Source organism: Mytilus edulis, chromosome 5, assembly GCF_963676685.1.
Source record: "Mytilus edulis chromosome 5, xbMytEdul2.2, whole genome shotgun sequence".
In the NCBI taxonomy this organism is placed as follows: Eukaryota; Metazoa; Mollusca; class Bivalvia; order Mytilida; family Mytilidae; genus Mytilus; species Mytilus edulis.
Window position 1 is genome coordinate 28,670,909 of NC_092348.1, and position 56,810 is coordinate 28,727,718.

Here is a 56,810-nt window from a genome sequence, read left to right on the forward strand (position 1 = left end):
TATATGAACCCCCAAAAAAAGGAATTGTTAAAAAAAAAAGAGCTACAACAACCAATACAACAAAAATTAATAAAAAAAAAAATTTAAAAAACTCCTGGACTGTTGCGACTAAATGTAAATCATAGTGAAAGGGAGGCAAGATACTTAATTTGATTCAGATAATATTTGTTTGTGTAACAGATTTCTAAGTTGCAACAGTTTTAGGGCCAAAAAAATAGTAAAAGAAAAGAAAAAAAAGATATAAAAAATGTTGTAAGCCATGAAGCTTTGCGGAGAACCAAGCAGGTTGCTTCCAAAGTAAAATCTCGAATTTGCCAGTGAAAAGGATGACTCTTGAATTTATAAACTTATGAAGCAGAATGGCTTGCCTTTCTGCATTGTTATTTAAGTGGTATTGTAAAGCAGTTAGGAATCAGCTAATCAGGAATGAGGTAGAGAAAAGTATTGTTTTTAATCGCATGCCTTATTTGAACTTTACAAATAAAATATTTATGCCCTGTAGGTGTATTAATTACCCCAAAATAATGACTATTCTACAGGTCTTCTCATTTATATATGTAAGCCAATATACGATCCATTAACCAAGTTTTTATATTCTTTTTATCCATCAAAAGATGTGGCCGTGACTGTTAGAAGTTTATTGAATGGTCACACATTGGATATATTTTTAATGTTTATTGATTATGATATTATTTCCCTACATATTGATCAAAGGCAGCACCACATGGCTTTTAATTTCAGTTAATAAAGGTGTGGTATAAAAAAGGGGGGTTGAATTAGGCTATGGTGCATTATTTTTTAGAGAGATGTAATTTTAATGATTTTTATCTATTCCATGTTGCATCCAACTACATGTAGTAAAGACATATTAATATTCGATTTTTTTAACAAACAGAAATTGTTGATAGGGCTTTAAGTTACATAATGGCATGTTTCATAGCGAAAATTCAATTGTAATGTAGATTTCCACACAGTATTATGAACAGACCTTGTAAGGAATATGCTAGAACAGGCATATCAAAATTTCTTTCAAAGTTATATTGACTAAATAACTATATTTTGTTGAACCATGTGTTGGTTCTCTGATATTGATTTTAACGTTTGTTTGTACTGTATTTACTTGGGACAAATCTATTTAAATTTCCTCTCTAATTTCTATTGACATTTTTACTTCACTGAACAAGGTAAATGAGAAACCTATCTATTTGAGAAATACAAAAGTTGAAATTATTATAAGCAAAGTAACTTTAACACCTATATAATGACCTACAAATAAGGAATTCTTAGATGTTTTGTTATTTTTCTGTATGAACAATCCTTTGTGATAAATGAAATATTTTTTAATCCATTTTGATGTGCATTTTTAATGTGTTCATTGGGATATATATATATATATATAATATATAACTGAAATACTAATGAAGTTAACCCATGAATATGGAATCGTTTTAATACTTTTGAAACTTGCAAATCATTTCTTGAATGTTTTAACAGTCCTGATAATTGTTTTAAATTGAGGTTTTTAATTTAAATCCCTCAGGAAAAACTAGTGTGCCAAATTTAGCTAATTTGGAAGTTCAAATTACTGACCCAGGGGCCCAGAGGTTCAACTTTTATAATAAAATATTGTCTTAGTTGAACTGGCGTGTTCATTATAACAATTTACAGTCTTTCATATTGAGTCTTAATAGAACTGTATTCTGATCAAGCTTGTATTGTTAATTGTTACAATTTGTTGATTGTTTTGTTTCTGAAATCTTGTTATTGGTTATTGTAAAAATTATACTTATTATTAAACTTGGAAAAAACTGAATATTTGTGCTGTGTCATGTTTGCAGGGGAAATGTGATAAAAAAAATAATAAAAACTGCTCCCTTCATATGAAAATATAAATACGATCATACTCATTGAATCAGATTTTTTTCTTCAAAATTTGAAAATTAAAGCATGTTATCCACTAATATCAGCCACGGAAAGAAGTTATAATTTGTGGTTTAAAACTGATTTAAAAGTCACATTTTCCCCTGCAGATTTATTTAGTTTTTTCTATGACAATTTGCAGCTGAGTTTTATGTCAGAAATGTTATGAAATTAACATGAAAGTTCAAGAAACGTGCAGAAAAAAACTTTCATATTGGTAAAACAAGTATTACAAAATTATTATTTATGTAGCATTTGTGACTGATTAAACCTTTTTTTACGGTCGACTGAAAACATTTTATCAAGTACATCAGGTTTGTGTGGTTAGAACTCAGCTGCAGATTGCCTGTTAAGAATTGGCAATTGGCTGTAATGAGATTTGTATTGTATAATTAAAAACAGTTGACTTTAATGTGATAAGGAAAAGTGCTGGTTGTTTGTTACTATCTGCTTTACAAATACATGTAAAATGTATAAATTATGAAGCAAGATTAAAAAGCATGAAAAAAATTACTATAGTATTTTATTTATTGTCTATTATAGTCACTCAGTGTTGAGATATGGAAAACAGATGTAGTTTTTTACTAAAGAAAGTTCAACAATGTTAATGCATATGCCTGTTCCAATAGGTCATTGGACTAGATTATGCTTCTATAGGTTACTTAGACGTGTCAAGATATGCTTGATCGAATTTGTAAGGTCATTCTACTTATGAACAGATATGCTGTTAATGTTAATTGGACAGCAAGTTGACAGAAAAATTGTATCAAAATAGACCTATGATCATCAACAATGGACTAATGTCAGCATTACATGTATAATAATCATCCAAAAAAAAGAGAGACCATTTCAACAAAGGGGGACCATTGTTTGACTCCCACTTAATTTTTTTGAACTGGTGCATTGTGGGTAGCTTTTGCCTTTGTTTTATGCATTTAAATAGACCAATAGTTCTGTGTACTTGCAAGCCCAGGTCCCAGAAAGCATTTTAAATCATCATGAAACCAGAAAACTGGCACTACAGTCCTTCACTTAACACACACTATTTCTGTCATATTACATTACTTTTTACACATGGGAAAACATCTTTTGTTGTGTGACAATTCTGGAAATAGAAGTCGGTATATGTTGGTTTGAAGCATTGCATGTTAATTACCCCCTCCCACCTTAACAGTAAATTTGATCCTCTTTCAAAGGAAAATTTACATTTTCCTACAAGTTTTGTTGGAGTTATCTAAAGTATTACAAGTGGGGTCAAGGCTGATGCAGAGGTACGGGTAAAGGAGATACTTAAAATAAAATAAAAAACAGATCAAGAAAAATGTAAACAGCCTTGTGATAATGAGAATAAAGATACATAAAATGGAATACCAACTACATATATATGTGTTATGAAAGCAAGAGTTTACACATAATTTTATGTTTACGACTGGTGAGGTGTCAATTTAATGGAAGTTAGTTAATACACATGAAGGGAGTAGGCAAATTAGGTGTACAAATTTTCTGAAAAGGTTGCATCCATTTGTTTTTAAATACTTGCCACTGGACGTTGCACAATCAAAACATATGTTCGTATGCACTGCTATATACACCGCAAAGTAAATGTCCATTTTTGATCCCTCATCTTCATGCATAATTTATGCAAGATCATCTAATAAATGTGATAAAAAAAACTCTTGGTACTTTTGAAACAAGATGAAAATAGACCAAGTTGATACACCTTCTATTCTTCACAGGTGCCGACTCTAGAATTTTCATTAGTGTGCATAACATGTAATATGAATTGCAATTGAAAAAAATTGAGGTCCTCGCCTTTATGATAAATAATCATTGATATTCTCGGCTCCATAGGTTTTAAAATGAACCTAGACTTTGAACTTATTGAAAATTTGCAGGATTTAACCGGGAACAGTTCGACCAATATTAAAAAAAAAGAAGATATGATATGATTGCCATGCAATGTAACAACTCTTCACAAGAGACCAAATGACACAGAAATTGACATCTATAGGTCACCATATGGCCTGCAACAATGAGAAAAATTCATATCGCAGTGATAACTGTTATAAATATATAGCTTGATTTCCCGTCACAAGAAGGCTCAATTGCCTGACTTGAAAGCCTAAAAAAAGCAAGACATATTTAGGAGAAATTAGTTGCCTAAAAATCTGTTCTTGATATATTTATTTGATTGTATGTTAAAACTCATGCTCCGTTCCGTTACTGTACTCTAGCAGTGGCATTAAACGAAATACCATGGATAATCTGGTCCGAGACAGTCCTCTAGCAGTGCAAGGATTTGTGTAGTGAGAATCCTATACATAAAGAGCAGTGGAATAAAATGAAATTACAATTTGGTCCGTGACAGCTGAACATACTACAACATATCAGCCAACCTACTGCGCCTTTGTGATTTTTATCTCGACCGCAATGCATATCTCAAAAAGCAAGTTTTCATGATTAGATCAGTTTCTCAGTTATAATAAGTAATTTGTGTGAAGCTTTATATTTTAGAAGATATAAGCAACTTGATGTGATCTTCGTGAAGTTTGGTATATTTAGTATCATTTTCGAGGAAGCACGTTTTAGTAACTTTTAAGGTCACTCAGAATCATAAATACAGTATGCTATTAGGTGTTTATATGCTTGACCGTGCATGGTGTATTTCTAAATTAGTCCAGTAATCTCTAGGAGAAAGGCTTTCGGAACCAGGTTTGGACAATGATTGACTTAAGATTAATAGATGGTTACTAAGGGGATCTTCGGTTTGGTCGAAAAAGAAGTACACCAAATACCTGCCAAGTTATCTTACACATATCTGGGGTTGTCTAAATGTCTGTGTTGTTAATGTATTCTCGGTGAGTTTGTCGGGTACTAGTATATGCATTTGTTATATCCTTGTCAGACCGTTATTGTCTTACATTTGTTGATATTGGACATCTTCTGCACATGTGTTCTTCGATGAACATATCTATAGCGTTGTCAACATTTAGCAAACATTCTACTTGTGCAGCTATAGAGTGTCTTGAACTTGTATTGAGGTTCGGAATTTTTCTCCCGTTTGGGGATTTATTGTCGTGAATTCATACACAATTCAAGTTGATTATTTTAAAATCATTTCTCACTTGTCGAAATGATATTTGTCTATACTTTACTAATACAATTTGCACGTAATATATAAAACTGTCTCAACTTAAGACACACACTAAAACCAAATAGTTTTGAACATTAAACTACATACACAAATTGTCATATACGTACTATGGTCAATTATGAATTAAAAATCTTCGCGAAATTCAAAAGCAAATTATTATGTATAGAATAGAATGTCAAGTTTGAATATTATGAATGTACTAACGTATTCGAGGTCTACCTTTAATGTCCTTGGGTCATAGTATTTGTTGTATATCAGATTTAATATCCCTTGTTTACTCAGTACGCTTATTCAAAGTAAAAACATTTATATTTTGATCAACACATTAAATTAGCCGGTTTTAAACAAAATTCGTGGCTTTCAAGATGTTTATTCTGGAGTAAATCCATCAAAAAGTGTAGTAGTTGTTATATGAATATTATTCAAGACCGTAAGACAAATGGATTGATTGATTGTTGGTTGCTTAACATCCAGTGGCAAATATTTTTGTATTGCAACAGGCCACCTACGGACCCCACAAAGAGTTGTTGCAAGGGTTCTTTGCGTGCAAAGAGCGTGGCACTCTGTCTACACGAGGCATCGGTTTTAAATCCCCATTCTGACCGGACGTGGCTGCAAAGTTGATACATCCCGCACAGCCAAACGGACGCCCGACTTTGACAAGCGTTTTATTGCCGGTCGGAAGAATACCAAGTGACCATACTTCTATTTCCCAGTCACCTTTGGGTATAAGACAAATGAAAACTATACCAAAGGAGTGACTGAGGAATCATGAGAAATATGGTCAATTAGGTCTTCCGACAGGCAGTAAAACCCTTGCCAAAGTGGGGCTTCTGTTTTGCTGTGCGGGATGTGCATGTACGTAGCCCGTCAGAATGGTAACTTGAAATCCGATGCCTCGTGTAGAGAGAGGGTCATATTCTGCTCGTTAAGAACCCTTGCAACAAATCATTGAGGGGTCCGATAAGATGGCTTGCAAGGCAAAATTTCTGTCCTTATCTAATATACCCTTATTTCCGATGGCAGTCCAAATTTCCCCGACCCCATCCTGCACGACCTTAATTGCAACTATTTAACTTTTGTGTTTATTGTTACATGCATGTTATCTGTTCTCGTCTTGAACATTCACGAAACGTTGCCACTGGACGTTGAGCAACCATCATTCAAAGTAAAACAGCATACGTAGCGGTCGTACATACGGAATTTTTATTTTCAGCATTTTCATATCAGTCCTTATTCTAGGCAAATTAATTAAACAATAATAAACATAGAAGGAGAAACTGAGTGTCACTTTTCAATATTTTTATTTATACACTTTATTTTTTACTTCGAATTAATGTACACAATTCTCTCAGGAAAACCCATATTCTGACTATTTTATTTATTGTGACTGTTTAGTTAATAACGCATCAGTGTAAATATAACGGAATTTGATGAGACTGTCATCAAAGTGAGAGGATTAGCGCTATAAAACCAGGTTTAATCAACCATTTTCTACATTTGAAAATGCCTGTACCAAGTCAGGAATATGACAGTTCTTGTCCATTCGTTTTTGATGCGTTTTGTTATTTGATTTTGCCATGTGATTATGGACTTTCCGAATTGATTTTCCTCTAAGTTCAGTATTTTTGTGATTTTACTTTTTAGAAGTGTACAAATTGGGATCAACTGTCAAATTATCTAATTATAGGTAATATAAGTTTAAAAGTTACTCAATTTATGACTTAACCTCAAGGTGATTGGTGATAGTTATCATCTTTTTATTACCACAAATAATTGTAAGATACATATAGATAGCAAGATTTAGTTTCACTGACCTAAAATAGACTTAAATCGGGAGAGTGAGGGTTTGTTTCCAAACAAAAGCAGTATCCTGTGTCCCGTAAGAATGAGCTCAATAATTTTCAATCAATACGATTTTTAGCTGCAACTGGACGTATCAAAATCAAAAATAATATGCTGTAATTTGCATAAAAAATTACACCTTTTTATTTTGCGAGTCCGAATTTAAATAAGTCAGAAACGCTCAAACCAAAATGGAAAGCCCAAGGATGTACTTCTGTGTATGTTCACTTGTGTTAATATGTTGATGTTTTGTAGTCTTTTTATGTTGTTATGCCAGTTACACTATTGTTTCTATGTAAGAGTGAAGGTTGGTTCCTATATAAACGTTTAAACCGGTTGCATTTGTTTGCACCTTTCCTAAGCCAGGAACCTGATGGTCAGTGGTTGTCGTTTGCTTAATATGTGGTTCATAAGTGTTTATCGTTTCTCGTTTTTTTATTTAGTTTAGACAATTGGTTTTCCCGTTTGAATGGTTTTACACTAGTCAATTTTGGTACCCTTTATAGCTTGCTGTTCGTTGTGGTTCAAAGATCCATGTTGAAGCCAGTACTTTGACCTATAATTGTTTACTTTTAACTTGGAAGGAGAGTTGTATTATTGTCACTCATACCTCATCTGCTCATATTTAGTGAGTACACGAAAAAACTCAGTTACCAAAAGGATTTGAAAAGAATAGCCGAATCTAATAAGGACACAACTTAGTCTCAGTGAGGTGAAAAGTTTGTTTCTTGATAATTTCTAAATTTATCAATGGAGGTATATAGATATGTTGTAAATCATGCCAGAACCGTACACTATCAATGGGTAATCCTTTCAAATATTTCTTTCTTTTGTTTTGCTTCTAAGATTATCATCAGTTGTATTTCAACACATACACATACGTCATTTTATTAATACACTAAAATCCATAAATAGATTTAAATATTTTATAAAAATCATCGATTTTATGAATGAATACTGGTTATATATATTTTGTATGGAGGATATCTTTTCGATCAAAGCCTTGAAGTATTAAATATAAATGATTTATTAATTGAGAGCTGGTCAAGCGAAAAATTTCTACGTGTGGTCTAAACTATGATATATAGCCAAAAACTTAAATAATTGTTCTACAATGTAAATGTTTTGAAAATCGGTGAACAATAGATATCATTTGACACAACTCGAGATATATTTTTCTTCACAGATTTCTTATCTTTACAAAAAAAATGAATTAAACATGGCAACTTTTTTTATTTTCTTCCTCCATTAAGTTTAAGTTTTTATAAAGCACAAATGGACATACAGAAAATATCAGAATTTGTTTTATCTACATGTATATACAAAAGTATCTTTCTTTTTGTAGATACAGTCATTGCCTTAGATTTCTGTTTTTGTTCTTATTGGAAGTCTGGTATAGAAGCCGTATAGTTTCCATTCAGTGCTGTATCCTTACATTTGCATTTGATAATTGTGTGAATTATGGTTTAATTGGTGACATAGCAAAGATCTGTGTCTTGATGTATTGAGAGTCAATTTTGTGGTTTCAGTGATAAAAAGTCGTACTGGAAACTCAGTATTTTTTTTTATTCCCTCTTTTTGTTTTTTTGTTAATAACTTGATACTGAATTCGTCAAGTTATATCTGAGAGTTATATAGACTGACACTTGGCTAGTTATTAAAATGTTCGGACCGTGACGAAACTATAATGTTGCTATAAAAAGAAATAATGCAATTTCTGGAAAAACTGTAAATAAACAGTAATTTCAAAATAAAAAACAGTGGGTGTTTATTTTTACGATATATATCTGTCCCGTCTCAATTTCTCACAATCATAAAACATCGCAAAATGTTTGAATTTTTACAGGTCTTTAAAAGACACTAACGAGACTGTCAGGGGCGGATCCTGTGAATGGGTGGTTCTGAGAGTTGGAACTCCCCTTTTTATCTCACCTGTCCCGAAGGGACAAGTGAGCTTATGCCACCACTTGGCGTCCGTCGTCTGTCGTCGTAAACTATTTCAAGAATCTTCTCCTCTGAAACTACTGGGCCAAATACTTTCAAACTTTAACTGAATGTTCCTTAGGGTATCTTATTTATAAATTGTATCCGAAGTTTTGATCTATCAACAAACATGGTCGCCATTGCTAAAAATAGAACATAGGGGTCAAATGCAGTTTTTGGCTTATAACTCAAAAACCAAAGCATTTAGAGCAAATCTGACATCGGGTCACTTTGTTTATCAGGTCAAGATCTATCTGCCCTGAAATTTTCAGATGAATCAGACAACCCGTTGTTGGGTTGCTGCCCCTGAATTGGTAATTTTAAGGAAATTTTGCTGTTTTGGGTTATTATCTTGAATATTATTATAGATAGAGATAAACTGTAAACAGGAATAATGTTCAGCAAAGTAAGATTTACAAATAAGTCAACATGACGGAAATGGTCAGTTGACCCCTTTAGGAGTTATTGCCCTTTATAGTCAATTTTTAACCATTTTTCGTAAATCTTAGTAATCTTTTACAAAAATCTTCTCCTCTGAAACTACTGGGCCAAATACTTCCAAACTTTAACTGAATGTTCCTTAGGGTATCTAGTTTGTAAATTGTATCCGAAGTTGTGATCTATCAACAAACATGGTCGCCATTGCTAAAAATAGAACATAGGGGTCAAATGCAGTTTTTGGCTTATAACTCAAAAACCAAAGCATTTAGAGCAAATCTGACAGGGATAATATTGTTTATCAGGTCAAGATCTATCTGCCCTGAAATTTTCAGATCAATCAGACAAACTGTTGTTGGGTTACTGCCCCTGAATTGGTTATTTTAAAGAAATTTTGCTGTTTTTGGTTATTATCTTGAATATTATTATAGATAGAGATAAACTGTAAACAGCAATAATGTTCAGCAACATAAGATTTACAAATAAGTCAACATGACCGAAATGGTCAGTTGACCCCTTTAGGAGTTATTGCCCTTTATAGTCAATTTTTAACCATTTTTCGTAAATCTTAGTAATCTTTTACAAAAATCTTCTCCTCTGAAACTACTGGGCCAAATACTTCCAAACTTTAACTGAATGTTCCTTAGGGTATCTAGTTTGTAAATTGTATCCGAAGTTATGATCTATCAACAAACATGGTCGCCATTGCTAAAAATAGAACATAGGGGTCAAATGCAGTTTTTGGCTTATAACTCAAAAACCAAAGCATTTAGAGCAAATCTGACGTGGGTAATATTGTTTATCAGGTCAAGATCTATCTGCCCTGAAATTTTCAGATGAATCAGACAACCTGTTGTTGGGTTGCTGCCCCTGAATTGATAATTTTAAGGAAATTTTGCTTTTTTGTTTATTATCTTGAATATAATTATAGATAGAAATAAACTGTAAACAGCAATAATGTTCAGCAAAGTAAGATCTTCAATTAAGTCAATTTGACCAAAATTGTCAATTGACCCCTTAAGGAGTTATTGCCCTTTAAAGACTTTTTTCACAATTTGTTCATCATGTTGACTTACTTTAAAAAAATTTCTCCTTTGAAACTGCTGTATCAATTTCAGCCAAACTTAGGCTAAATGAGTTTCAGAGTATCTAGTATAAATTTTATATTTTATTTCCTTGTATGTCAAGAAACATAGCTCCTATGGCTAAAATAGAACATAGGAGAAAATGATTATTTTTTTTGGCTTTTGAAGAAAATAGGACGATCCAAAAAACATTTAAATAAATTGAAAAGCCAAAATAATCATTGATGAGAGATTTAACCAAAAGAATTAAGGTGAGCGATTCAGGCTCTTGAGAGCCTCTTGTTTTACTATCTATTCTTTGAATTTGGACATATGGTTGCCCCCTTAATTCTAGGTTTTCTCAGGGACTCCATCTTCCTACGCATATAAAAGCTGACCGCCATTAAATAACACAATATTAGTGTTGAAATAGGCGTTAAACACCAATCAAAAAATCAATATAAGAACAGAAAATAGCAAAAGGACGGTTAAAATCTGTTACCACACAATAAACTTAACATGGAGCAACATGAACACCCCCCCCCCCCCCCTAGAAACATGGTGTGGGGAGGAGCATTGCCCTCATGTACCGATACTTGAGAAGGTACTTCAACTACTAGTATACTGATCGGATGGATGAATTTTCGTTATCAGTAAACCCACACAAATACCTACATATTCACTGATTTTGGTATGTGTAAGTCGATATATTTTATACAATAACAACTTCAAATATTCGACACAACTTTTCGTGGAAATTGTAGACTAGCAGATTTATCCCGCTTTTATAATACAGCGGTCATGTAAGTCACCTTCATGACCTTGTGACTGATTTTTGTCTTCTTTTTTTTTATTAATAAATGGTAATATGCATTTGATCTGTACCAAGTGTACTAAAGGATATTCAATAATGATACAGCAACCGTATATATATGGTCTACAACTGTTCTGTAAATCCAGTGGCGCATCAAAAAATATTCATAATGCCTACTTACTGCATGCCTAAGAGGGAGTATGCTCCAGTCCTGCTTCAGTGGTTCCCTAAATAATCAACTTAATTTTTCCCACAAAAAGGGAACTCGCCCCCTATGCTACCCCTAAATCGGTTTCTGAAGTAAACTTGTCGACACATGTATACAAATGCCAATTGTCCTTGTTTCGTGCATGTGTTTTATGTGGCTTTAAATTGCTCCTATTAGTTAAGAAAGGTAAGCATTGCAAGAACTCCGACTCGTAGGTCTAATTTGAAATTGAAATTAAACACATACACCGCTGACTGAGTTCGGTCTGAACTATAATTCAAACTGGAATCGGTTCAGCAAAACATTAAAACTTACGCAAAGAGTCTTAAATGTCGCAAACCTCAAATGGTAGCCCTAAGCATATGCTTGTGTACATGCACGACTTTTGTGTCCATTCGATATCAGACAGTTATGAGTAACCGAGTACAACCCTTGCTGCCATCCCCCAAACTGGGGATCTATGAAATATCTGTTTAACTTGAACCTACTTTCCCATGATGTCATTTTTTTAGCATAGATGTTTGGTTTAATATATCTATGTTCTAAGTAACTGAACGTATATAAATTACCCGTTACTATTGGTTGCAAGTATTTCGTCAATGATGTTAACATGCTATTAATTTTCTTTGGAGCATACTGTTTCTTTGGAGCATAAATCCAAAGCACGTCAAAATTTTATTATTATCTATGCATCGATCTCTATTATTAAGACAAGACATTAATGTGTGTCCACGTCTTGATATGATAAATAATTGATACAAATTGTTATTTTTATTGAATACATTTTTAGTTTGAATAAAAAAGGAAATTTAATATAATTCAAAAGACACAACGATATTTTTTTTCACAATATCATTTTATGTTAGTGACAAAACAGAATAAAAAAGATGATTACTTCTTTCACAACTTAACTTTTTGGATGGAGAAGTTGTTTTTCGGGAAAACACTGTTTTCGTTCTACGTGAAGACTTGCAGTAAGCCATCTTTGCGTGAAAGATCTTATTACAATTTTATCTGTAATTTGTCATATAAACGTTATAAAATATTAACTGTGTTGAACAGCTGTGATTTTTATTATGTTGAACGACCGAGTTTTCTGACATAAATGAAAGTTAATAAAGTCCATTAATTTCCTATTTTGTCCTGTTCTTAATTTAGGGCCCCATGATTGAACTGAAATAAAGTCTTATAATCAAACAATCGGCCACGAATTATAAGTGGAATATTTCTGGAATTCACTATTTAGAACCTTTTACATCCTAAAACGTTTAAACATTGAAAGTTGTTTTTCTACATGGACAAATTTCGTCGTGTTTATGATCCCAAAAAAGAAATACATGTACAACAATGTACAATATACAAAAACATGTACCACGAATTTAATAGGTCTATCGTTAAAATAATGCAACAAATTGAATGTAGACTAGTCCATTTAGATCAACCAAGTTTTGTTTTTTGAGGGGAGGGGGTGTTTAATTGTCTCAAAGTATTCAGTATCCCCATTTCGTCAATACCAATAGCTGTCTAGCGAAATATCAAAAAGTTACCCCCTCTAAATACATTGAACACAAATTCCTTTAATGCTTTTAATTCGTACTTACTAAAGTAAGCAACAAGGATACTGTCTTTATTAATTTTGTGTTAAAAACTTGCTTTATGGCTTCAAATCTGCATTTAATGCAAATTGCAAGAATTAATAAAAAACATTATTTAGAGATATATGAGGAGTTGCGATTGAAAATTTATTTATGCACTCCTGTCCACAGGCACTTGTCTCAGAATGTTTGTTATATTAAGGTATAGAGGGAGGATCTGAGACAACTGCATGTGCTCCTGTCATCTGCATTGCCAATTTTAACTCAACTTCCATCAAGTTTCCATATAAAAGTCTTCATTATCCATGTGATTGGCTGCTTGGCAGTATTGGTCATAATTAAATGAAATACAACTATATTATATATAAATCTGGTTATGTAATACCTTGTTTGGCAGCAAAAGATAGAACTTGTATTTATTTATAGCCAATGCTCATTCTAAGACTTATGCCTCGGTTATGAATTTCAGAGTATGGTTCATCAGAGACATATGTTACATATATTATTGCATTATATGACTCTCGGCTTACGTTGACGCTATGCGGTATCCTGAATTGCTTTAATGAATATATAACAACAGTTCAATTTTGAAAATCTTCTAGCAACTCTATAAAATAACAACTAAATGCACTGCTACATACAACATGTACAACTGAATCTTCTAATCATTGGGAACCAGGTCACTAAAATTGATAAATATGTATGTATGCAAGCCAACAGATGAACGCTATTTGAAGATCTTTGAAGGCTATTCAAACATTTTTCCATTACCTGTCGTGTGACCCTGTCCTTTGCAGCTCCAATCTTGATGTAAAGCTCTTAAAAAGTTCTTTAACGCATGCAGATTTTATACAATGCCATCAAATGAAAGTGGCATTTGAATTAAGCTCTTGATACAACATATAGAATATCAGATATGTGTGGTTACTTTTATTATGCCTACAAAATGTACAGCATGTAATGAATAGACGTATGACAACTTCTGCGTCTAATAGGACTTTTAAATCTCCTTTCAATTAGATGACGTGTCTATTGGACATTATTGCAATCCATTCAGAATCAAATATGTTACCCTTAAGTTAGCTTATAAAATCATAAATATAAATATATAAATTCCCCGAAAGTTTTTAAAGGCAATTACTAAGCAAAAATCAACCAAAAAAACATAATGTTTATAGACAGATTTAACATAGAAAAAACAAAAAAAAGAACAAGAAAGGTCAACATATTAATGACCTGATTGAAATGGTGGCACCGATTAGACAGTTTTAGTACAAATATTGCTGAATTAGCTAAATTTTTCGTAATTACCATGCCGTTAATATCTTCAATTTCTCAGATCAAATACTAGTAGTTTGTCCATGAGATAATATGGCCCTCAAAGTTCAAAACCCATGCTGTATAATTTGAAAGACATTACAGGCCAAACATGAATAGACCAATATTGTGTTTGAAAATACATGGACTATAAAGCTTTTGTGTATGATTAACTGATGAGTGATTTATATCCCGCAGCAAATATTACACCCATATTCACAACAATAAATAACAGTGCACATGCTGGTATGTTTCGTCTTTTGTAATCATAGTGATTGAATTTTATGTTGAAAGTATATGATATGAATGTTAAGCACAGGAACTTGTCTCAGAAAAAAATTTCCTATATGTTATATAAAGGTATACAGAGAAATTTTTTTCTGAGACAAAGTGCCTGTGATGTTAAGATATAAGTAACACATATACTTATTAATGATCTATAAAAATGACGTCACGGTATGATGAACTATGTCAAACAGACTTGCACACATAAAAATCATTCCATACTCCATATATAGTTGTCTAAAAAACCATCATAACAAAAAAATAAGGTCAATTTCATATGAACCCTGCAAGACTAAAAAATATACCGGTTTAAAATCATTCAATACACCAAATAAAGTGGTCATATTTCGCAAAGTATCTGGGAAAGCAACTTGACCACGGAAACTAAACCTTGACCACTGATCGATGAAATAAGTTGGAGTCCAAATGAACCCTGTCTGACAGACATGTAGACTTTGCAAAGATAAAGATGAAATTTCAAGAAAGAATGCATGACATGACATGATTAAGTTTTTAAAAAAAAAGGCCGGATAAAAAAGGCATGATGAGACACTTTGCAAAAAAAGAAGGCAGGATGAACATATTTGCAAAAAAAGTCAGGATAAACTAATAAAACTAATAAAAAAAGGCAGGACTGAATAGAGTGAAAAATAAAAATGCAGGACAGAGATTACATCTAAAACAAATTCAAGACAACATTTTTCATCCTAGCCTCCCCCACCCCACTAACCACCAAACTCCCATAAAAATCAAATGGTAGCTCCCTTATAATCTAAACTAAACTATATCAATATAATTGAGTGCTTGACAGGATAAATGAGAATGGATGTGTGATAGACGGAAACTTCTTTAAAACATTAGGTGTCTGCATACAAGTTATCAAGCATTCTTCCCGAATAAATTTAAAGTTCTCTACAAATAGTTTACGCCGTCGACGACATATTTTAATTTCTACATCTAACATTCTGCGACCTTTGGCGCAGGCAAGACAATATTGTTAATCAGATATTTTCAATGTGCTATCTCACAATTAGGTTCATTTTAAACCAACAACAAATATATTATGATGTCTTTTACTGACCCATCTTTGCTCTTTCTAGCTCATAAATTGTGTTTGCCAGAGAAGTAGAAAGCAACCTTTTGGTATATCAATTTCAGTGTTAATGAAAATTCACTCCTGCATCAAGCAGTGTTAACTAAATATAAAAAAAAATGATGTGAAGTTTTCTGGTAATATCAACATTAAATCTTGATAACTATTAGAGACACCTTTTGTAGGAGTAAGCATTTCCTTTAAAGCAGCAAAATAAGAGAAAAAGGCAGAATTCTTGAACAGAACTATCTGTAAGTTCAGAAATTCTTGGGATGTTTTTATTATTGAGAAAAATAAGACAGTTATAATCATAATAATTTAAACTCACATTTTAATTTTTTTAATGTGAATTAATTTACATGTAAACAGAATTTTTCTCAATATTGCAATAATTAAAATCACATTTTAGTCTAAAATGACAAAATCGCAATAATTAATGCATGCAGTAATTTCAGAATTTACAGTATTAATGCCAGCGGGCATATTTTATAAAAAAAAACAAGTCAACCAGCTCAAGCAGCAATTGCAGTACTTTTTGATAATTTAATAAACAGCTGAGCCATGAGCACATGGTATGCCCGTCGTCTTGTGTGTGAATTTTATGTAATAATCATAAATAGTTTCTGAGATACGGCACGACATGTGAAAACCCCCCTTTATTTACAAAAAAATCAATAACTGTAAAATAAAATTTTGAATCATCACAAAAAAATATACAGATCTTTAGATGAATATAACTAAAAAGTGTGTAAAGTTTTAAGCAATAATCATTTATGTTTTTTAAGATAGGGCGTGACATGTGAACCCCCCCTTTTTTTTTTTTACAAAAACTCAATAACTCTTAAATAAAATTTTGAATCATCACCAAAAAGTATAAAGATCTTTAAATTAATATAACTAAAAAGTGTGTAAAGTTTTAAGCAATAATCATAAATTGTTTTTGAGATATGGCATGTCATGTGAAAAAAAATCATCCCTGTTTTACTTATAAGTGCTGTATCTCAAAATCTTTATTTTTTAAATCTTATTTTCACCAAAAAGTATACAGATCATTTGACCATTATAAGAAACAACTATGTTAAGTTTCATGAAATTTGGATAAGTGGTTCTAAAGTTATAGTGCAACATGTTTACGCCGGACAAACAGACGGACAGACGGACGCCATTTGTATACCATAATACAAATTTTGACAGGCGTATAAAAACCTTACAAATTTAATATCTGTGTCAAATTTGCAAGTCACATGTAAACTATATTGATTAAGTTTTTTTTCTAAAAAATAATTGGTCAAGGATTCGAATATATTAATCTTAATCAGAAACCTAAATCACATTTTGAATTCAGGTAATATGGGATAAAACATTGCTACTATGATGACAAACATCTTAAAAAGTCTATCCAAATTATTTTGCAAAGAATTACACTCATACTGGTGCTATGGACTGTCTTACACTTGTAGTGAGGTGAGAGTTTTTTTCTCGTTGTAGGTCTCACTGTGACTTGAGATGAACAGCAAAGGATAGTGCTGTTCCTTTGTTGTTTATGTGCTTTTTGCTGTGCATGTAGTGACTTTGTGTTATTAGTGGATATTAAATAAATCGTTTCAGAATAAAACTAGAATGTCACCATAGTACATGGATGCCCCACCCACACTATCATTTTCTATGTTCAGTGGACGTGAAATTGAAACAAAACTCTAATTTGGTATTAAAATTAAAAAGATCATATCATAGGGAACATATATGTACAAAGTTCCAAGATGATTGGACTTCCAACTTCATCAAATACTACCTCAACCAAAAACTTTAACCTGAAGAGGAACAGACTGATGAACGGAAGGACAGAAGAACAAACGACAGACCAGAAAACATTATTCCCATAAATGGCGCATAAAAAGCAGAAGATCCACAGGACAAATATATATCACAAGACCTAGAAAGAGATGAAAAAACATTAATAGTCTTCATAAAACTATATAGAAAACTAACAATTGAGCAACACCAAACAACATCAAAAGCAGGGGATAAAAACATGTGCTCTGGAAGGGCCAGAAGTTCATACTCCACTAATGAATTATGTTACTTATGTTAACATACATTGATGTTAGGCTTCAAATAACTACAGTTTGGAAGATGTTCAATTTCTAGTTTTAAGACGCTGTCCAATGGAATTCCACAAAAATTAGAGGGGTACCATGTTCCACAAAAATTAGAGTGGTACCACAAAGCTTGACTAAAAAAGCAAATGAGTATTTTTAATTTTAACTAGATATCATTGAGATGGGAGCCATCTCTGTGGGCCCCGCTGTGAATAATGTGCATTAAAAAATTGTATCTTTACCATAGGACATGGGTTTGTCAACTGAAATAAAAAATTTACCTTGACCTTTGACCTAGGAAGTTGTAAATAAATTATGACACACCCTTTGGTGTTGGTTTATAAACATGTCAAGTATAAACTTTGAAATGATAACGGTTCTCAAGATATAGAGCGGACACGATCTTTACCATAGGACATGGGGTTGTCAACTAAAACCAAAGTTTTTGACCTTGACCTTTGACCTAGGAAGTTGTACATAAATTATGACATACCCTCTGATATTGGTTTATATACATTTCAGGTATAAACTTTAAAATGATAACGGTTCTCAAGATATAGAGCGGACACAATCTTTACCACAGGACATGGGGTTGTCAACTGAAACCAAAGTTTTTGACCTTGAACTTTGCCTTAGGCAGTCGTTCATAAATTATGACACACCCTCTGGTGTTGGTTCATATACATGTCAAGTATAAACTTTGAAATCATAACGGTTCTCAAGATATAGAGCGGACACGATCTTCACCACAGGACACAGGGTTGTCAACTGAAACCAAAGTTTTTTACCTTGACCTTTGACCTAGGAAGTTGTACATACATCATGACACGCCCTCTGGTGGTGTTTAATAAACATGTAAAGTATAAAGTATGAAATCATAATGGTTCTCTAGATATGGAGCGGACACAAAGTTAAAGTGTTACGGACGGACGGACAGACTGATCACTATAAAGCGACCCGCCTGTGGCGGGGCCCTAATTAAAATAAACCTCATAAATTCATCACAATACATTAAATAGATAAAATCTGCTTCATGTCATACATGTCAATGAGTTTAATACATACTTATTTCTGACCAACACATGTTAATATCCCTTAGAGTAATGACTTGTTGATAAAAGATGTTGCACATTACAATATCACAGATAAATAGTAGTCATTGAACTGTACAACCAGGTTAACATTTACATATGTTCAAATAACTTTTGTTCATCCAATGCTCTCGACTTGGATGGTTTGTATAGTCAATGATTTCATTGATTTAACATCCAGAACCTTGATTTTCACCATACAACAAACACAAAAACAAACAAGCATTAATCAATACAATGTATAACAATATATTATATAAATTTAACACAAAAAATTTCATAACAAATTTTATCTTTAAAAAAAGATATCCGACACATTCAGATGTGAGTTATGAGTTTAAAACAAGTCATGAATCTTTATCAGTTTTTTTTTTAATTCTTATAATAGTTTTAAAACAAGAGGCTGTCACAACGACAGCAAACCGGATTTATTAACATTTATTTGTGTCCTGGCAATATCACAAGAACCATTACTGATGAATGGTGAAAGTGAAAATCATCAATATCAAATTTGACCTCCATTTTGTCATCAGTATCAACATATTAAAATTTGAAAAGCTTAGATTGAATGGTTCATGAGTAAATACAACAACCTGAATGGAAACGCCATTTTACGATCTTTCAAGAACCATAACTCCTGAACGGTAAAAGTCAAAATCGTCATTATTGAACTTGACCTCTATTTTGTCATCAGTAACAACATATTAAAATTTCAAAAGCTTTGGTTGAATGGTTCATGAGAAAATGCACGGACACGACGGGAAAAACCATTTTTCAATCTTTCAAGAACCATAACTCCTGAACGGTAAAAGTCAAAATAGTCATTATTGAACTTGACCTCCATTTTGTCAACAGTAACAGCATATTAAAATTTAGGAAGCTTTGGTAGAACAGTTCATGCATAAATGCACGGACACGACTGGAAACTCTATTTTTCAATCTTTCAAGAACTATAACTCCTGAACGGTAAAAGTCAAATTCGTCATTATTGAAGTTGACCTCCATTCTTTCATTAGTAACAACATATTAAAATTTGGGAAGCTTTGGTAGAACAGTTCATGCGTAAATGCACGGACAACTCCATTTTTCAATCTTTCAAGAACCATAACTCCTGAACGGTAAAAGTCAAAATCGCCATTATTGAACTTGACCTTCGTATAGTTGTCAGGAATAACATATTAAAATTTTAAAAGCTTTGGTTGAATGGTTCATGAGTTAATGCACGGACAACATTTGATTGCCGCCCGCCCGCCCGGCCGCCCGCCGTACATCCCCAAATCAATAACCGACATTTTTGTCACAAAAATCCGGTTAAAAATTGCACACAAATTGACAATACTACAATTTGAGGACTAAAGAATTTAAATATATACTGGAACTAAATTTTCATGGCCTTATGGTTTTTTGTGCTATTAAGAATGCCTTGTGACATCACAATTTCCATTGAAAAGGCATGCATATCTTTTATAAGCATTTATAGCTGACTATGCATTATTGGATTAACTCATTGTTGAAGGACCTTTAGTTATTAGTTTATGTGTCATTTGTTCTCTTGTGAAAAGTTGTCTCATTAGCAATCATACCACATCTTTTTTTTTCAATAGAATGAATTTATATGACATACAAAAACAGCTTTATTTGTCCAATGCAACATTTATGGCAATCTTATTATTTTGGAGTTTTACTTCTAATATGAGGTGGAAATTTTATAGGTCTGGTATAACATTAACAGTACCAATTTTACTATATCAGAATGATCAGATGGTTATTTTGACAATAAATATCTCTTCTGTAATGGTCGAGGAAGAAATGTTTAAAAATCACAACCTTGTACAAACATTTAAAAACTTATGAACTATTATAAATGGACCAAATGTAAAAGCTAATCCAAACAAAAAGGAACACTAGAGCTATGCATGAGGAAGATACTTTCCTTAACTTCTCATTTTATTAAATGATTTCCTCATATTTATAATGCAAACTTCAAAAAGATTGGAGAAAAAATATGCAATATCTCAGGGCTCACACTACTTCAGAATTATAGGGAGAAGTGACTTCTCTTTTTGAAACTGATAGGGAGAAGTGGTGAGATTTGAAAAAGAAGTGCTCATTCGCGCGGGTGCACTACAATGTTTGGATTTTACAATAGTATAAAGGGCCATATGTAAATAATGTTCTTTTTATGTTGTTCAATTCATATGGGTAAAAAATTACAATTAAAGTAACATTTGAAATTAAAAGTTGTTTAAGTTTTACTAAGGTTCTTGTGAGAAACTACCAACTAAATATCTAGCACTAAAAAAAAATTTATTTTAAAAAATGTAAAGAAATTATATCAATTACAATTTAATTAAAAATTATCTTGTGTATGAAATTCAGTGTTTCTCATAAAAAAAATATAAAAGTTATTAAGCTGGGCCATAATATATTGATATTAGTATAATAGTCTCAGAGTTTATAAGCAACTTTAATCAATAGTTTGAAACATTCATAAAAAATATAGGGAATTATATACACCAATCAATTAGATGTAACCAAAAGTCTCTTAATGCGTGTGGGATGCGTAATTTTTCCCTTTGGGATCAATATTCTTCTGTCAGCTGTTCCATCCAAGCGTCCGTAGTAATTATTGTAAAAGTACGGATTTCGGTCATAGCTGGTCCGGTTCAGATCCGTAGTTTAGAAATCGGTAAATGGCGGACGAATGCAAGAAAATTTACAAAAATAAACGATGTTTGACAAGTTATTTGGAAAGGAACATGACGGTTTTAATGCAATAAATGGATTAAACATTTACTGGAGGCAACTTTTATCACGTTTAAATGAAGTAACAAACTTATTTTGCCGCCGAAATTTAGGTTGATGTACGTTTTCGAGTAACAAGCACCGGAACTTGCAAAAATGCACGAAGTGATAAAAAGTTGTATTTTTATCAAATAACCTGATACACACTACGAAGACAATGCTTCAACCTCTTTTCTAAAGATTATGAATAGTTTATGTCTGAATTTCTTTAATTATCAGTAAAAAATTGATGTTTCATCAACTTGGTAAAAATTGAAAATGTCCGATGACGGAAGCGACTGAAAGCGACTTTCGTCAAGAACAGGGCGACTTGTTTTCGCTTTTGGGGGTCGGGGAAAGCGAAGTGACGGTCGGGAGGGCGACTTCTTCGCCCAAGTCGCCTGGTAGCGTGAGCCCTGATATCTGACTTAGAACAAAACTCTTAGAGTTTAGTACATTTGTAACTGAGGTGTTATTCATCTTCCACTCAGGGGCGGATGCAGGAATTTTTGAAAGGGGGGGTGCTAACCCAGGGCAAAGGGGGGGTGCAAAACATATGTCCCGATATGTCCCGATACAAATGCATTGATCGGCAAAAATAAAGGGGGGGTGCGCACCCCCGGAACCCCCCCCCCCCCTGGATCCGCCACTGCCACTTCAGATTTACATAAAGGTAACAATTGGTTTTCAATTTTCTTTTTTAAACATATGTGAGACATTCCTAACTTCCATTATATACTAGTCAATCTAGCAAGTCTATCTTGAAGTATGGTCTCACTAACTGTCCACAACTTTTCAGCTAATTGTTCATCCATAGATTCTTTTGACGGCTGGCAGGGACAACAATTGTTAAAGTACATTCCACCTATCTCCTCTAAGTCTGAGTGAGTAGCACAGTAAACTGTAGTAGCTGCTCCTTGTTGCTAAAATATAAATGTGTTCTTGTTAAATCACTTTTCATTTGGAAGATAAAAATAATTGTAATATGCTACCTCTCATGGCTGCATTTTGTTTGCACCTGTCCTAAGTCAGGAACCTGATGTTCAGTTTGTTGATGTGGTTTATAAGTGTTTCTCATTTTATTATATGGATTAGACTGTTGGTTTTCCTGTATGAATGTTTCAGGGCTCTGTGTTAAAAAAATACTTTGACCTATAATGATATGCTTTTACAAATTGTAACTTTGATGGAGGATTGTCTCATTGGTACTCATACTACATCTTCTTAAATTCAGCCCTCATGGAAATGTTTACCTGGGTTGAGTTCAATATCGTAGCAGCTACGTAGCTGCTATCAATATCTATGTTACAACTAGTCTAAAGCTACACGTTCAATAGTCAAAATCTACATAGCACTACGTAGCCGCTACTATATTGAACGCAACCCTGAAAATTGTCTGTACATAATCTGGAATTTTGCAGTTTTTACTGGTTTTAAGAATTATTTCATCATGCGAACATAAATGGACCAAAGGTATCTATTCTAGATAAATTATACAGAACTATATGTTACAGAAGCATATGTGTATATAAATATTTAAATATTTGCACATATGTTCATAAATAATATAATTAGAATGTCATGTCATATCATAAGTTGGTTAAATTTCATCTTATCTAGTATCATTTCACTTGAATTTTTATTTGTTGGGTTTTTTTTCTTGAATGAAATACCAATATTTTAGATTACATTTCCTTTTATCAACTGATTAACATTGATTGTTTTTCTTTGCACCTTTTCTAATTCAACTGGTCAAAAAAAAAAAAAAAAAAGCATCAGGGGTTGGTTAAGTTCACCAAAAAACAGCATCACTGTTGATTTTAATTTCTTTTAATGATGAGGTGTAGATTGCAGATCTTTGGTAACTTGATTGTATCTGTTTTTTGGGTCTTTTAATAATATCTTCAATTACATTAACGGCACCTATTCCAGTGGGCAAACTGCACATTGCGACAATAAAGTGATCCTAGAACCCAAAATATTTGATAATCCAAATTTTATTAAAGAAAATTAAAAACTGATAAACCAAAAATCTAGGAAATAATTCTGAGTTAATGACATATCTCTGGTAATGTATGACAGAATTTTGATCTCAAAATGTCTTCATTGTTGTTTTCATTCTTATGGTTTTCAGTCTTATTGAAAATCACAAATACTTGCACCTCCTTGCATTCATATTTAAAAAGAACTTAGATACAACTGAACCAAATGAAGCTACTATTTCATCTTATTAATGCTATTTACAGGTATTTTAAAATCTTCAGACCATCAGATAAAACGTATTGTAATACCCTTTGAAGGAATGATAAAAACAACATATTTACAAGTTTGAATCATTTTGAAACATTTTAAGTGCAAAAATTATTAAATTCAGCCCTTATGGAAATGTTTACCTGAAAATTGTCTGTACATAATCTGGAATTTTGCATTTTTTACTGGTTTTAAGAATTTCATCATGAGAACATAAATGGACCAAGGTATCTATTCTGGATAAGTTATACAGAACTATATGTTACAGAAGCATATGTGTATATAAATATTTAAATATTTGCACATATGTTCATAAATAATATGATTAGAATGTCATGTCATATCATAAGTCGGTTTAATTTCATCTTATCTAGTATCATTTCACTTGAATTTTTATTTGTTGTTGTTTTTTTTTCTTGAATGAAATACCAATATTTTAGATTAAATTTCCTTTATTCTAAACATATTTATTTATAGTGGATTGGGAAACAAGTTTTGCAACTTATATTAATCCCTTTCCACTTTGCTGGTGCGAGTGCTGCCTTGTAGCGGCATTAGCCTGCTCTTTTTCGAAATCTACAAGGGTGTTCGGGTCAGCCATTTATCGTCCCCTTCCGACAGACTATCATCGTTTCCTCAATACCATACTCGCAGATGGTGTCAAGGGAGAGCCGGTAATTCAGTCCCTGAAATTTTCATCCCAAACGGGAATCAAACCAGGGACCTTTGTGTTAGTAGTCCGATGCACTAAATTTCCTTTTATGAACTGATTATTAAACACTGATTGTTTTTCTTTGCACCTTATCTAATTCAACTGGTCAAAATTTTAAAAAAAAGCAACAGGAGTTGGTTGAGTACACCAAAAAACAGCATCACTGTTGATTTAAATTTCTTTCAATGATGAGGTGTACAACTTGATTGTATCTGATTGTATCTGTTTTTTGGTCTTTTAATAATATCTTCAATTACATTAATGGCACCTATTCCAGTGGGCAAACTGCACATTGCGACAATAAAGTGATCCTAGAACCCAAAATATTTGATAATCCAAATTTTATTAAAGAAAATTAAAAACTGATTAACCAAAAATCTGGGAAATAATTCTGAGTTAATGACATATCTCTGGTAATGTATGACAGAATTTTGATCTCAAAATGCCTTCATTGTTCTTTTTTCATTCTTATGGTTTTCAGTCTTATTGAAAATCACAAATACTTGCATCTCTTTGCATTATTCATATTTAAAAAGAACTTAGTTACAACTGAACCAAATGAAACTACTATTTCATCTTATTAATGCTATTTACAGGTATTTTAAAATCTTCAGACCATCAGATAAAACTTATTGTAATACCCTTTGAAGGAATGATAAAAACAAAATATTTACAAGTTAGAATCATTTTGAAACATTTTAAGTGTAGAAATTATTAAATTCAGCCCTGATGGAAATGTTTACCTGAAAATTGTCTGTACATAATCTGGAATTTTGCAGTTTTTACTGGTTTTAAGAATTATTTCATCATGCGAACATACCGTAAATGAACCAAGGTATCTTTTCTAGATAAATTATACAGAACTATATGTTACAGAAGCATATGTGTATATAAATATTTAAATATTTGCACATATGTTCATAAATAATATGATTAGAATGTCATGTCATATCATAAGTCGGCTAAATTTCATCTTATCTAGTATCATTTCACTTGAATTTTTATTTGTTGTTTTTTTTTTCTTGAATGAAATACCAATATTTTAGATTAAATTTCCAACATATTTATTTATAGTGGATTGGGAAACAAGTTTTGCAACTTATATTAATCCCTTTCCACTTTGCCGGTGCGAGTGCTGCCTTGTAGCGGCATTAGCCTGCTCTTTTTCGAAATCTACAAGGGTGCCCGGGTCAGCCATTTATCATCCCCTTTCGACGGACTATCATCGTTTCCTCAATACCATACTCGCAGATGGTGTCAAAGGAGAGACGGTAATTCAGTCCCTGAAATTTTCATCCCAAACGGGAATCAAACCAGGGACCTTTGTGTTAGTAGTCCGATGCACTAAATTTCCTTTTATGAACTGATTAACACTGATTGTTTTTCTTTGCACCTTTTCTAATTCAACTGGTCAAAAAAAAAAAAGCAACCAGGAGTTGGTTGAGTACACCAAAAAACAGCATCACTGTTGATTTTAATTTCTTTTAATGATGAGGTGTAGATTGCAGATCTTTGGTAACTTGATTGTATCTGTTTTTTGGGTCTTTTAATAATATCTTCAATTACATTAATGGCACCTATTCCAGTGGGCAAACTGCACATTGCGACAATAAAGTGATCCTAGAACCCAAAATTTTGATAATCCAAATTTTATTAAAGAAAATTAAAAACTGATAAACCAAAAATCTGGGAAATAATTCTGAGTTAATGACATATCTCTGGTAATGTATGACAGAATTTTGATCTCAAAATGTTTTCATTGTTGTTTTTTCATTCTTATGGTTTTCAGTCTTATTGAAAATCACAAATACTTGCATCTCCTTGCATTATTCATATCTAAAAAGAACTTAGTTACAACTGAACCAAATGAAGCTACTATTTCATCTTATTAATGCTATTTACAGGTAATTTAAAATCTTCAGACCATCAGATAAAACGTATTGTAATACCCTTTGAAGGAATGATAAAAACAACATATTTACAAGTTTGAAACATTTTGAAATATTTTAAGTGCAGAAATTATTAGTCAAAAGATCCAATTTATATTTTGAAAAAGGAGAAGAGACATGTTGCAGTTTAAATTTTTTCTCATTTAAGGTATCATTAGGTGCAGTAAGTCTTTCTATATGTCACTGCTGGTATATGCAACAGTTTTATTTTATCAGTGAAATCAAGTGAAAACTTTGTTTGTTCAAATTTGGTTTCAGTAACATCTGCTTCTACTGTAGAAAATAAGATTAAAACAATAAGTAATTTACAATTTGTTCAACAATTAGTATCTTATACATGAATAAACATAGGCTTAATTGAAGGAAAGGGAAGCAACTCATCACATATGAAAATTTATCACAAAAAAAGATCACAGAAAAATGCACAAAATAGCGACAAATGTGTAAAAAAGGTGCATTGTACCTTACTTTTTATCATAAACATTGAAATAAACATACAGCCAATCTGTATATAATGGTCAACCATATAACCAGAAAAAGCTAACCTAACAGGAGAGGTTACCTTAGATTTTCGATTCAAAATGCATTGCCCACCATTGGTGGTTCAACAGCATGAAAAGAAGGTGACCTTTATAACAGGTTTAACTGTAAAACATTTGTACAGTACATGTAATACCATGCATGTGTCTTGGTTTTGCATGTGTCTTAGAGTCTATATTAAGTTTACCTTTGATTTTGTAAATGGTCTCACTATGAAGAATACAACTCGATATAGCCACCAGTTCCTCTGTAAATTAGTACTAATACAACTTCCTGGATGTAAGCTATTACTGGTTACTTTTTTGCCGGCCAGAAGTTTGTTTAGATGTAGAGAGAATAAATTATTGCACAATTTTGATATATTATAAGCATTCATGTCACTATATTTGTCTTTTGGTAATGATAAGGAATCTTCGGTTACGTCCTCAATCATGTGGATTTTTGGAAATCTACAAGTAAAGTAAAACATTTCATAAATAAAGGTGAGAAAAGAATAATGTGTCTGAATGCACCTACCCCTTTTAACTTTTCTAGTTGAGTTTTTTTTCAAGTTAAAAAGGGGTATAACTCTACAAAGGTATGTCTTTTATAAACTTGAATCCTTTATGCAAGTTTTGATTCTTAGCATTATGAAGAAGTTTCACAAAATTTGCATGAGGCAAACGTTAGAGTGTGGAGAGACAAACATAAGGACAATCAATGACAACACTTAATAACCCCATCGACTACGGCGTGGGAATAACAATATATATGTGGTCCATTCAGATATTTTTTTGAGTTTTTCATTTTTTAGATGTTATTATCTTTGCACTTCACCTCATCTTGAAGTCTTAAAATAAAAAAAATATGTGATGCTTAATTTTCTTAGTCTGTACAATAAGTGTCCTCATTTAACAGTAGACTGTAACAAGGAACAAGGAAAATATAAGAGATATTATCAGAAAAATAATTCAAGGAGCAAAATAACACTTCAGATCAACTACAACTCGTTATCTCACCAATGTAGAATTAGACTGGTCAATCATGTGTTAATTACACAGGATGTTTATAAATTTCTCACTACTATCATTTAGCATTTATACAACTAATTTGTCCATTTATGCAATTAATATTACCATTTCTATAATTCTTACTCTATTTATCCCTTTCCTGACCTGTTGATTATTTTTATTTAATCAACTTGTGGTTTGTTTGATCTCAGTTCTTTATTGGTCAAAATTCGATTATGACTTCAAATTTTCTTACTTTCGACAGAAATTTCTATTGTAATGTCACGAAAAAAGGCAACCATGCCTGATGACGCCACTTAGAAAGAACACATCTTTTTGCAGAGCGAAAAAAAAAAAAGGATTAAAATTGTCTGCAATTTGTATATAAATATTTAGAGAAACAGATTCCACCACCAAATTTCGTGCAATATGATATTTATCCACTCTCGTCAGTATAATTTTAAATATTTCAAAAGCTCGGCGAGCCTTGCGTTTTAAATTTGAAAATTTAACTGTCTCGAGTGGATAAATATCGTATCATACTCGATGCAGTGTTAAAATCTATATTAATACAACTAGTTTTACCATTTACACAACAAATAAAATGATAACTCTACCTATTGGACTCACCTATGTGATTCTGATGATACTACTACCACACGACTAGGAGCTGATGATACTAGTAGATCATACAACAATTTGGTCAGGTAAAAATGAGAGAGGTGATTGACTTGGAATGTCATTTCAAGGTCGTTCTCTGTCACTACATAGGGTAAGCCAAACACTCCAGCATTCAAGATTAACATGTGCAGGGGCCTGAAAGAAAATTTATATTTATAGTATAGTTACAATATTTGTTACATGTCATCAGCCATCATTGTGAAAACCATTTTGCAACATAAACAATTAAAAAATCTGAAAGTCTGTATAAAACTTGTATTTCACTGCAACAAGGCTAGTAAAGCACTAGTTATAAAAATTTGTAAGGGTTCCACGAAACCCAGTGTCTCACCTACTTTTGCTGTTAATTGCAGGCTCAACAAAAATGAGGGAAAAAAATAATAATATTATTCCTCTTGATACTATCGTTTGGTTGAAAGAAGCTTCTATCCAAGTTTGGTAAAAATCCAGGATACTTTATGAATCTTATAATGTTTTAAAAACTTTAACTACAGACTGTATGTAATTTCAACTGGAAGAAAAACTAAGTCCATTTATAAGTAAAATAAAGAAAGGGTGGATTTTTTTTATACAAAAATTTACTTCTGGATACTATCTTATGATCACAAACAAGCTTCTGTCCAAGTTTGGTAGAATTCCAGGATAGTTTAAGAAAGTTATTAAAATTTCAAAAACTTTAACCACAGAGTGAATATTTGTGGACGCCGACAACAATGGAATGTAGGATTGCTTTTTCTCACTTTTTCAACAAAAGTCGAAAGGCTGGACAAATACACTTTCTTCATGACCTTTTTTTTTTGAAATTTTAATTTTGTATCCTTATAATATTAACAGGCCGGTATTTCTCAAAAAAGATCTTAAACTTCAGTCTAGATAGTGTTCCAACTTTATATTCATATAAGTCAGTTTCACTGTGAAATAAAATGATGAGAAATAAAAATTTGTCCTACCTACCAGATTTAACCAAGGATTTGTATTATAGTACATGTATTCCTATACAAACCATTGTTCCAACAGCACTTAGGGAGCTACCATTTGATTTTTATGGGGGTGGCTAGGATGAAAAATTTTGTCCAGCATTTTTTTTAGCTGTAATCTCTGTCCTGCCTTTTTATTTTTCACTCTGTTTGGTCCTGCTTTTTTTATTTTTAGTTTATCCTGACTTTTTTTTTGGCAATTGTCTCATCCTGCCTTTTTTTTTTACTCAAAACTCCTGTCCTGCCTATTTTTTCAAATTTCATCCTAGCCCCCCCCCCCCCCTAAAAATAAAATGGTAGCTCCCTTAATAATTACAAATCCTGTTACATAGTTCAATTCAAACAATTGCCACTTAAAGAATGTTATCTTTGTATCTTAGGACTGCTTCATTATAACAGGTATAAATAGATCTTACTGGTTTTTTCATGCAATAATATTTTTGGTCATGACAAAAGAAATATCCCACTCCTGCAAGCATAATTCCTAAATGAACTAGAGAGACAATCTAAGTGACCACAGATAACCCTGTCTGCAGTAACTACGACATCATAATGTTGTTAAGTGGTCAGAAAATTCCACTAAAATTGTTCCATCAATTTCAAAAAGGCATCTCAAATTACTCAAGGATTTGTATAGTGAGCTTATGAAGTTATGAGACCAGCAAATTTTGAATTTTTCCTGCAATTAAGTACCACATCTTTGAAACAGTTAAAAGTGGAAATGACAAATATCAAAATCAACCTTCGTTTATTGGTCCAAAATATTCCACTTAAATTTCAATTAATATCAAATAGTTGTATCATTCTAATCTTCTCGAAACAATTTTTTTTCTCACAATACTCAGGAACAGTAAACGAAGATCAAATTAATTTGTCTTTAGAGATTAAAACATTCCATCAAACTTTCATTTATTTAAAAAAATGTGTTTCTTTTTCATCTGGAAACCAAAGGGTAAATAATGGACAGACATACATATCATTTAGAAAATGGCCAGTTCCATTTGGATCGAGAAATTTATGTGGAATTATTACTCCTACTGAGTGGACAAATGGTGGACAGCCTTGTTTTATTTTGGTCTTGCTTGTATTGAAAACTAAACTCCTACAGAATGGACAGTCCTGTTTTCATTTTGGCCTTGCTTGTATTGAAAACTTAAAGCCCTGTATTTGGCCTTTGTTATATTAAAGGCAAAACACCTTCTGTATCAATTTTGGCCTTGCTTGTATTGAAAAACTAAACTCCTACTGAGTGGACAGCTCTGTATAAAGTTTGGACCTGCTAGCATGGAAATAACACCACTGAAAATTGTTTCTATGCTAGTCTACAAACACATTTTACATTAAACACAAATGATTATTTTGATGTACTCAAAATTATATGACAACCATTCTATTTTACTGAAATTAAGAATTACATAATTTTATAATTGAATGTAATATTTCCAATTTATACTACAAGTAACAACTAGTATTTCATTCAAAACTAACACAAGTTTTCTAAATAGGTTTGTTATATGAACTGTGAAAAACATCAGAATTATGTAATTCAAGGACAGCATAGGTTTACATTGGTTTACTTTAAATTGATTCAATTCTCCTTCAACACATAAAAATGACATATTATATCAGAAACAGATTCTCAGAATTAGAAGTATAGATATTATCACATAGAATTTGTGTATTTCATACTTGATTTAAGAAAAGTCACAGATTGTCAAACAAAATTATAGTCACCAATTCATTTTGAAAATTTTACACAGTAGTATGAATAATTTCCCAGATGGCTTCTTCAGTGAATAAATTATATATTTTTTAGTCTAGACAAAAACAGAAAAGGGGGTTAATTGTCCACTCTGTCGAATGTAATAAACACTAAGATGACAAGCAGCTGTTGCAGAACTTTAAAAATTCAAGACTGTTCTCTAGTGCACTCATATGAAAGAATATTACATTGTTAAGGGGGGAAAGTTTCACATTGTAGATCATTGTATTGTCGTTTTACATTTTGAGATAAATTGTAGATCATGGCTAGATATTTGAAAAACCATATATTTAAAAAGGCTAACCTGGTAGTTTTTGAGAAAAATGAGCTAAAAATTAAAAAAATTGTAATTATTATGTAATTTTCAGACAGCTTTTATATTTTCAAAATCCATTATATTTGGCAATAACAAATACAATTAGTTTGAACAAAAGGTCTGATTAATGTGCATTATGGATTTAATTTTCATATTACATGCTGAAAATGTTCAAATTTGCTAACTTCTATTGAGCAGAGTAACAGGTTTCTTGCAATTTTGTAATATTTTATATCAGTTGACTTTCATAGTACATGTACATCAAAAAGTATATGCATAAAAGTAAATTTTATCATGAAGAGTCAAGAGAAAACTGAAAATCGTTCCTTCATATTTCATGGGAAATTTAGTATCAAAGGTCAGAAAAGTTTATCAATGTCTTCCATCAATTATAACAGGCATCAGCTCTGACAAAAAACAAATATTTGCTTCCTGTTTCATTCAAAAATGACAAAACAATTATTGTTTTTTAACTCATTAGATTGGTGATTTGTGAATTGTTATAGTGTTCAGGTTTAAAGTCTTGTGATAAGATTCTGTTAAAATGACATCTTAATAAAAGTACTAAATTGTTTCTAGGTACAAGACATAATTAATACGTTTTAGAAGTCTCTTGTTGGGTATACATTGATGTATACCTAGATCCTATCCTGAAAAGCTTAACAGATCAATTGACCTGAAATTGAAGTTAATGACTCAAGGCCAAATCACACACCTATCATATGTATATATTTATTTAGGACCAGACCTCATTCTAAAATTAAGAACTTAACCTGACCTCAGGAGCATGAAATCAAGTTCAAAGCTGAGTGACAATGACTGACACATTTCACCTCAATTAATATTTTGGTAATTCTAAGTGCATTTTGAATAAGGCTTTTAGATTATTGACAAATTGTTATCATGGCTGCCAGAAAAATATTTCCCATGTCTTCCATGACCATTGGGAAGACAACGATGAGTTTTGTAATTAAGAGCCTATATGTATAATGTTGACACATGCTTTTGCACAAATCTCAATAAGTATAATCATAGATGTACGATGATGTAATACTGTTGATTCATTTTTCGTGGGATACCATTTTTCATGGATTTTGTTGTTGAGGTGAACCACGAATTTAAATTTTCAACAAAGTAAAAATTCTCTTTTAAGCTTGTATGTAGACTTTGGTAAAACCTTGAAATTAAATATCCACCAAATACAACCTCAATCCACGTAAATTGGTATCCATGCAAATAAATGAATCCACATAGATAAAGCTTGTAAAAAGTTACCTACTGTTCTGGGTATTATATGATTATCTATGGTATTATGATTTTGAAAGACCTCAAACCAAATAGAAAAATTAACCCCTTTAAGAAACAACATTCACAAAGAATTTGGGCAGCAATCCCCTAATACTTGTCTAACCATGATGCTGAACAAGAAAAGGTCATGTCAATTGCAACTATTTTAGTAAAAAAATTCAAGCAAAAGCAATTTTGAACCTCATTCAGAAAAGAACCAAGCTCAGGTTTACCATAAATATATTAGTTCTTGGGATAGGATGTTATGTCCCACCTTTTGCAAACTCATTTACCAAAAAATAAACTTTAAAGATTAATGGGTCTCTGAAGACATATATGACCCCTCTAAAGCTTTGCAATTTTCAAAGTTAAAAAGAACATTATAAGGCTCAAATTTGAATTTTGTCTGAGAGATTTGGTTCTTAGCAATGTGTATGAGTTTGATAAAATTTAGAGGAAAAAAACTTAAATCAGAGTGCAGTAACGAAAAGGGGATGGAAGGAATGACGGTCAAGTGTAACACTTTTAATGTCCTCATTGCCTACGACAGGAGCATAAATGGTATCGTCTTGGTACCTGTTTTGACGCGGACCAGAAATGACGCACCAATTTAGTTTTGGGTTTTATATTTCTAAACAAAAGCTGTGACGTCATCGATAATTACTATTCATAACATGATGGTGAAGGTCATATGACTACAACATAGATGCCTCAAACTCTGTCCAGAAATGTTATTATTGCTTGAATTAGTAAAGATAATGCAATTTCCGCCATTTTATTAAGGTCAAAAACAGTCTACCCTTCCCAGAATGATTATCAGTCCTAAATCCACTTTGGCCGGCAAAAGTATGTAAGCACATGCTGCCCCAGTTTGTGTTTTTCAAATCATATGACTGTCATGTGACATGGTTTTACATTTAAGCGGGAATCACTGTAGAACAAATGATCGTCGCTTATATAATTTTCTATTGTTTATCGATTTTTTTCATTCATTGTACGAAGTATACATTGATAAATGTTTTAATGTCAATGTTGTTTTATGAATGCAATTATTTCTTATTTTCAAGTATATGGAATATATATGTCACTTTGATAAATTTTGAACAATTTTATATAAAATTTGAAATAAAATATAGGTTACATTTAAATTAAAGAAAAACAAGAATGTGTCCAAAGTACACGGATGCCCCACTCACACTATCATTTTCCATGTTCAATGGACCATGAAATTGGATAAAAAATATAATTAGGCATTAAAATTAGAAAGATAATATCATAGGGAACATGTGTACTAAGTTTCAAGTTGATTGGACTTCAACTTCATCAAAAACTACCTTGACCAAAAACTTTAACCTGAAACATGCACTTTCATTTTCTATGTTCAGTGGACCGTGAAATTGGGGTCAAAAGTTTAATTTGGCTTTAAAATTAGAAAGATCATATCATAAGGAACATGTGTACTAAGTTTCAAGTTGATTGGACTTCAACTTCATCAAAAACTACCTTGACCAAAAACTTTAACCTGAAAAACTTTAACCTGAAACATGCACTTTCATTTTCTATGTTCAGTGGACCGTGAAATTGGGGTCAAAAGTTTAATTTGGCTTTAAAATTAGAAAGATCATATCATAAGGAACATGTGTACTAAGTTTCAAGTTGATTGGACTTCAACTTCATCAAAAACTACCTTGACCAAAAACTTTAACCTGAAAAACTTTAACCTGAAACATGCACTATCATTTTCTATGTTCAGTGGACCGTGAAATTGGGGTCAAAAGTTTAATTTGGCTTTAAAATTAGAAAGATCATATCATAAGGAACATGTGTACTAAGTTTCAAGTTGATTGGACTTCAACTTCATCAAAAACTACCTTGACCAAAAACTTTAACCTGAAGCGGGACAGACGGACGAACGGACGAACGAACAGACGAACGAACAGACGGACGAACGGACGCACAGACCAGAAAACATAATGCCCCTACTACTATCGTAGACGGGGCATAAAAATGTGTTGCTATCAACATGATCAGTTCAGTTCAGTTTCTTGTATATTCCTCCATTAAATGTGGAGCACTACCCAAAGGGTATAGTTTGAGCAACTATTTACACCTTAAAACATAGGGAAACAATTTATTATATTATATACAGATGACTGAATTTGGTTATAATGATCACTAAATAATAGATATCATAATTAATTCATAGGATTGTCATCATAAAGTTTTTAAAAAATATATAATGATTTATATGTGCTAGGGTGTAGGAAAATGTTAAAAAACAACTGCATATACATGTATTTACAAGAATTAAAATGGTCAAAAGTTTAAAATTACTTATAATCATAGCTGAGGGTGCTATACATATATCAGGAATAATAATGAAAATTTCCTGTAAGACTTATGTAAAGTTGTTGGGGTTTGGACATAAATTTAAGGTATAATATATACAAGAATTTTCTTTACAGTTTCATTTCTATATGGAGATCTTGTCATTACTCTTTTTAAATTATAACTGATATCTTACAATTTTAAAGGGAAGATTTATTTTTAAAAACTTATAAGCCGTAAAATAGTTGGATGGTATACTATTTGTAAGTAACAATTTTAAGAAGTTTACTTATACTGTACTTGTGATCAGGTTTTTTATCCTTTTTGTGCGCAGCAAGTGCATCTCATAACACATATTTCTAGCCAGAGTTTCAATGTTTTCATACACAGTTGGGTAACAGTTTATGTCCTTGCTAGTACAGTCTATTATGAGCTGCAGTAAATTCCCTTGTTGTTTGATCTTCTTGTATGTTGACGTATCAATTTCATCCATTGTCTGTTCGATTTTTGAGCAGTATTTAGATCTTATTTGCTCTAGTTCTTTGCAGTGTAGAATAAAATGTTCTAGATCTTCATTTTCCTGTTCGCAAATTGTACACAAAGGGTTAACTTTTGGATCGAACTTAGCTCTTTTGGCTTGGAATATGTACGTTTGAGTACTTATTCTTGCTTTTATTTCTCCTGCCTTTACATCTTTACTATTGTTTTTTACACTTTTCCATATATTGTGAGCTTCATTTAATGGATTGTTCTGTATCTCTATGTATTTAAGTGATGTTTTTTCCATTTTTTCATTATGACATTCATTTTTCCAGTATTCCTTGATCTTTATTCCTACTAGTCTTTTCCATTCCATTTTATTCAGTGGATTTTCTATGTAGTAGCTACTGGATTTCAAATTGTATTTTGATAGAGTTTTTTCTACTCTGTTGATAAAGTCTGAGAATACTATTTGTCGGCGCAGAATTTCACATTCTATGGTTCCTGGATTTCGAACAATATTCATGAAGAAGGTAAGTACATTTTTGTCTAATGTGATGGCAATAGGTTCTGCTCCTACCAGGGTATATACAGCCATATTTGCTGTATTATTTGGAAGTCCTTGAATTTGTCGGAGGATTTTTCTCTCTGCCAGTTCTAGCATATCCTTTTCTTTTGCAAGTAAGTTCATCACCTCAAGTCCGTATATGCTTCTTGGTACTGCATATGTTCTCCATAGCTTGTATGCAACCATGGGTGAGAATCCCCTTCTGACATGTAACCCAGCTCCAAGAAGGCTGTATATTGTTGCCCTTCCGGTTCTTATTCTTTCTGAGATATTTGCACGGTTTTGCTCGTTTCTTTTGATACCTAGATGTTTGGTTTCATTGGTTATATTGATGTCATTGTCTTCAAATTTCAACGTTGATATGTTTGAGCCTTTTGCATTGTATAGAACCGCTTCAGATTTAGTTGGATTGATTTTGACTAGATCTCTGCTCGTATGGTGTTGTACGATGTCTAATATTCCTTGTGCATCTGCAGTACTATTTGCCAGGACAGCAATGTCATCGGCACATGTTGGTGCAGGGACTTGTATATCACCAATACATGCTCCAAGTCCACTTTTTAATATGCTATCAAGTATGACGTTGTTGTAGCATTTATATAGCGTTGTAGATAGTTTTGCACCTTGTTGAATTCCTTGTAGAACCATGACATCTTCTGTACATTGCCCTTCCCATTTAACCTTGATGCTCATTCCTTTATACAAGTTTCTCAGTAATATCCAAAGTTTTCCTTTTATTCCATAATGGTACAGTTTGTTGAATAGTATTTCATGGTTTAGCTTGTCAAATGCCTTTTCTGCATCAAGAGTTACTAAGATCAGCAGTATCTTTAATTTCTTACTTTCTTCGATTGCTTCTGATGTGAGGAATGCTGCACATAGTGATGATACTCCTTCTGTAAAGCCTCTTTGCAGGGAGTTTTGTATGTTGTTAAATACAGAGTCAACTCTATCCTTCAATATACTTTGTAATATTTTTGCAAAGGTTTTAGTTACAGTTATTCCTCTATAGCTAGATGGTAATGTTTTGTCTTTTTCTTTCTTTAAGATTGGTGTTAGAATCCCTGTCTTTAGGAAGATTGGTACATCCAAATAGGTTAAGATTAAATTTAGCAAATGTACTATAAAGGGAGTTAACTCTTCCATCCCATGTTTGTAGTGTTCTGCCGAAATTCCATCTTCATCGGGTGCTTTAATTTTCCTGCTTTAAGTTTTTCTATAGCTTTATTTACTTCCTTTACATTAACAAGATCTATGCCTTGACCTTTTTCCCTTTCTATGGATTCTATTATATTGTTTTGTATCTCTACTAGCTCTAGTTTTTCAGTGTCAAAATTTTCCTCTATTGTTGGAGTAGCTAGTTGTTGGAAATGTTCTTGCCAGATGTTCATTATGCTTGGTCCATCTTCTGCAGTCTTTTCGTTTAGTTTCAGTATCTTGGTATTAATAAGTGGTGTTTTTCTTTGCATGTTGATAAGCTTGTAAAAAAGTTTTGTATCTGAGTTTGAAGCTTTCATAATTTTTCCCGCTGTTGATTCTCTCTGCGAGGCATAAGCTTGTCTTTGTGCTTTTCGAAGTATTCTCTTTGCAGCTGTCATTTTGATTTTGAGCTCATTACTTCTTTCTTGAGGTGCTCCATGTTGCCTCCAAACTTTAAATGCATTTTTTGATTGCTTTGATGCCTTATCTATTTGTTCATTCCATATCGCCTTTCCCTTTGATTTGATTTTGATTTTTCTTCTATACTTTGGGATTGCTGCTTCTCCGGCTTTATGTAGCAGTTTTTCTAGATTTTTTATATCTTTCTCAATAATTCCTTTTGATTTTTGCATGAGTTTTGGTAGTTCTTTATTGATGACTTCCTTATAAATTTGATGGTCGCAGTCAGTCCATTTAGGTTTTGCTATGATAGTTGTTGCTTTTTCCCTGACTTTTTTCAGTTGGCTGTTCAGTGTCAAGATAACAGGTACATCGATGGTCCGAAGTATTCTCTGGGTCAGTATCAAGGACATCAATTTGTCTGATTTTGTTAATAATTTCTGAGTTACTTTTGAAGAGGAAGTAATCAATTTGTCCTTTCGACATACCATTCTGGTGATAAAATGTCTCTTTTACTGGGCATTTCTCAGTATTTCCTATACATTTTTCCTTGCAGAAAGTCTTTAGGATTTTATCATGAGGTGTCGAGCTTCTATCCAGGGACCCGTTCATGTCTCCACATACTATAATTTCGTGTGTGTCTTTATATTTCTCTATCATTTCATCAATTTGAGCCAATGTGTCTTTGTATTCGATGTCTGCATTTTTGCTATCTGATGGCATATATACATTTATAAGACATATTGGTTTGTCTCCTTGTTGAATATGTATAGCTTGTATTCTATTTCCACCGTCTATCAGTTCCTTTATATTTTCATTAATTTCTTTTTTCCAGATTATGGCTACTCCACCATATCCCCTTTTCATTGATATGTTGAAATCAGGATCATCATTATCATCAACACTTTTAGCTATGTATCCGCTATTTTCAGTAATTTCAGCTATGATTTTCTTTTCCGCATTGAAAAGCCAGTGTTCTTGAATGCATAGCACATGTACATCCCTTAACAAGTTTTTGATATAGAGGGCATTTGATTTCACATTTTGTACATTGAGTGTACCTATAATGATATCCTCCCTTTTATCTTGTTTGATCGGCCACTGCCTAAAAAATGGTTTGGTTTCTTTCTATTCCCATCTTCTTTTGCTTCTAGATTGTCCGCCTGAACTAGTCCCTTTAGATGCTTAGGACCACCAACATTGGCCCCCCTTTGAGAGGGGAACTTCTGATGGCAGTCCGCTTCCAGCGGGGCGTCCCCACTAGAAGCCGTTGTTATAAGACCAGTTCTGGGCATGACATCTACTTGATGGCTTACTTCTGTATGTGCTTTGGCTTCATTATTTTTGGCGGCAGCTGAATTTGTCAGATTGATGGTCATTCTAGCTTCTTTTGTTGGTTCTTTGTCTATTTGGTTAGTATTATCATCCTGATTTGTTAGTTGTTGCAATTGATTTTGTCTTTCAAGTTCTTCTGCATGACTTTGTTTAGCTATTACTGGCATGCTTGTTCTTTGGTCATAAACTCTTTTATTGATGTTTCTTTGACTTTGTTCCTTTCTGTTTGTCTGTTGCTGACTATATCCTTGGTGTTGATCTATATTTTGTGGTATAGGTTGTGGAGTCATCCTATATTGCTGTCTGTATAAATGTGCATTTTGTATCATGTTAGTGTTGATACTGCCAGTTGGTACATGTATACTTCTATAGCCAGGATAATGGTGGCTACTTTGGCTATTTACAGGTATAGCCTGTATTCTGTTATTATAGTACATTGGCGCTTGAATATGGCCAGGATTTATTCTGCTCTGCTCTGTTGGTATTTGGCTATAGTGTGGAGGTGCCATAGGTGTCATGAATAGTGGATTGGCTTGGTTAGGAATCCTGGATTGCTGATTTATAAGCTGTGCACCAGAGTGCTGATCACTCATTTGATGTTGGTTTGAGTTCCTAGTATTGTCAATATTCTGATTATAAGGATAATATTCATGACTTCCTGTTCTTTGCCACATTCCTACTTCTTTCTGTAATTCCATTATTTGCAGTTTGTTTCTTAATTCGTTCATCTCCATTTGATGTTTTATTCTTAGGTCTCTATTTTCCATTTCTAACCTGAAGTTGTTCAGCATCATATCGACTTTGTTTATAGTCTGTTCCTGCAAGTTGTTGCTACAGTCACACTTTGGCTGGTAGGTATTTAAGTTACTTTTGTCAATAGTGCTTTCTTCTGATTGCATCCTAAGTAGATTGATTGTGTTTCTATAGTCTCTATTGGTATCTTCCATTATGACTAGTCTTGCTCTGCATTGTGCTAATTGATCTTCAAGCTGTTGGGTAGTTTCATTTACATTTTTGCACTTATATTGCCTTTTCGGTTTTGCCTTGATGTTTTTTGTCTCATCTACATTTTCTATTTGTTCATTCCTGCTGTGCTGAACCATTTGGTTTTGCTGTTTGTATGAAGCCGTTTTGTTCATTTCTACCATGTCTGGTACTTCTGTGTTAGAATTTCTTGTTTCTTCCTTCGTGATCTGCGTTCTAGTTGGACTGTTTTTAGATGTATATTCTGGCATATTTTTAACTATATGGCCTATTTCGCTATAATCCTCTGTCACACTTTGTTCATCTAGAAGTAACTTTGGTATTGTTTCTTCTGTATCTATAATTGAGTTATTGCTTCTTGTTGATATATTTACAACGTCCATGTCCATGATAGAGCAACTCCTACATGAATATTGTTCTTCTTCAGTTTGGCTTATTCTTGCAGGATCAATGTTTTCACATGCATAGTGAAACAGTTGACTGCATGCAATACAATCTATGGATGTTTCTGGTTGTGCTGTCTGATTGCATATGGCACAGTAGTTATGTATAGTAGACATGTTGACTGTACTTGTGTCCTGACTGGGTGTTGTTTCATCTTCTGACCATTCAATGGCTCTATTCCAGTTACTTAATAATTCTGTGTCTGTATTTTGTATACATTCTGTCCCTTTGGATACTTGTATTCTATTTATGTGGTTGATTTTAGGTTGATTATTTGTTGTGAATGATTCATTCACTGTTCCTCTTATTTCTATATCAACTTCATTTCTCTTGATTATGTTTATCTGTTCCTCTATCTGTTTGTTGTAAATCTTATAGTTCCCTCTTGATTTCATTCTTTCTTTTATATCTTCAATGTGTGTCAAGAAGAGTTCCATACCTTGGCCATTAACCTCTACCTTTGATGTAGTATGGAATAGATTGATGCGATAGAGTTGTCTGTTATTACTTCTATTTCTGACCGAATGTGAAGTTCTGATGCATAGCCCTTGATTATCATGCTGGTGTTTGGGCAAGAGCTTGTATGTAGAGTGTTGTTCGAAGTATATGTCTATTTCCCCCTTTAAGACTTCATAAGCAGCTGCTGATAGCTCTAGGATGTAGTTTTGATGTTTCTGCTCAATTTTTATGTCCATTGCTCTATTACATGCTTCTAGTTTTTTGTCCAAGGCCCTGGTTTTATTGATACTAAAGTTTTCATATTTAGCTGGTGTATAGGGCTGAGGTTTGCTCTTGGTTCTTGCTGATGTTCTAGTCTGGATACTCATTTTTCACTTTATATATATTGTTGTTTTCTTTTAACAAAGAAGTTCTATGTAAGTTAATGTGCAATCAGCGGGGCGTCCCCACTGAAAGCTAGCTTAGATTAGAATTTTCCAGTTAACTTTTATATCTTCCGATATCCGGGTTTAATGAGTATGTAGATATATATCTCTATATTTGCAGGTTATACAATATAGACTGGTGTTATATAAAAGCTGCTTATATTTCTATATATGAATGTTATTGTATATGGAATGGATAAATATGGTTGATATGAAGTTTATATATGTATAGTGTTCTATTCTACTCTATCTATAACATTGATGGAGAATTTTGGTTGCTATTCTTCTCATCCAGAGCTTTGCTAGTAATGAATTTGGATGTACGCCGTCAGTTCTGTATAGATTAAAGTTGTAGTATTCGTCAGTACCGCCTTTTCTTTTAGATGTTTTTCGAATGTCAAGATCAAATTTAGGTGATTTTTCTGTAGATTGATTTATTTCTTGGATGAAGGTATTTAAGAGATATAACTGGTTTTGAAGTGTTTGGTCGTCGTCACTGAAAATGTCCGGGTTTTTGTGGCCTTGAGATCTGTTCCAACGCTGAATAGAGTATGGCGGAATTTCTAAGAAGATGATTTTTGAATTTGGTTTTATTTTGGTGATGAGTTCCTTAAGTTCGATGAATTTTCTTCTTAGATATCTGACGTTTGAATCGTTTTGGTTCACAAGAGAGATGTATCTGGTAGTTCTGTTAAGTTCGGTTAAATTACAAGTTCCTAGCCAAATATAAAAAGTGATGTTTTTGTGTTGATGGCAGATTGATGGTAATTCTTTTTCAGCCCAATCAATAGCTTGCTGTACTTTTTGTCCTTTTTTTGTGATGAATTTGATGTTTAGGAAATCTTCAGTTGTTATAGCTCTTTTTATGTAGTTTCCTTTACTATCCGATATAATAATGGGTTGGCTTTGGGCTGTTTTATCCTGAATATCTCTCTTATTTACTCTGAAGTATCTGCTTGACTTTATAATTTTATTCTCAGACATGTATCAATCTTTTGAGGAACAGAATACTAGGTTTTCTATCAGCTCAAAACAGGATATTAGTTGAAACACAAGTACAGTGTGTTTAAGAAAAAAATTAATTTTAACTATTTTATTAAAGTATTTATCTATGCAGTACAAAAAATTTAAAGATAAAAGGGGGAGGGGTCTTAAACAAAAGACTTTATTGGCGAAATTTAAGGTAGAAAATGGAAAGCAAAAATTTATTTAAATAATCGAAATGATTATCCAAAAGTATGAACAATTTATTTAGAAAATAAAAGGAGGAGGGGTCAAAGTTGTCGAATATGGAATGGAAAAGTTTATTTAAATAATCAAGATGATTGTACAAAAGTATGAATTTATTTAATCTATTTATTTATAAGTCACGGAAAAACTTTGACTTACTGTATGAAAAAATAAAATTTATTTCTCAAAATTCAGAATTCAAAAATGGCGCTGAAAATTTTGATGGCCGTCCAGCAAGGCCAGCAAATTATATTAGTTCAAAAACACCGTGCAATATACAAAAATGCCTGAAATAATTATCTAAAAAAGGTATAGTGACCTATAAGATTTAAATGTGAGGAAACAAGTGCAAATAAAGACTTATAAACTCTCCGTATTTGGATCTGTGCAAAAACTTCGTGCTGCTATAAAAGTGACTGTAAATGTCAAAATTTGTTATTAAAATTAAATTTGTTGAATAGTGTTAACTTTAAATTATCCGGATTGAAGCAATTTTTCGAACATCAGGTACACTGCAAGTGGTTTTTACTGGTTTGTTTATAGTGCGTCATTACGAAGAGTAAGTACAATATGTCCAAGTTAGGTATAAATATGTCTTCCTTCAACTTGTCTCTTCTGAACAAACATGTTAAAATCTAAATCTGTGTGTGGTTGTCCAGTACAATGCAGGATAACACATAATCTTCCCTAGCCAGTGGTCATCTTGGCATAAAGAAAACACAGACACAATCACACCAGCTCCTCTTCACCTTTGGCAGATTTAGTCAGCATTTGTGTATACAGCCTAGTGGTATCTAGCGACCAATAGAAGTCACGCCCACTCTGATTATATCATACTGTGGATTCATTATTATTTATTTGATACCAATTTTCATGGGTTTCAGGTGACCATGAAATTCAAATGTTCAATGAAAAATAAATTTTGAATAGGCTTTGTATGAAGTGATTGGCAAAACCACAAAATCAAACACCCATTAAAACGCCTCATTCCTCGAAAATTGATACCAACGAAAATAAATTAATCCACAGTAATTGACCAATGACAGCACTTTTACTCTTTAGTTCAAAGATGTCCAGGGTTTACAAATTTTATAGAGCAGAAACCAAAGATAAACACTTCTTTTTTATATTGACATTCCAACATCTCCACACGTAAGGAAAATACTCGAAAACTTCACAATTTATTTATTAAGAGCTTTAAAAGTGTCACTAAATAATGCCCTATGTTTAAAGTGTTAAGACATGGTGAACAAACTGCAATTGTTTATTTACATTCTACATGTGACCATCTTAAAGGCATTTTTGATTAGATGCAGCTATATAAAACAGCGTCCAATGAAAATTGTTTTTTTCGTGAATCATGTATTCTCGCTTGAAATGACATGGGCGAAGAAAGTAGGTTGGATTGTAAAACTAGGCTAGTTTCCATTATACGGTATCAATAAATAAGAAATTGACTGATTTGAGCTAATATTGCAAAATCAAAGAAAATAAGTTAAACTGCATTTTTCAATCTTAATTGACTATATAAGTGTGCAGCTGTTTTGTCATGAATTTCAATTTCCTTCAGTGTCATTTTTGAAACAGTCATAAAACTATAGCTTAAAATCTTACCATGCTCTTCTTTTATACTCTTCAGCAAACTGTTTGACACTTCTCAACGATGCCAGATCTAAGTGTAGTATTTCTATGGTAGCTTTAGGTCTGTCCTTCATAATATTACTCCTACACTTCTCAGCTTTTTCAGTATTTCTACATGCCATTATAATTGTAGCACCATGAAATGCTAATGATCTTGCTGTTTCATAACCTAAAGAAGAAAAAGTGGAGTATTGTGAGAAATAGAATCATTGCCAGTGTGTTTACAGATGAATTGTGTGGGAAATATAGGTAAAGACCACAAATGAAAATAACTTGTTTTCATTGTTAATTCAAAATAACATCATGCCCTGAAGGATAGTATAGAACCTCTGCAACTTTGTTGAATTGGGCATAATGATATTGTAATATATAAATATATAGATATAAGAAGATGTAGTATGAGTGCCAATGAGACAAATCTCCATCCAAGTCACAATTTGTAAAAGAAAACCATTATAGGTTAAAGTATGGTCTTCAAAACAGAGCATTGGCCAACAATAGCTATAAAAGGCCCTGTATACCTGTACCTAATTTTTCAGTCTTCAAGTGCTTAAATGATAATTTTCATTCTACTTTGAAGCAAGAAAAAGATATTAACTATTTTGATAGATATGTCAACTGACCAAAAAAAAAAAACTGAAAAAACTTACCAATCCCATCACTGGCACCCGTTATAATGGCATATTTGCCAGTTAAATCTCTTCCATTCAAAATTTGCAATGCAAAGCTATTTCCATCAAATTTCTGTCTAAAATCCTTAGGTGAAGTTTTCAATGGTTCTGCAAAAGCTAATCTAGGGTCAGTAAAGCAGGTCTTCTTGTTGATGTGACTTAAAATCATTACAAATATTAATAAAGTATTTTGTTAACAAACTAGTACAGGAAAAATAATGTACTGTATTCGTTGAATTTATATAGGCATTGCAATACAATCCAAGTAATAAAGATGTTATCAATGATTTTCAATAAAGAGAATTTTCCTTATAGGAATTGTCGTAAATATGTTAGTAACACATCTCTATAATCCTGATATGGAGTGTACATGGATTCTATTGCACCCTTGCAGCTCTTGAGGGTTTGTTTGGATAACGGAGGAATTTACCAGTACATACATGTACATACATACATAAAGATGTCTTGTATTTTCTATAAAAGTGAAATCATTAGCTTACTTAAAAATTACACTTTTAATCACTAAACATTAAATAATGATAATCATTTAAAATCAATAGTTAGACAATGAGAGTTACTCTAAATAATTTACCATTCAGCAAGTGTTTGAAATACACATATTTATTACTCTTGGCTCAGGTGACAGAAGTAAGTTAAGATTGTTAGTCCCCAGTCTGACAGAGAGTAATTGTTTTAACATGTACATGTATCTCATTTTGTCTTTAAAATTGCCCTAAATAATATTACATGGTATGCATAATTACTCCAAGCCATGACAGTTAGGAAGTAAAAGAGGACATTTTTATAGCCCTGCAGTTCAGAACCTGCAGTGATATATATAAAGTAAGGTGGTCTAAACAGTTAGATATAAAGTAAATAACACACTTACTCAACATACACAATTGTTCCATCATCCTGAATAACTCTTTCCCATCCATAAGGTAATTCTGAAAGATATCATTTTCATCATTTATAATTTGAATTAATTGTTGAGTGATTACCTTCTCATTTATGATTATTGATGTCTAAAAAATAATATAGATTCTCATTTCAGCCAAAAAGAAATTTGAAATAAATATGAAGACCTGAAAATTCTTTGAAACAATTATCAAAAACACAAAATCAACGCTACAAAGCTACATAAATAAGCATGTTGTAAATAGACCTGCAGTTTTCTATCTTAACTAGTGTAGCTTTTTCAATTACATTTATGTCATAACAAGAGGCTCTCAAGAGCCTGAATCGCTCACCTTAATTTTTTTGGTTAAATCTCTCATCAATGATTATTTTGGCTTTTCAATTTATTTAAATGTTCTTTGAATCGTCCTATTTTCTTCAAAAGAAAAAAAAATCATTTTCTCCTATGTTCTATTTTAGCCATAGGAGCTATGTTTCTTGACATACAAGGAAATAAAATAAAAAATTTATACTAGATACTCTGAAACTCATTTAGCCTAAGTTTGGCTGAAATTGATACAGCAGTTTCAAAGGAGAAGATTTTTTAAAGTAAGTCAACATGATGAACAAATTGTGAAAAAAGTCTTTAAAGGGCAATAACTCCTTAAGGGGTCAATTGACAATTTTGGTCAAATCGACTTATTTGTAGATCTTACTTTGCTTAACATTTTTGCTATTAACAGTTTATCTGTATCTATAATAATATTCAAGATAATAACCAAAAACTGCAAAATTTCTTTAAAATCATCAATTCAGGGGCATTATACCTGAAAAACCAGTAACCCAATTCGGCTGAAAATTTCAGGACAGGTAGACCTTGACCTAATAAATACTTTAACTTCTTGTCTTATTTGCTCTAAATGCTGGAGTTTTTGAGATATAAGCCAAAAACTGCATTTTACCCTGTGTTCTATTTTTAGCCATGACGGCCATGTTTTTTGACGAAATAGAAAATAAAACACAAACTTTATTTTATACACCCTACTGATCATTCAGTTAAAGTTTGGTTGAATTTGGTTGAGTAGTTTTAGAGGAGAAGATTTTTTAAAGTTAGCAAATATGATGAACAAATTGTGAAAAATTGTCATTAAAGGACAATAACCCCTTAAGGGGTCAATTAACAATTTTGGTCATATTAACTTATTTGTAGATCTTACTTTGCTGATCATTTTTGCTGTTTACAGTTTATCTTTATCTATAATAATATTCAAGATAATGACCAAAAACTGCAAAATTTCCTTAAAATTACCAATTAAGTGGCAGCAACCCAACAATGGGTTGTTTGATTCATCTGAAAATTTCAGGGCTGATAGATCTTCACCTAATGAACATTTTCACCACATGTCAGATTTGCTCTAAATGGTTTCGTTTTTGAGATATAAGCCAAATACTGCATTTGACCCCTATGTTCTATTTTAAGTAACGGTGGCCATGTTTTTTGACGGATCAAAAATCGAAGTATTCAGTAATTACTGACAACACTTTTAAGTTTTTTAGACCTCCAAAATATCCAATTTAAAAAAGGTATTTATACAAAATTAAAGATCTCATACCAGTACTCTAGAGTTACACATTTTTAACCTTGCAAAATGTTTGCTGCTTTATAAGATTTTTTTATTATTGTAGCCATTAAAAGTCAACATTGTAACCAACCTCCTCTGACATATTTTTCCTTCCCTGTCACAGGATGTTTCCATTGAGTGTTGTGTTGATCATGGCTGAAAACAGATATAATAACATGTTATTCGCACATGTATAAATGCATAGTATTATCACAATTATAGTATTTACAATTTAAACCATATATTTCTAATTTACTGTGACATTAAAATTTTAATAATTTGTGTGTTTAAGACATTTGAATGTAAAAACAAGAAAGAATCTTAATGTGATAACAAAAGCAATGACACTAGAACTTAAATTACAATTGTACAAATTGAAGTTGGCCCAATATAAATGCTCCCTTAAGATTATAAGTTGATCTGTTGGCTGTGAGTGACTGAAGAAGTCTAACATACCTTGCATAAAATACTCTTCCCTCAAATGTTACTCTTTCTTCCCATCCAGGTGGTATTTCATCTTCACTGTCAGTGTCTATAATGTTGTTAGACATCTGTAAGTCCTGCAAATACCAAATAAATTAATAAAATGCTTGGCTAAGAGCAGCCTGATATGACTGCAAAGGTTGAACACAATATTCAAGCTTGATACTGTCTGAATTTGGATTGTGATCAAATTTTTGACATAATATAGGTTTCTGACACAAAATAGATGTGATCAAAAATCTCAAAATCTATAGTGCAAAACTGTGCAATTCAAGATTTCTCCTTGAAACTTTTCAAAAAATTTGAAATTGGAAAAAAAAAATATGAACCCCTTAAAAAAATTGGAAAAAAAATCCCCAACAATTTTTGATCCCCCTCCCCTTTAGAGCAATTACATATATATACCCCTAAACTCAATCCCAGCCTTCCCTTTGTAGTATGAAACCTTGTACAACAATTTTAGAGAGATCCATTCACTTAAACACAAATTATTGTCTGCAAACTAGAAAAAACTTGTTTTTTTCCCCTTTTTTACCCCTGATTCCTGCATGTTTGGGTCAATTATCCCCAAACTCAACCCAATCCTTCCTTTTGGAACCTTGTGGTACAGGGTTAGAGAGGTCCATACACTTGCACACTAGTTATTGTCCAGAAACTACAAAAATGCTTGTTGTTGGCCCCTAAATCCTAAACTGCTGGTACCATAGCCCCCAAAATCAATCCCAACCTTCCTTTTGTGGTATTGAATTAATACTTCTCATAAAATTTCATATAGATCCATCCAAATGTGTCTTCGGACCACAATGACGACGTCATAGCATTATACTATTTTTGCGGTCGTCTAAAAATAAATTGACAGCTTAACACCTTAAGATAATATCATGGCTTAAAGTAGTACCTAATAGTTATAATTTTAGTAAAATTTAAATTTAATAAATTGACAGCTAATCACCACAGGGGAGGATTCAGCCATTTTTAAAAGGGAGTCCCAACCCAGGATAAAGAGGGGGGTTCAACTATATGTCCCCATTCAAATGCATTGATCATCCTAAAAAAAAAGGGGGGGGGGCTTTAAGTAACAGGAGGGCACCAACATGGAATAGAAGCTCACATCTAACTGCAAGTTCAAAACTGGTCTAAACAGCACATTGAGAGGAATTCCTTACTTGATCTAAATCAATACAATACTGATGCAGCTGTGAAAATTAAAATAGGATTGCAGCTCAATAGCACAGGCACTCGTCTCAGAAAAAAAATCCCTATACACCTTTATATAACATAAGGTACTTTACTTGTGATTTAGGAAAATGTCAGCTGGTGCCGAAATTTCGTTATATGCCGATTTCTCAGCTGTCAACACAACTAAAACTTGTTATGTCGTAAATCAAAATTGATTCATCTTCAAGTGAATGGTGTATAACACGCCTACTCTTGTTGTCGGAATTATCCGTAGCAATCCTATCCAAGTATGTCAATCTTAATTATTTAGTCCACTGACGATGCATTGGAAACACACAACTCACCAGAAAAAAAATCTGAGACAAGTGCCTGTGCTCAATAGCAAGAAATAAAACAAATATGGCCAAAATACAATCAAAAAAATTATTAATGTCCATACAAGTCCTAGGTCTTTCCTTGGTCTGTGCTTCAATGGACCCTGTAGGCTGTACTATGACTGGTGCCAGTGGCGGATCAAGAACTTTTCATAAGGGGGGCCTACTGACTGACCTAAGGTGGGCCCGCTCCAGTCATGTTACAGAGATTTCCTATATACAGGTTGGGAACAAACCCTCTTTATGGTGATTATACCTGTATAGAGGGATAATCCTTCTATAGAGGGTAAAATTATCCCTCTATAGAAGTTTTTTTTTGTTTAGACTGGATTTAAATCAAATTAGGGCAGAATGGCATTCTCTACTTATTATGGCAGTAACCTGGAACAGTTGATGCACCAATTGATGTACTTAATTTAATATGCACATGCCCAGTTTGATGCTTATCTGACTAAATATAAAATCTATTGTTCACCATGATTGAAAGCTGTGATGATCAGGTAAATTCTACTCACTTATGCCTCACTGAACAGAATTTCTATTGTTTGATTTAACATGAAATTTAAAGGTCAACTATTCCTTTTGTTGTTGATCAGGTGTTCAGATAGGTATACAATAGATTTCAAGTTTTGTAACTTTAGCAGAAAACTGGTTATCCCAGTTGTGAGTAAAGTATAAAATTGAGAATGGAAATGGGGAATGTGTCAAAGAGACAACAACCCGACCAAATAAAAAACAACAACAGCAGAGGGTCACCAACAGGTCTTCAATGTAGCGAGAAATTCCCGCACCCGGAGGCGTCCTTCAGCTGGCCCCTAAACAAATATATACTAGTCCAGTGATAATGAACGCCATACTAATTTCCAAATTGTACACAAGAAACTAAAATTAAAATAATACAAGACTAACAAAGGCCAGAGGCTCCTGACTTGGGACAGGCGCAAAAATGCGGCGGGGTTAAACATGTTTGTGAGATCTCAACCCTCCCCCTATACCTCTAACCAATGTAGTAAAGTAAACGCATAACAATACGCACATTAAAATTCAGTTCAAGAGAAATCCGAGTCTGATGTCAGAAGATGTAACCAAAGAAAATAAACAAAATGACAATAATACATAAATAACAACAGACTACTAGCAGTTAACTGACATGCCAGCTCCAGACTTCAATTAAACTGACTGAAAGATTATGATTTCATCATATGAACATCAGGCACAATCCTTCCCGTTAGGGGTTTAGTATCATACCATCATAACATATATGAGAAGAACATAACCCGTGTCATGCCAACAACTGTATTTAATAATAAATGGGTTTAGTTCCGATGCAAAGACCTTATCAGTGACTCAATATTAACGCCAAAATATGCAATCTTTAATGACTTGACAACAGTATCGTAATTATATCCCTTCTTAATCATGTTAATAAGTCTATTCAAAGGTTTTGTAAGTTTCTGAGGTGAATACTGACACCTTTGTGCTTTATAAAGAATATTACCATAAAAAATTGGATGTGAAATACCTGAACGTATTAGAAGTCTGCATGTTGAGCTATATTTACGAATGATGTCTTTATACCGATGATAAAATTTAGTAAATGTTTTGACTAGTTTGTGATATCGAAAACCCTGGTGTAATAATTTTTCAGTAATACATAAATTTCTCTCGTTAAAATCGAAAACATTGTTACATACACGAGCGAATCGTACAAGTTGAGATATATAAACACCGTAAGATGGTGACAAGGGAACGTCACCATCTAAAAACGGATAATTAACGATAGGAAATGAAAAATCATCCCTTTTATCATAAATTTTAGTATTCAGCTTTCCATTAGTGATATAGATATCAAGATCAAGAAAAGGGCAGTGGTCATTGTTAGTATTAGCTTTATTTAAAGTAAGTTCAACAGGATAAATTTCATTAATATACATACTGAAGTCGTCATTATTGAGAGCCAAAATATCATCCAAATATCTAAAAGTATTATTAAATTTGTTTATCAGATGTTGTTTCGATGGGTCTTTGCTTATTTATGTCATAAATTGTAACTCATAACAATACAAAAACAGGTCCGCAATAAGTGGTGCACAGTTAGTCCCCATTGGAATTCCGATAATCTGACGATATACGGAATCTCCAAAGCGAACAAAAATGTTATCTAGTAAAAATTCAAGGGCATATATAGTATCAAAGCATGTCCAATTAACATGCATATGTTGATGCATATAATGCTAGAGATTATAGCCAATATATCTAGAAAATGCCATTCTGCCCTAATTTGCTTTAAATCCAATGCAAACAAAAATACCCCTCTATAGAGGGATAATTTTATCCCTCTAAAGAAGGATTATCCCTCTGTACAGGTATAATCACCATACAGGGGGGGTTTGTTCCCAACCTGATATAATCAACCAAATTTTCTGAAATTGAATACATTTAACTTTAACATTAAATAATTCTTATTGCGTATGAAAAGAAATAAATAAGACCGGCATCCTGACCCGATCTACATACTTTGTCGATATACTGTCAGCGTAATCAATCAGTGTGCCAGAATGCCAGTTAAGAAATAAATGTAAAAACAAAATAGGGTTCACAAAATAGGTGCTAAGAATATTACCGGAAACGAGAATACTATTTTAGAAATCGAACTCGGAAAAAGTAATCTGGATTAGGAATATCCACTATTTTGTGCCACATTTTCAAAATTTTCAGGATCTTTAATGACTTTTTATCAAATTTATTTAGATATAGACCTTTTCTTTAAATACTACATGTCACTTCAATGCAAAAAAAATATAAGACGACCCTTCTTAAAATCTATCTTGAGACGGTCCACGATTGATTTGCGTTCGATTAGTCGGTTACGAAATCAAGATAAAAATATTAGTAATTAAAAAAAAAAAAAGAAGCACACGCTCATATATCTCGCCTGATTACTTAATCGTGATTGGATTTGTATTGAAAGTTAAATGAAAATTTCACTAAAAGTCATATAAACGTAATATTACTTAACTGTAGAATAATCATGATCAGCCCTGCTCCACTGTTGACACCCGTTATGAAACTGAGAAGAATATTGTTTATGTCGCATTCGGTGAAATGGGGTCTCCAGCATTTAATAAAATAGGTTTTCTGCATTGAATAGGTTTCTACATTGAAATTCTCCAGAAAAAGGTCAATCGGGTGGTATATTGTCTCTTTTCGGATGAAATTTGTGTTTCTTTTTTAAAATAAAATTGTTGAAATTAAATCGCCTAAAATCAACTCGAAATAAGTCGACCAATAATTCACAAAGTCTGTTTCTCTTCAAAAAAAAAATTAAGTAAAGATCGTTTCTATGTTATCTTCCCTGAAATATATATCTATATATAAAGTGGTCGAGGACAATACTTCATCATTGATCATCATTGACCAGTAATGAGGGCCCTATACGAATCAACGAATTATAGATAATCACCACAAAATTAATGCTGGATTGAACAAACAAATTTCAGGATAAACAAGGACAAAAACATATGCTACATGTAAAGTGCAGCAAGGCACTTGTTTTAGTGGTGTATTCCTTCGAAGGTCTTGAAATTACATATTGAATGATTTTAAACTTTTTTTCCCATTCACGATGAACATGACAACCGGCAAATAACTAACATTTACTTTATTCTGAAGTCTTCATTATAAATGAACAGTATTTGGTTGATTTTTTTTTTATATAAACTGACATTATGTATTAACTAACAGACATATTTCTCTGGAATTAGTGATTCCTTTAAATATTTTAAATTCCCTGCTTGTGAAAACGTACTATGAATTTAAAATAGCGAGAATAAAACTTGTGAACCCCATCTTATAAATTATTTTCTGTGCCCTATAATGTATAAATGTAAATGCATATTTTGTTTTGTTTAGTACCAAAGTCAATGAACATAGTCGTAGGGGAACATGTCAACACTTATAAATGAGGGTTTGAATGCTTAGAATGTGATTATCAAGTATTCATTTTTTAATCATTGTCGCCCATAATTTGATTTTCCTTTATTTTATAATTTAGCTCCGTTTTAAATCCATATTCTTTCAAATTTAAATTAATTTCAGAGCCGATATTTCTGTTTTCTTAAAACCTCACCCAGGCCCTCATATACAATGTACTAGAAATTATTCTGACACAAAATTAACTAATTGACCTAATTCAATGGTAAAGTGATTTGATCGGGAGACTCGTGAGTTGCATCCTCATCTATTCTACTCACTGTTTTCGCTTGCAATGGGGTAGGACAAAATAAATCTGTTGTCGATTTCCTTTTACTCTGACAAACTTGAATTACAGAAAACTACCGTAAAGGGTATTTCCAAGTAGAGGAGGGAAAATTAATTCAAATGTTCCCATAAGTCTTGAATAATTCGTAAAGGGTATGAATCAATAACCGTGCCAACAAGACATATCAAGTTGCTACATTATTGTTTAGTAGCCAGTTTGCTGCAATAACCATTTAAAAGAAAATACAGTGAAGGAAAATATTTTTTTTCTTTTTTTTTTACTGAGGCAGTTGCCTCGGTTGCCTCAACGTAAGCTACGCCCTTGCATAGTTTACTATACAATTTGGGAAATGTATATTACTGAAGGCTGTAAGGTGACTATCTATATAGTTGTTTACATTATCGTCATTTGGTCGCTGGTAGAGAGTTGTATGTTCGACAGTCAAGACACATCTTCACAATATGCAAAGGGGGGGGACAAGACACAGCGAAAAAAAAAATGCAAAAAACAAACTAAAACTTCAGAAACTTATTGTCATATCAAAGTATATTAAGTTTTTTTTCTTTCTGAGACAAGTGCCTGTGTATGTGACTGGCTGAACTGTATCTCTTTCTGTCTCTATATATATATAGGCATATCTGGCAGTTGCTATTTGACCGGCATCGGCAAAATAGCAAATTTGCTATTTGACCGGCACCGGCAAAATAGCAAATTTGCTATTTAGCCGGCACTGAATAATACTGTTCATTGATGTGATTAGTAGAAAAAAAAAGATTTATAATAATTTAAAATAATTTTATCACAATATCAAGCATTAAAAATACAGTACAATCAAAAATAACATATTGAAGATGTTCTTAAACAAATAATTTATAACTTTATAATGATTAATTTAAAGCATGAAAACACAATTGTAAATACATTATTAAAAATATTTTTTTCTAAAATATTTATAAAAAAGTTGATTTTCAAATCTGTGTAAAATCTACGGTTTAAATATCCTGCCAGTGATAACACAATTGTTATGCAAAACTACATCATAAAACAGACATGACAGACAATATTAATAGTTAACTTGTTTGCTATGAATTTTAATTGGACACATGAATTAATATTGGCAATTGTTATAAAACCAATTCTTTGCCTTTGGAAGTTGTTTAAGTCTAGCTCAAGAAAAAATTTTGCCACTCCAAACAGGAACTACACATTACACTGGCTTCCTTTGAATCTACATCATGTGGCCAAAATGATGTGTACTCAAAGCCGGGGGTAAGTCATATGCATGGCGAGGGGTCTTGGGGCCACTCAAGGTCCCCAGAAGCTACTAAGGTGTTAATAGGGGAAAGTCCTGCATTCTGGCAATTTCCTGGGACTTAACATGACCTCACAATAATCATATTTTCAGCAGTTAAAAATCCACTTTTGAAACTAAATATTTGATAAATAAATTTGAGGAAAAAAATAATTTCTCTATGTTTTAGTCTTTTTTCAACTTTTAATTCTCAAATATAATTATAAAATCAAGGACCATTTCCTTTTCTTTCTTATACTGAAATAAAATGTGTCAGATGATTTTTTTTTTACAGTTTATGTTCAAAAGACTAGCCAGATTATTGCTTGATTATAATTGTATTTCTCAAGTCTTCTCATGGTACTGAAAGACCATTCTGTCATTGCATCGGCAACACAATCACAATGCTGGTTCCGTAAATAAAAAGAGTATACTAGTTCTGGAATGTAGTATATATAGCTACAAAGTGACTATTATCATATTTGTATTTCACTTTTTAATATATCTTATTACTTCTATTCTATTCTTTCATCATTTTTGTCAATTTTGTGTATGTGTAAGCAACGTAGTTTCTTATTTTTTTAAGATAAGAAGTTTAAGTGTTTATATGAGCAACAGTAACAAAAGTTTTTAAAATAAAATTTGATATTTAATTATTATTCTTAAATTTTAATTCCAGTGAAATAGAATTTAATCAGAGCCGGCTAAATAGCAAATTTGCTATTTTGCCGGTGCCGGTCAAATAGCCACTGCCATATATATATATACATATATATATTTACAAACTGATCCACACCTAGATAGATTGAATGTTGATTGTTGCTATTTTTAGACACTATATATATATATATATATGCTATCTTTGATTTTAAGTCCGATGAATGCTATGACCGCCGGCAAGATTTTGAGTTTTCATCCAGATGATAACATATTTATAGTAGCTTCTTTTTAATTAATCTTCATTACTTATAGGTACGTTCGAGATCAAAATTTGGAAAGCCAGAAATATAAAACAAAGTCGCATACTAAATTACCGAATGAAAATAACAAGAAGTAATTGATATGTAAGTATTTTAAATGATCTTAAATAAACTCCCAGTATCAATTGATGTATATGAAAATAGTTAGAATTTCAAAAAAGATGTTGAACGAGCTGTCATAAGTTCAAACTATAGCTGATAGAATAATGAAGAGGTTCGTAGGCCTGTGTTCTCTTAGGGAGAAATATAGGACAGAATTGAAGTATAAATCAGTGGATAGTTGTGTATTTCATTTTATTACTCTTTTTTTCATTTTGCCTCAGATGGAATTGTAGTTCAAGACAAAATTACGCTGAGTAAAAACGTAGATATTCTATACACTTTGGAATGGACATGCTAAATCATC

The 56,810-nt window shown here is 32.4% G+C and overlaps 2 protein-coding genes across 3 annotated transcripts in view; one reads left to right on the top strand and one right to left on the bottom strand.

Annotated features, from left to right (window-relative positions):
- The window catches only part of LOC139523365 (transcription factor Maf-like), a 5,190-nt gene extending 2,757 nt beyond the window's left edge, over positions 1-2,433 (top strand). The window contains exon 1 of the mRNA XM_071317282.1: positions 1-2,433. This exon is cut by the window's left edge and continues 2,757 nt beyond it. The gene's annotated coding sequence lies outside the window, so the exon portion shown is untranslated.
- A 19,909-nt stretch (positions 2,434-22,342) lies between these two features.
- On the bottom strand, positions 22,343-52,496 carry LOC139523366 (WW domain-containing oxidoreductase-like). Of its 2 annotated transcripts, none has more exons than XM_071317283.1 (9): positions 52,390-52,496; positions 48,293-48,396; positions 47,928-47,992; positions 46,207-46,264; positions 45,297-45,475; positions 44,620-44,815; positions 28,761-28,946; positions 27,329-27,590; positions 22,343-22,613 (listed from the first exon to the last, which is right to left on the bottom strand). In XM_071317283.1, the coding sequence occupies exons 2-9, from the start codon at positions 48,385-48,387 to the stop codon at positions 22,422-22,424; spliced, it is 1,233 nt and encodes a 410-aa protein (XP_071173384.1). In that variant the 5' UTR covers positions 48,388-48,396; positions 52,390-52,496; the 3' UTR covers positions 22,343-22,421. The 2 variants fall into 2 exon arrangements, with proteins under 2 accessions (XP_071173384.1, XP_071173385.1); XM_071317284.1 differs by having other exon boundaries at positions 52,377-52,482.
- Positions 52,497-56,810: the final 4,314 nt, after the last annotated feature.

Bases quoted from the DNA above. Each gene is read 5' to 3' on its own strand.
- LOC139523366 (XM_071317283.1), bottom strand. From the start codon at position 48,387: ATGTCTAACAACATTATAGACACTGACAGTGAAGATGAAATACCACCT. The intron at 47,993-48,292 runs GTATGTTAGACT...ATCTGTTTTCAG, and splicing joins GGAAGAGTATTTTATGCAAG to CCATGATCAACACAACACTC. The intron at 28,947-44,619 runs GTAAGATTTTAA...ATTTTCTTTCAG, and splicing joins GAGTATAAAAGAAGAGCATG to GCCCCTGCACATGTTAATCT.